This window comes from Thalia democratica, chromosome 1 (genome assembly GCF_965202585.1).
Source record: "Thalia democratica chromosome 1, ktThaDemo2.hap1.1, whole genome shotgun sequence".
Classification (NCBI taxonomy): domain Eukaryota; kingdom Metazoa; phylum Chordata; class Thaliacea; order Salpida; family Salpidae; genus Thalia; species Thalia democratica.
In genome coordinates this window covers 69,960,734-70,029,410 of record NC_139165.1, presented here as the reverse complement: position 1 = coordinate 70,029,410, position 68,677 = coordinate 69,960,734, and the positions used below count along the sequence as shown (strand labels likewise).

Below are 68,677 nucleotides of genomic sequence, written 5' to 3'. Positions count from 1 at the left end.
CAACTGGTCGTTTAAATTTGCGTAGCAATATTTAAAACAAAGTTTTGAATTTAATTAAAAATGAATTTATTGCGTTTAAAAAAGCTGTTGAAGATTTCATACTTATATAAGTTTTTATAGAATTTCATAAACTAAAGATTTAAAAAAGTGTAAAAGTAGTAGGTTATTAAAAAAAATGATATAGAACTTCAATTTATTTAAATTTTAAAATATTCAAGTGTTGCTAAAAAGTTTTAACAAAGTAGTTTAACAACTTAAAATTAAAAAACAGAGCTTAAAGTTACAATAAAAATAAAAAACAACAATTAACAGTATATGTATATTGACCTACTTTTAACAGCTTGGTAATATAAATTTTTACTCTATTTAATTAATATTCTTTAGGTACTACATAAAAAAAATGACTTTTAAATTAAAAAGGCTATAAAGTAAAATATTTATAATTGAAAACTTTTAAAAATTAAATTTTTAGTGGATTATAAAAGTTTTATAAAAGTTCATATTTTATAGTAAAATAGTAGTAAATAAATATTTCTATGTTCAAAAAAAATATAAAAAACTTTTTTTGTTGAATTTTTAGTTAAAAGTTAATCTGTTATAACTATTTTAGTTAGCATTTATAATGTTACGTAGGTTGTTTAGATGTAAAACAAAGCTGCTTAAAACACTAACTTTGTAATTTCTATATAAAGCATTGAAACTAGGTAGGTACAATAAATGTTAAATTTTTTTTTTTTTAGGTCACCTTGGTTTTCTCATATAACATCAACAATCAACGGATTAAGCACAATTCATGCATATAACAAAACAACTGATATGATGGAAAAGTTAGATATGCCTACTTTAATTATAGTCTGAACTATCAAGATAATACTTAAAAGTTAACAAAAGTAATGTTTATTTGGCTATCGAATGTGCACAGTTTTCTTTTATCTAATTTTTATTACACAGCAGCTTATAAAAAGCTTGGTACCTTTTTGATAAACTAAAAATTTCCTAAACTTAAAATAATACATACTTATTTATCATTGAAAATGAAAATGTAATCTTAATCAAGGGAGTTATTGAACCTTAGTAATTCAACCAATACAATACACTGTTTTTTAAAGACTGAATAGTTTATCTTTTGCAGAAAATAAGTGAAGGCGGAAACGGTTTTAAAACATTGTAATTAAATGCTTAACTAGATAAAATGAAAAAGCATTCCGAAACTAATGTTTACTTTTGGATATTTTTTAAAACTTTAGGTTACATAATACGCTAGCGATTTATTTTCGCGTATGTAATACTCTTTGTTTGCATAGCAAACACCTACAAAAACATTGCATAAAAGTTTGTAAAAACTATGAACCAAAAATTTGTTATTTAGTTGATAGAAACTAATCAAGCATTAGCTAATTTTTGTTACTAATAAAAAAAGCATAGTATAAAACTCTCAGGTTCGACGATTTATTGGACATAAACACTCAGTGCTACTTCGCATACCTGACCGCGACCAGATGGCTTGCTGTAAGGTTGGATGCCATGACCGTTTCTGTCACTGCCTTGTCCGCTCTTTTTGTCGTCTTTGCAACTCTGTATCCGGAGCAACTAGGAAATCTTTCGCCAGCCAGTGCTGGTCTTATTTTGACATACGCTATTCAGGTGATGATAGGATAGTAGTAAATGCACAAAAAGTGTTTTACATTACTAAATTGTAACAGATGATAACACTTAGTTTGTGTATGTTAATGTCATTAGCAACGTATGAATTAACTAGCATTTCATAAACAACAAAGTTAATTAGATTTTATACCTATTAAATGGAAATTCTATGGTCAAAAAACATGGTTTTTATCTTTGTTTTTGACTCACTGCTTTATTGACTTTACTAAAAATGTAAGTAATTTCAGATGACGGGGCTGTTTCAAGTTTGTGTTCGATTCAGTATCGAAACAGAATCGCTGTACACTGCTGTCGAACGAATCGATGATTATATTGAAAATTGTCCTCATGAAGTTGACCCAAAAAAGAAACTAAAAACTCCAACAAAGTCTTGGCCTAATAAAGGATCGATTAAGTTAGAACAATTTGTAAAAAACTCAGTTAAAGTATTTTAAGAAGTAAATTTGTAAACATTTAGTTGTTATGAAAATGTTGAAATGCTAAATTCTTTTTTTTTACATACAAACTTAGTGTTAATTAAATCAAAAAAAGAAATTTTTTTTTAATAAAAAGTATTAACACTAAAAAATGTAAAATGTGTATATAGATAATCTTTAAAAACACTTTAAATATTAAATACTAAAAAGAGCATAGGATAAAATATAAGTTTTTAACTTTATTAACAAAAAATAATTTGAGTGGTAGGAACAAAAACGCCACAAAAAACGCCTACATTTGAAAAATGTTTTATTACTTTTAAATAGTTGTATATGTAATAAAAGTTTATTTCTATAAAAAAAATACAGTGGTTTTTACATAAAATTTGTCTACAAAATTTATATTTTAAAAACAAAATCATTTATAGTCTTTATTTATTAATGTTTTTCTCATAATGTTATGTAGTTATTACTACTTTTACTAATAAATAAAGTTAAAAAAGTTTCAAGTTTTGTCTCTCACACTGCTTTAGACAATAAATAATAATTATATTTATAAAAAATTAGAAAGACTTAAAAAGTATCATTTAAATATTTGAAAAAAAACCTACTTTTAGATTCAAACACGCGTACATGAGATATAGAGATGGACTTCCTTCTGTATTGAAAGACGTTTCTATTAATATAAAACCTAGAGAAAAGATTGGTGTTGTGGGGAGGACTGGATCAGGTATTGTTTGTACATTTTTATGAGCCTTCATAAGTAAAGTTAGAATGTTTAGTAGAAAAAATTTTCTAGTCAAAGCCTTTATAAATATTATATAACAATATTATAAAATTCAAAGTATTAGAATTTTTTTTAAATCGTCAAAAAAAGCGACAATTAAACTAAAAAATATTAAAAATCCTTAAAAAAAATTACTGTCAATCTAACCCCTAAAAATTCAACTAACATATATCTAAAAACTTAATTAAGGTAAATCATCGCTCGGTGTCGTGCTTTTCCGCTTGTCGAACGTTCACTCAGGAAAAATCGTTATCGACGGCGTCGACACGAAATCAATAGGACTCTACGACCTCAGATCGAACATCTCGATAATTCCTCAGGAGCCCGTGCTGTTCGTCGGCACAGTTCGATACAACTTGGACCCTTTCAGTAGCTACTCGGACAAACAAATTTGGGACGCCCTCGAGTTGTCACACATGAAAACCGCGGTAAATAAAACAGCAAATTAGAATAAAGTGTTGTTAATTTTAATAGAAAACAGTCGAAACAATCTTAAAAAAAATTATTTTAACTTAAATCATTATCATAATCAAATATTCTATTTTCAGATATCAGAGCTTCCTGAGAAGCTGGAAACGGAGGTCGTGGAAAACGGGGAGAACTTCAGCGTTGGGGAGCGTCAGCTGATGTGCATGGCGCGCGCCATCTTGCGGAACTGCAAGATCATAATGCTGGACGAGGCCACCGCCGCCATCGACAGCGAGACGGACAGTTTGGTGCAGGGAACGATCAGGAAGGCGTTCAGCGACTGCACCATGCTCACCATCGCTCACAGGTTGAACACCGTGCTGACCAGCGACAAAATACTCGTGATGGACGACGGGCAGGTGACATATTTTAACTGATAGAATTAATAAAATACTCGTTATTGTCCAAATGATAACTGCTTGATTTAAAAAATACGTGATCGTTTATGAACTAAGCTAACGTGTTTATTTTTAGTGTTACTGATTAAGTTTATTTTGTTAAGCTTAATTATGTTTCAAAACAAAGTGTGAAATACCAGATTTCAAAGCTTATAATTGCTGTAAGGTTGAATTTGTTGCAGGTAAACCTTAATTTCTGTTTTCTACACAACGTTGTTTATAGTTTTATGATAAGGCTGTATGATAAAATGTTCATTACCAGGTTGCTGAGTTTGATGAACCAAGCGCCCTCCTTGCCAACCCAGACTCATCCTTTTCCAAAATGATAGCGGCGGCAGCAAGTATAAAAGACGATGAAAAGAAACCAGTACAAGTTGAATCTAAAAGTGAAAAGAAAGCAGACGGAAATGCTCACGACAACCCAGCTTTTGAGAGTGATGAATAACCATGTGGAAGAAATTTAGTTTTGAAACAAGTGCTTACGAAGCGTTTTTAGCTTTACGCTTTTAGAAAATTGTTTTGATTAAAGAATATATTGTGTGAACTACAGAAGATGTTTGATGCTAAAATCTTCAAAACAAGTTGTTTTAATTTAAAGAAATGCATCTTACATTCTTTTAAAAAACACCTTTTTATTTCTGTTTGGTCGCTTATAAATTTTAGTTAACCTTTTTCGTTGTTTTGTCATGCTTGTTACTTTAAAAAGTCTAATTTTACCAATCATTAAAGACTTAAAAGTTCTAATATTTTCAAGTGCCAATTTATGAAGCGTTGTTTGCTTTCATTCGTATATTTAATAAACCATGACAAAAAATATTTTAGATTAGAATAGTTCAATAATAGACGAAAACTTTAATATACACTAACCTACAAAAATTACAATATAGTATTAAGCAGGGGCGTGTCTAGACATTTTTTAAAGGGGGTTCACAACTTTTTTTTTCTTAATTTGCCGCTTAAGTACGGATTTCTTAGGTATGCAATGCAAGTTAAGTACGCATTGTGCGTACTACGCAATATTTAGCCGAAAAACTCAGTGTTTAAAATGCTTTTTCTGCTTAGAAAAAAAAAACATTTAAGTAGTAACAGAAAAATATTATATTTTTTCACTTGTTTTACTGTATTAAATTTAGACAAATTAAAACTAAAAGAACAAGAAAAAAGTTGTGAACTTACAAATTGTATATCAAAATTCAAATCCGTTATTTAAGACAATTATTTACATCAACTTGGAAAAAGAGTCAAATCTATTTTACATAAAAAAACAGTTGTAGCAGTAAAATGAGTACATTCTTTAATTTACACAGAGAAATAGTAAATAAACATAATCTTTAGAACATCTTACTTTTTTATTTTATTAATTTAATTTACTTAATTACTTTTATAAAGTTCGTTTTAGTTCAACTACAATACTTTTAATTTACTGTATTATCTGTATAAATAAAAGAACCTCAAACAAACAACCTTACAATTAAACTTATTATATTAACCTATTTGTTTTCATATAGTAAAATGGTTGTTTCAAAATAAAAGTAAAATACCTACTTTAATAGTTAAAACCTCAGCAATAAAACCAACTGACCCATTTTTTTGATCAAATACTTTGACCTTTAAACAGAAGACATGGGAAGCAGAAAAGTTTTTTTTTCATGCCAGCTGTTTTTGAATTTTTATACCTTGAGTTTATCTATTTTTTTTACTAGGTTAATTTATTGAATTTTATATGGAAAAAGTTTGTTGCTGATTTAACTGAATATTTTATTCTAAAGTTGTTACATTAGCAGTAGATAGATCCTATCTAACTGAGCAAACTATATATATATATATATATGTTATTTATATCAGAGAAAAATTGTATTGACAAATAGTCTTATATTCTATTTTATATATATTTCTATGAGATATACTACACACTTTTTAAAAAGTTTTAGTATAAATCATGACAGGTACAATAATATATTTTTAGTAAAAAAGATTATTTTTATAGATAAATAAAAATTCTTTTTTTAAACTTTATAAGCTAATTGGTTGAAACCTTGACTTAAAGCACTAACATTTAAAAAAAGTTGTTATTTTATATTTAATCATTTTTTAAAGCACTACAAATTAAAACTTCCCAAAATTTTAATTAACTTTGTTGTTATTATACACTTTTTATTTATGAGTTAATGAAATGTTTTTATTTCAATATTAAATCATACTGGAAACTGTTATAAAATAAATTTTGAATATTTCAAAAATCAAGAATCAACTTTGTGGCCAACAGATATACAAAAATAAAACAATTTTAATAAAAAAATTAAAATAACATTAAATGACAAAAGAATAAATTGCCAGTTGGTGTAGTGGTCTAAAGATGATTTTGAAAACTCTCTGATTGAACTTTTCAAGGTTTAAAAGCTTCAACAACATTATTGAATACAATCAACTAAGTAAAACAAAACTTTAGTAATTATATTGGACATTTTATAAGTAAGTAATAAGTAAGTAAAATTGTACTTACTAGTTGAAAAACAATACTTAATCAAAAGTTATTTACACTAAGTAACAATTCATCATGGGAAATAAAAGCAGCATCTTAGTAAAAAGTTTCCTAGAAAAAAAGCTAGTTTAAAACTTTTACCTATTATCACGTCACCATTGAAATTTTGTTTAAAATCTATATCAGCTGGGCAAAAACGAGCATTTTTTATTAAGGAAACTTATAATCTTTCAATGTTATAAATTCAACATTTATTATTCATTATTCCAAGTTTATAAACAACCAAAACAAAGTCAATAAACAACGTTTTTAGTGATGTTCTAAGAATCATTTTTTTCAGGGGGTTCACAGGAAACAGAAAATCAGTCAAAACACCCCCTGGTAAAAAGTAAGTTTATAACAACTTTAAAAAACTATCATTAAAAGAATTTAGCTGTTTAACAAAATTGAGAGCAAATTTTTTTTTTCTGTGTTAACTAACTAGAACTGTTTGTATACAGCCGTTATTTAGAAAATCATAATAATAAAATACCATGTAATGTAACTTATATTGCAAATATTTAAAAAAAATAATGAACACTTTTATACTGACTTTATATAAATATTTAGAGATAACTTTAATTCAATAATGTTCAAACTCTTCAATTGATATGGAGATTAAAAAGGTATATAATATATATAGTTTGATATAAATTATGACTTTTATAGCATATTTCAATATGATAATGTAATTTTAAATGGCTACTTTTTATATTTATATATTTCACATATTTATTTTTTGTTTATGTTTGTACTTTTTTTTATATGCTAAACTTTTTATAGTTATTCGTTTCAATAAAATAAAATTAGCAACAAACAACTGCGACTGTTAAAAGGAAATCAAATTTTAAAAGTAACAGTTCATTACTTTTAAATTATCCGTCAAGCAGTTAACTTTAAATGTAAAGTTTTAAGTTATATAAATATAGAAAAAGTAAGTTAAGTTAAAAAAAATCAAATACTATCAAATTATGTTTCCATTGTAGTCTATGGCATGAATTTTTGTAGCTTACAAAATTAATTTTATACATAAAAAGTTAAGAATAAAACTATTTTTCAATAACATTTACGTCTCAGCTAAACTTTTTAAATTATGTTTTCAGTGTCTACTTTTTTTTAAATTTAAATTTGAGTTTGGAAGATGTTTTAAGTTAATCGAAATCACCATTTAGCTAAGTCCAGTTTCTCGTTTTTTTTAAAAACGGTGGCTATAGACGGAAAATAACAGTTTAATCTAGTTTACTTAACGTAAATTAAAACTTAAACTAAAATCATATTATTAACATGTTTGGTACTTAAATATACTAGAAATTAAATTTTCAATAGTTTTCAGACAATAGTACATAATACATACTATTGTTGTAAATACTATAACACATTAAGCATATTCTAGAAAAAAACACTTTTGTATAGCAAGCTTAGCGTGAACTTTAGTAAACCTATAGTGTTTTTACTTTACTTTTTTATACAATTTTGAGTCTATTATAACAAGCATAAGGCTAAACAGTTAAATACCCACATGAATTGTTGAAAAGCTTTAATTTTATGTGCTTAGCAGAAAAGTTATTATTTTACAGTAAGAGTTCAGTCCTCAGATTACTTTATAATCATTTTAAAATTTAGATAATACTCTGCTGTACGGTCTAGAGTTTATTCTAATTAGCTTTTTCTAAATAAAGTTTTATGATATTTTGCTTGTTATTTAAGGTTATAAAGAACTGTTATTAATTCAAAGTAAGATCACAAGCTTATAAGTTTTATAACTCAATTCCTTATTTAGTTACAATGAAAGCTATAATTATATACTTGTATGTTTTTGTGCGATTTATAAATTAGTCAAAAGTGTGTTATACTTGTACAAGTTTAATGTAACAAAAAAAGTAGTTACAAAAAAATTAAACTCATTAAACAAAATTGTTTGTTTTGATCAAAAAAAATTAAAAAACTTATTATTTAAATAAAGATAGATACAATTTATAAAATAACAAAAATTAGTAAACTTTATTTTAATTCAGTAATGTTACATGTATACATGGTTTATTATAACAAACTAACTGTTTTATGTTATTTTAAAAGACGTTTAGTTTTTTGACATTTCTTAGCGTTGGTACAACCCTTTAATTTAGAAATTTTAAAGTTTTTTTTAATATAAACCTATAAATACAGAAATATAAAGCACTTTTCTAAATTAAGTATTTTTGAATTAAAAGTAAAAATTCTGAGAAATCCGCTACAAAAAAAGTGTAAAAATTTTAAAGAAAGTACAAACTACTTGAAAAAAAAAAGTTTATTTAAACAATAAATAATGAACTACAAAATAATGTATGTACTAGTAGTTTATTACCATTCTTAAAATGTTTTAACAAGTTTTTGCATTATCTTTAACTTATTTTATAGATGTTGACGGGAAGATATTTAGCCGGATGCAGAAGGAAGAGTGTGAAGATAACGGATAAGAGAGTGCGAATTATGAACGAGATCCTGAACAGCGTGAAGTTGATCAAAATGTACGCGTGGGAGGCCAGTTTCGCAAAATCAACTGGTGAGTAGCAACTGCGCTGTTTTTAAATTTACATTTTACTTCTGCTGTGTTTTTTCACTCATAAAGGTACTATTTATTTTTAATTTAATGTTTATAGCAACATTAACACGTTTCTACTTACTTTAAATTTGTCCTTAAAAATTTATTTTCATATTACTACACCGAAAATAAGAAAGTTAAATTGTTTCACTGCAAACTAACTTGACTTGCTTTTAAACGGATATTGTTAAACTGATTTAAAAAATAATGATAGCAAATATCACATTTACTCTAATTTAACTTTTATATTTATTTTATACTTATCATATAAAGGTAATAATTTCTTTACACTAAATATCATAATTTATACAGTTTTAAGTTACATAGTATTATAAATGTATTTTATACATGTTTTTTTTTAACTATTTTTATAGAAATTAAACTTTTTAAACTGCAATGTAGTTTGAAAAATATGTACTAAACTGAGCATAAAATAAATTATATTGTTTAAATGTATTCAAAAATATTACTTCAATGATAAAAGCACAATTTTAATAACTGTTTCATATATCTGTATATTTATTACTTTGAATTCTTATGTATTTCTTTATACATTTATTCCTCGAAATTAATAAAAGTTAGCGACAAAGAATTGCAACTTTTTAATAAGCAATCAAATTAAAAAAGTAAAAAGTACTACTTTATTAGTTTTGCAATGAACTTTAAATATAAAATTTCAAATAAGGTAAACATATAAAATAAAATTAACAAAACTTTAAAAAGGTCTAAATAAAAGTAAGTTATGTTTGCCACTTAAGCTTAGCCACAAAACATTTCAGGTAAATTTTTTTTGTTCTACTAATAAAAATAAAATATCACTTTTAGTTACCATGTACATCTCAGCAAAACTTTTCAGCGCCTAACTTTTCACTCATATTAAAAAATGCATTTTATTTGAGTTTGGAAACTTTTTCAAGCTAATCAAAGTCTCCATTCAGCGGGTACAAGTCCAGTTCCTCATTCTTTTTCATGGTGACTATCGACGGAAAGTTGACCTGGTACGAAATTTCGATTGATAATTTGGCCTGAATTTCGTCCTCAAACCACAGCTTCCTGCTCAAACTGGCCCACTGTTCGTCTTGCTTGAGCCCCATGGACGCGGACAGGTTTTGTGAGGTCTGCAGCTCGGCGTTCGCTTTTAAGGTGCCGCCGGTTAGCATGAGGAACCACGCGTGCAAGTGCAGCACCCGAGGTTTCACAGTGGGGAATTTTTCTGTTACCCCAAGCAACAGTGCAAACACGCTTTTCGCAGCTGCTTCGGTCTGTAACGAGTATTATAAGCATTTGCATAAAATCATACAATAAAAACCTAAAGTTATAGTTGAAGCTAACTTGCTTAGATAGATAACAAATTTAAGGTAAACTGTCATTACTAATATTTTTGATACTTATGTATTTTTGAAAAAAGTTTCAGTAGTTTTCAGACATTAGTACTATCCTTATAAATGCAAGAACGCATTGAGCATACTTTAAAAGAAAAAAAAAATCTTTTATAGCGTAAACTTTAGTAAATCTGTAGTATTTTTATATTACTCTTGTGTTTTGTTTTGGTATATTATAATTACCATAATAATTAACAGTTAAACACACCCACTTAAGTTAATAAAAAGCTTAATTTTTTTTGCTTAACAGAAAAATTGCTAGCTTACGTTTAAGAGTTCAGTTTAATATACATTTTAAAGTACGAACATTTTTAGAATAAAAAAATATCTAGTTTTTAGAAGTATAAATAACATTAAATAAACAACTTATTTATAGAATATTTCATATTATCTAAGCAGTTTCATTTCAAAACAGAAACGTACGCCTACTGGATTTTCTAACACGGTAGTTCTAAATCGTAAACTCATTTTTTGTAAGCTAAATAATTTAACATTTGCTATTTTATCTTATAGACAATAAACATACTTTGGCTATATGGTTGTTTTCATACTCTAATTTTATTTGTTTTCTCAGTTCAAAAAGAACACCTTCGAACAAGCGTGCTAATGACTTGGCTGTGGAAACACAATCGAAATGCTTTGGCATTGCGAATAATGCAAGCTAAAATACAATAACTAAGTTAAAGTCTTAAATGTACTATAAAGTTCAGATGTAACATTGAAATTAACTTGATTAAAAAAAATACTGACGTTTTATGCAATTTAAAGTTGTTGCTTCAACCTTATTTAAAAAAATGTGTTACAAATTAAATTTTGAAAAGCAAAAGTTTAGAACAGCTAAAATCTAACTGCAGTAATAAATGTTAGTCAAAAGAAGTAGCCATAGTTTGTAATACAATCGCTTATAAATTACAAGGTATCATCAGTGCTTTCTTTATTCAAGTGTTTTAGCATTAAAGTTTTACGTATGAAAATGTAAACTAAAGCTTTATATTAAGCCGCTGAATTATTCTATAAGCTGATTTGTTGTATTCTAATTGGTGGTATATTTAAAGACTTTTTTCTGCACTGAAGAGCAACGATGAAAACAAAAACAAAACAGGTGTTTATTAATTATGCCAATAAAAACTATTCATAAGTAAGAAAACATTTTACTGTGTACTAATATTAATTTCCAACTAAAAAACCCACGGCAGTTAGCACTAGATCTAAAAGCAGCCTTTTAAAATAGACAGTTGAGGCATTAAATTGTATGTTAAAAAGAAAACTAATTTCAAAATCTTTACTTTGTTAATTATTTATGTCAGACTTCAAAATAGGTTTTAAGACTATTCAAACCCTTAGAAAAAAGTTTAAGGGGCCATTTTTCAAAGAGTAATACATATTTGAAAAAAAAAGCTCTTGTACTTCAAATTAATAAAAGTATGATAATAAAAAGAAAACAAATATTAAAAAAGAACTTCAGAAACTACTTAAAGTTACTAGATTTAAAATCTAAAAATGTAGATCTAATTCATAAGATTATGATTGTAAAACATTTTTGTTTTTTTAATTTTTTAAAAGAGATATGAACAATAACGTAGAATTATTAAAATTTGAATTGTCCGAGTTTGAATAGTCGTACACTCACAAAAACAATATTTTCTGTTAACAAAATCTATTAAAATGTTACATTGCTCTTTTGTTAGGACTTCTGAACTTAAGCTTGTAAATTAATTACCCAGAAAAAACTACTTAAAACAAAGCTAACTTTAAGCCAAGACAGTCCAAGTGTTGACTCCTTTCTTCTGTAATTCCAAACACTCATTATGCATCGTAGTTGAAAGATGATAAGTTTGTCTGTCGATAACTAAAATTAACACAAACTGCACCCACTCGTTGAAAATAACACAAACAAACAAACTAGTCAGAGGGTTTTCGAGGTTCATCAAGTAACTTATTATGGGCATGGGTTGCTCAACCGCGTAGCCGTAGTCCAAACAAATGTCCATGCACAGTCGGAAGTACTCGAATATGGCTGTTGGACTTGTTTGCGTGGAGGAGACCGTTTTCAGCAAACTGAGAGTGTTGTTGACCAAGACACCGTTCATTTCGATCAGGTGATTATTTGCTATCACCGGCAAAGCTGTTATGTATAAGCACAAACTGTAAGCCAGACAAATTAATAAACCTACGTTTATAATATTCTTAAGGATTTTTGACAATGTTAACCAAACAAAGGTATTTAATAATTTGAGTATTACTGACAAACCTATTTGATAGAAATGAAAACAGTTAATCAAAGTATGTTAAATTAAACATATTGTTTATGTGTTTTTTCATAGATTATATGAACAAAAAGTAGAAGTAATTAAGGATATGGTAACAAATATTAAAACAAATTAATGTACATAAAGATAGTTAATTAAGATAACTAAACAGTACAATTTTTTGAGCAATACGTAAAAACTAATAAGTTTAAAAAATTAGGATTTCCAAAAGAGGGCGATGTCAACCCTTTGGGTAATAATAATTGATGCAGAACCAATTTATCATACATTATCAATGATTCCCAAAAGGGGAGCGATATCGCCTTTTACTTTAGGAACTACTGCAACAAAGTAAAGTTAAATTTAGCGTGAAATGTTATAGAAATATAAAGTTAAAAAGTAAAAACCTTTATTTAAAAAACCAAACACAGAATATAACTCATAATTAAAAATACTGTGTACAAAATTTACCTTTTAGTTGAAACTCAAAGTCATTAATTTTTTGACCAATAGCAAGGGCGCGATAAGCTGCTTTATTAGACAACTTAAATTCTCCACATTGGTTTCGTATATCGCTACTAATCTGATCAAGTTTAAAAACATTACAAAAAAAATCTTAAAATCTTAATAAAAATAACATAAATTTCTATCATTTTAAAATACAGCAATAAAAAAATTAGATAAATCTTCAGTATTTGCACTGGCTAACCAAGTGAAATTGACCAATCGTGTGCAGGTCGAGCTCTGAAATTCTCAATGTGAAGTTGTAGTGCAAACAGGACTGCATGCCGCGAATTTCGTACACGACGGATTGGTACAACTTGCCGGTTATCTGGTTGATGTGGGCCATCACCGTGTATGAAAGAATGACGTCTGATATGTTTCGGTCCGCCGCCTCCGCCAGATTTACCTAAATGGACTTTTTTTTTAACAAATTCAATAATTCAACTGTTTTTATGAATATCAACACTAAACTAAAATAAATATTTACTAACTTATGATTTGTACATACGACTTTCTATGATAAAATAGTTACAACGAAATAAAAGACTGCTTAAACATTTAGTTCTCACTTAAATAATTTTAGGAAAACGTTTTTGAAATAAGTTAAAGAAAAAAATTAATTATATCTTCTTCCTGCTTTAATACTTTATAGTTAGTGCACAAAAATAAATACCATCTTTAGTGCAATCAATCTAGCTACTTTGTACCGGTCTGGGTAGTCAGGGCACATTAGAATTGCTTTGTACAAAAAGAGCATTGCCATTAAATTTTTGCTTGAGTTCTCAGCTCTATTTTCAGTTAATTTAACGTGTGACCTGATTAATTAATAAATAGTTAAACAAGGTTTGTGTACAACATGTAAACTTGCATTTTGTTCAAACTGTTAAAATAAGATTATAGAAACACTTTAATTATTTTGTAATTACAATTTACAGTAATCTAAATCGTTATAAGTTGATAGTTTTAGTGAAAAAACACAAGCAAACAAAAAATTAAATTAAAATTGATTGCTTTAAAAAATTATATCACTGGTAAACAAATTTATCAGATTTTTTGTATTTCATTATAAAGAAAAACATTTGAAAAAAGCTTCTACCACAAAAATTTTCAATTCAAAAACGAGCTTTAGACATTAGCAAAAGTTTTTTTGTAAACAAGTCCATACCTAGAATTAAGCTGTAATTTTTTATCTTGCTGCTTTTTTTCTGAAGAATAAGAACTTTGGAGCTTTATTATTTCTCCTTGCATTTTCAAACCCTTAAATTATGTCTAGTAAATACCTTTAAAGTACATACCATACTAACGTTGTTATATTTTACTATAACAAACAAAAACGTATTCTTTTTTTATTACTTTTGTGATATTATATGGAAAAATACATATAATGTTTTAACAGATAGAATTTTTAAATGAGTTGCTATAAACATTCTATGTTGTAAATTGTTAAAATAGCTATTAAAGTACTTACTAATTTATTACTTTTAAACACTGATACTGTTTTTTTTATAAAAATAAAGTTTAAAATTAAAAACTGTTTCTGATTCTTGATAAATCAAGTGATATATTTATAAAAATGATTGAAAATATTTATTTAAGCTCTATAAAACTTCATTGATTTCATGTTTAATATTATTCTTTATTAAACGACAAAAAAAGCGCTCAAAGTATTTGGTTCCAAGACCTAGTGCACGGAAAAACCTTTGTACACCACTTGGATATCTTTTAACGTCTTGTCCATGACATAATAGACGTTGGTATCGTATATATTAAATCGCAATTACATTAAAAATTTAGTTGAAAAAATGTATGCGACTATTTCCTAATTAATTTGCTGTTATATATACATGAATCTGGGTTAACGTTAAAAATTAAGTAAACTATCAACTGTAAACTTAATTTATTAAAAACAAAAATAGCACTGATGTTGTTTTAAAAACTGACTTTTAAAAAATACGGAATTGAGTCTGAATAACATTTGCACCTGTAATGCAGTTGTCCGGTTAGAATGTTTAAGTTCGATTTCCATTCGTTGTCAATAGTGTTTTTGTACTAAAATTAAAACATTTTATCATGTTAGTATTCATTATGAAGTTACATTGGAAAAACGAAAATTTAAAGTTTTTTATAATTAATGTACTCATTACATTTAAGTATTAATACAAGCTTTTACCATCGCTTCGTTGATTTGGTCAAAGGCGTTTCCTTTGTAAAAAGGATTGCTTGACTCGTAAAAGTCCATGAAATCTTGTGTGTATTTAACATACTTTGCAGCGATTTTCAAGTTTGAAGTTGTCAATGCACACTCGATGCCTGATAAAAAATTAAGGAGTTGAAACAACTTCGAGCGTAAAGTACAGTAAAACTCATTTCAAGTGTACCTTTAAGTAAGTACTCAAATATGATAGTTGAATCGTCATCACTTCTGGCGAGATGATGGACGATCTCGCGGTATAAGAAGAGAAGTGTCTCGTGCAGCTGGAAAGCCGTCACAGTCTGCATCTTGACTCTAATCTCTGGGAATATGCTTGATTGTTTTTTAATTGCTTTAAATATTGTACGATAGTTTTTTGTAACTATAATTTTATGAGCACAACAAAGTAGTACTTTACTTAGAGGAAACTAAGCTTGAAAAATTTAGAATATTAGTTTATTTTTCTTAACAACCATACTTTAAATAAGTTTTAATAAAAAAAAATTGTTTAAGTAAAACGAAGCTGTAACATGACTTGAAACTAACGGTAGTTGTTACTTTAGGTTTTTATAAGTAACTAAGCGACAAAAGTTTATTATTAAAAACTTACTTTTTAAGTCTTCAGCAAAAAGTTCTGAGTCTCGTAACAACTCTGTAACTTCGCTGCTCAATCCATTTGATTCAATTTTAAGCAGCTCTTTTGGTCTAAACATGTCTTTTAGCTGTCTTTAAAAAACGCAATTACTTGTTAAAAGTGTCGACCTAACTATTATCAAACATCAAGTCTTACTGTATTCTTTGCGGGTCTTCATATCTGTCATATCTTACGAAGAAATCTATATTTGTAAATTCTTAATACCTTTTTATTCTTTTAGTATTAAGCTAAAAGTTTTTAGACTAACCAAGATTTATTCCATCAATGTCTGACTCGTTGCGATCAAAAAACTGTTAAAGTTTAAGTTTGTTATAAAAATTCAAAACATTAGAATTTTTTACCTAATATAGGTTTTTGTTAGATAAATAATATAAATAAACTATGTTTTTATTCTATTAAAGGTTATAAATTAGTACTCTATGTTTTTATATTATTGATAATTTACTCGTGCAAAGTTAAATAATAAAAAGTTTTATGGTTGTTTACTTGATTTAAAATTACATTGCAAGTAAAAAGAACTTACAAACAGTATTAGAATATAAGTTTGTTAATGCAATATAACAATAAAGTAATTACATCTTGCAAGTACTAACAAGTAACAACTGGTTATCATAAAACGAAAAAAAAAACTATCTTGTAAAACTAAAAAAATTTTTTTTTGAATATCTGACGCTCATATTAATTTGCTGCCTGATAAAGCAAGGATCCTGCAGCCACAACTTTAAGGAATCTGTGAATGGCGCAGGTTTTCGGGGATCTCTCGTGGGTAATTCCCCATTCATATCATCTTCTACGGGCTGAAAGTTAATTGATTAGTGCTTAGATTAGCGTAGATTAGAAAATAAGTTGAAATACGTTTTTATTACTTTAGTTATACTTCGGAATTAGTTTATAGTTTATAATTCTTTTAAAAATTATCTACTTACTGTTTATTAAAAGTAGTTTTCAAGGCTATAACAACATTTAAATTCAAAAATCTACTTTTTACCACATACTTTAATAGATAAAACATAAAAAAGGTCGGATATTGCTTATAACTAATTACTTATGGTAGAATAATGTATACTGTTTGTCGTACGGAAAAATGTACTGCTTTTTGTATCAAAAAATGCTTTTATCGAAAGAAGTTTAGTATTTACCTCTAGTATTTACTCTAGTATTTACCTGAATAACATTCAGTTTAACTTTATCAGCAACTGGCGCGTCTTTGTAAAAATTCAAAACTTCCTCATCCATCTTTCTTAACACTGTAATCTAGTTAGTATAGCTTAGAATTAGAGTGAATTTAAGCTTAAGTTATTTAGCAACAAATTAAAATTTTAAAACATTTATTTTTTACTAAGCTAAAAGTTTACTTTGTTTGTCAAAGTCTCGGTGTATTCAGCAATTTTTCTATGCAGACTTTTTCTCTGATCTTCTAACCACAAGTTGTACGAAGTTTCTTGCAAAAGCAAGCTATGAAACTTTATTTGTTGACATCTTTAAAAATATTTAAAAAGTTAAACGATTTATAGCTTAAAGGTAAAAAAAAGATAATCTTTCTTAATAATTTGTTTGTACATCAAGAAACTTAGATTCATAGTAGTACGATTATTTATCATTTTCAATACAAGTCAGTAACTAATGTATAATATTAAGTATACACTGATATTGATAGTGTTTTCCCAGTTTTCATTTCATATATTAGTTTTTAAGTTTTACAACATCAATATTTATTTCAAAATTTAACCAACTAAAACTTTCTTATTTATAATCATATAGCGTTATTGTTGCAAATTACTTTGATGCTATTAGCTCAACATTCAATTTGTTATCTTTAAGTAAAGCTTGGCTACTGTCTATACAAAAGCAATCATTGCAACTTTTTTTCAATCTCTAGAAAAAAAATATTTAAATGTTAGTATTAACTCTAAATAATTACGCAAAACTTTGTTTTTTAAAGTTAATTAGTATATATTATCTAAATCAGGGTTTCCCAAAGTGGGCCAAGTGGCCCCCTAGGGGGCCATGACAGATACTCAGGGGGCCATGAGCAGCAAAGGGGGAAGAGGGGGGGCCATGAGCAGTAAAGGAGCCACAGGGGGGCCATGAGGCCATAACTTGAAACTTACACTAGACATTCTTGAGTTGCAGATGAAGAGCAAAAGGTCTTATAAGTATTTTATAGTAGTTAATGAGTAATCTGTATGTTGAAGGGGGCCATTACTTTTTCAAACTCTTTAAAGGGGGCCATCAGCAAAAAAGTTTGGGAAACCCTGATCTAAATAAACTAAAAATAATTAAAAATTCTAGTTTATTAACCAGACCTTGATAATGTTATTAGCTTAAACACGTTTTAAATTTTTATGGTAATAAAAAATAAAGTTCGATACATTGTAGTCATCAGCGTCTTGTTTTCCGATCTTCTTCAACCCGCACAACCCCTCAGAGTGAATCCTGCAATCGAAAACTCTGCTCATGATCAGCTGCTTGGTGGCGTTGCTGAGCTTCTTCTTGGTCGACCCTGGCGTTATGCTGAGCAGCATCTTGTACGACGTTGTTTCGCCCTGCACCGCGGCGCACTTCACCACCAGTTGCTCGTAAGGCGACAGCCTGTCCAACCTGCCATCGCAAAGTTATTGAGGCTGTTGTTACGAACAAATTAAATCAAAATAAAAATGCGTGAGTTGTTTTAGCGTCTACTTGTTTATATGTTTGAAGTTTGCTGATTTCGGTGTTATGATAATAGTTTACACAAAAAGTACGAACTTTGAAAGTAAACACTTAAACAATTTGTAAAATGTTAAGAGCTGTCAACATTTTAGTGTCAAACTTGTGAATAATAACTTAAAATTTAGAACTATTAAATTGTAGTTATTCCACTTAACCCTATAACGATGTTTGGCAGCCATAAGTTGCGAATCAATTTTCTTAGAAAAAAGTTTTCGCGAGCCCCCAGTTGTTTAAAATGAATGAAGTAACAAATAAAGATTAGTTTACTAAACCACATATTTGATAAAATAAGCAATAATAAAGCACTAGTAATTAATAGTTATCAAATTAAGATTCTATTTGTAAGGTTCAAAACTTAAAAAAGTTTATTCCTTTTTGTTTGCAAAAGGTATGTTTATAGATGAAAAGTACCTCGCGGACCGCATTTGGTCTGCGAGCCACAGTTTGCCGACCCCTACCGTAATATGCCAAAATGTTTTTAGAACTTTCACAAACCTTTTTTGATATAATTAAACACAAAATGTTTAAAAACAATCTAACAAACTTTTTATTGAATTAATAAAATAATGACCAAAATTAATTTATGATATAAACTGCAATGTAAATAACGCAAATAGTTTAAATAAAATTACCTTGTAAGAGCTATTCCTCTAACTGAGGCAGGAATGGGAAATTTTGACATGTTATATCCTGGTTTCACACTACAAATCATCTGCATGTTATTACTCATTTCACTACTTGTCAAATCTTCCCAATGTAACTTTTTTAGTTCGCCTGTATATAATTTTAAAATAAATAGTTTTCCTAAAGTGGTCCTCTATATGGTACGTGAATAATTATCTTTTAAAATTTATTTATAAGTTAAAATATATGGAATAAAAAATAAACTTGAGGATAACAATATCTATTATTTTATTTTGTTTTTCAAGTTTTATTTTTATAATAAATTTCTGACAGTTTAAAGTTTAGAAAAGTCATAATAGTTTAATAAATAAAATCTGAGTTGTGTCGATTTTCAAGCACTTTCATTATAAACGAACATAGTATTAAAGTTTTTCTAGAACTAGACAGCGTTACAAAATTTTCTAGTAATACACACCTTTTTCTTAAAATTTACTTTCTTATTTATTTAAATGTCGCAGCGTACCTTCATTTACTCGCTTGGCATTTACAATCAACACTCCGGCATTTCTCATTTCTTTCAGCAGGTGCTCGCACCAAACTGCAAAAGATACCTCACTTAACAAAGAAACATTACAAAAATATTCTTAAAAAGTCTGTTAAAACGTACAACTTTGGACTGATAGATTTTTTATAAACTTACGAGGATTGTTATAACACCTCTCCGACAACACGTCAACAAGCTCGTCAGGCAGATAGTTTACTCCTAGCTGCTGGCAGGCTACTTTTCTCATTTGTTCTTTGTTTAAGTAGTCCATTTGAACGTAAAGTGATCTTTTGTCCGTCAGAACCTGTTTCATACTTGTAGTTATCATAAAATAAGTACGATTTGCTTAAAGTACTGCTTCAAATTTCTATTTAAAGTATTTGTTCTCTTTGCATAACATAGCTCTGCTTCATAAACCTAGTATAGATGAGTACGTTTTATCACATATTCTAAGTAGATTACCAAAAACTATCCAAAAATGTTCTTTTTTTTTGTATATTAACTTGTGTATATAAGTTCAGAAACAAAACTTAAAATATTTGAAAATAATTTACTATCTTTTTATACTATATATATCTGTTTTAAGCATAAGTTCATACTTACGTTTTTAACTGAGGAATACATTTCGTGGTCAAGCGGTTCAAACAAAATGACAGCGCAAGATTCGGAGTTTTCCAAAATTGCGTACAGAAACTGCCACGACTTGTTGTCGAGGTTCTGTGCGTCGTCTATCACCATGCACACCCTGTCATCTTTCAGCACAGACTTGCACAACGCACTTATCATGCTGTAAATAGTTGTGTCCTTTTCATCTTCTTCAGCATCATGCAACACTTCTTCGCTTGTTTGCTGTAAGTGTGAAATGTTTAAGAATTTAAAAGTAACAACAAAAAAAACTGTTAAATTCTATGCAAAATGTACTTTTTCATTTGAAACATTGTCGAAATCTATACCAAATACTTCATTTAACATCCAAAGATCATCATTAAAACTTGTTGGAATATTTTGCTTTATTATTTTAACTTTTTCACCGTCCTTTTTATCTTGTACGTCTAGAAGTAATTCAATGAAGCTTCTTAGCCCAAAGTATTCAACATTGTAGTGATTTAGAGAAAATTGAAAAGAATATACAACTAAGTCATGTGTAGCTGCTATCCACTGTTGAAATAGATATCTAGTCAGCTTGTTTTATATTTGATAATTAAAAAAAAATCTCAAACATTTATTAGCAAAACAAAGTTTTTTAACTATTTAGCTTCTTTTTAGTTTTAATTTTTGAATTGATTTTTTTATCTTATAAAACCACAAACTTTAAAAATGAGCTGTCGTTGTTATTGTTAATAAATACTTTATATGCTCAAATTTAGATAAATCAGAAGCTTTGTTTTCGTTAATAAAACTAGTTAATAATAAAACTGGCATTAACTATTATATTTATTACCAGGTTTCGGTGAAAAAAAATTCTGACTTGTCAAACATTATTAGCGTAGTGACCTGCACTGAACAAGTTCTTTTTCATATTAAAAGTATTAAGAAAAATTAAATTTATAAAATAAATCGTACTTTGAACTCTTCTGCAAGTCTTGTTTTTCCTAATCCATTATCACCAGAAATAGCTATAAGAATTTCGTTTTCTATCTGGTTTTGAGGCTAAATAACAGTAAAAGTTATTGTAGTTATTAGGGAAATATAAAGATAAGTTTACCCAAACCAAAAATTTACACGAAAATTTATTTTTATATCTTAGTTATATTTGCAACTAGTTAAGTAGAAAAAAGTACATAAGAGCGTTTAGGAAGTTTATACTAAAACGAAACTGAAACTAACAAACAACTACTGAAAGTATCTTAAAAACTAAGGAAAATATTGTTCATTTATGATTTCATTTATATACTAATAATTGACTTTAATTCTGTACAGCGGTTGACTTATATATTAAAAACTTTGTTTTGTCTCATTACTAATCCTAAAAAAAGTTAGTAATGTAGATTAATTTCATTTCTACATTTAATCGTAATTGAGTAACTAAAAAGTTAAAAAAAATTAAAATACTGAATAATTAAATAACCAACTTCTCGACTGGTCAAGTTGTTCAGAACGTTTTCAAACGCCGATTTTTCCGCTTCCAGTCCCACCAGGTCGTACTTAGGCTTGATGACCAGAGTGGTGCCCGGCGGTCCCATTTCGCCTTGAATGTACTCGTACACGGTTATGTTGCCCACTCCCTTCATCGCTTTCGGAGGCAGCACCCTGAAAACGTCCTGTGAAAGTTTGGAGTTGTGGTAGGTGTCGAAGTCGCAGGATACCATGTTCGGGTAGTGCATCATCAACCTCGCTGCCAAGTTAACCTGGAGAACAATTTTTTTTTTTGGTTTTTTTCCTAAAAAAACGTTAATAGAGACTTTTAAAATCAGAGCCTGACTAGTAGCATGTTCTTTTCAAAGTCAAATATTAAACATTTAAAATACCACTTGACAATCGAACAACAAGTACTAAACTTGAAATTCTTTTTTCTGCTTTATATAGTTTAAACTTATTAATAGTTTAAAATGAATGTTTTCTAACAAAACATTAGTTTTTATTTAGTCATCAAATAGAAATAAAAAGTTTGGTTTAAGCATCTGCAGTTTTTTATTATGGGTGTTTTTCAAACTTTAGAACACTTATTTATAAAAAAATATTTCATATTATAGATAAAGTCTTACTTTTTGCCCGATTACAGTATACTCATGACGAAACGGATGACCTATCACCCCGCAAAAAATAGACCCTGACGTCACACCAAAAGAAGCAATGTCTAATTTAGGAATCTTCTCATGCAACGTCTGAAATTGTTTATTGGTTTGTCACTTTATTACTTTAGAAAATCTTCCTAAAGTATGAGACTTATTATATGTTTAACTTATTAAAAAAAAGTTTGACTCACGTTTTTGATGTTGTAAGCTGCACAAAGTGCGTGTGCCGGTTCCCGTTCGTGTTTATCACCCGGTAATCCGAAAATGCAAAGTAGAGTACAACCCTTGTCGAACATGAAAATTTTGTTGATGGCTCCTTGAAGCTTTCGACACTCATCTTGAACTACACAAAGTGCGATTTGTAAAGTTTCGCGTTGAACGTCGACAAAGTTCCTCGCTATCTCGTCTTGATCAAAACTCAGATTAATGAACACGATAGAGCACTGACGCATTTCCGACAAGTACTTTAGTGGCTGATCGTCATCAAGTTTTTGTTTGACGACATTTGAAATGAACTTTCTCAGGTACATTTCGCGTTTTATATTTGGCTCAACTTGCATAGAAACACGTTCGTACTTGTTTTTGTCATCCTCAGCGTAGTCTAAGTCGTCCGGAAGAAATATATAGCTCTCCCAATTAATTCGTGGTTGCTTGCAAAGATACTTCACTATACCAAAACGACCTGGTAGAACATCAACTAAAGCAAACTCATTTACAGCAAATTCCATTGCATTTGGTGCTAGAACAACCAAACCAGGCTCGCAAAATTTTTCTGCTGCATTTACTTCTCCAACTGGCCTACCTGTCATTACAAATTGTACTGATTCATCATTTCCAAGAAACGTTGTATTTAGCTTACCACAAGAAATTGCCATTTTGACCCTAAGTTTAACACCTACATCTGTTTCATGACCATCGCATTTCTGCTGAATAATCATTGCTGCTTTAATTGCCTGCCCACATGCTTCTGCTAAACAAGACCTACTACTAACTCTCCAAACAGCTAATATAGCATCGCCTGCAAACTTTAAAACATCTCCCCCCATTGTCAAAATATGCTTAACAATTTTACCAATGTATTCATTTAGAGTTACGGTCAATGCATCAGCACCTCTTTCACTTGATACAGTATACTTTTCAGTAAGAGCTGTAAAACCTGATATATCAGCAAAAAGTAAAACTCCATCATAAGTTATAGTATGAGGTAGCTCAACAGATTTCTCAAATACACAAAGATCAGGTACATGGCATATAAGTTTTCTTTCTACATCTTTATAAACTTGTTTTTCTACAAAGTCTTTATTTCTAAAATGAAACATCTTACACAAGGCTTATTTTTCTAAATTATTTACGACTTTTGTTTTGAATTATTCTTAAATTAACGATACAAAAACGGCGAAATATTTCTGTTATGTTACGTAACAATAGGCGGAAATGTAAAACAGTGTATATGATTTGTTTACCGTATTTTAATTTTTTTACTTGCTCAAATATTGTGTAATACGATTTTTAGTTTTATACTTCATTTATAAAAATGAGCTTTATCATTTTATTTTTATCATAATATCATTAGTTTATTTGATGTAATTATTAGTTTCCTAGCCAGCTAAAAACCAGTGGATTTATCGTCTTCAAAATAGTTGAAACATACTTTTCTATCCATAAGTTTGCGTTAAACTATTTTGATTAGGTTTTGAAAAATTATTTATAAACATTTTTTTTTTAAACTTTAATCCATTTATTTAAGTTTAATACTCTTTATAAAGGTCATAGTTTTTAGTTGTTAATTTTAAAATACTTTATTTTATTTAGTTACAGTTATAAATATTTACAGAGACTTTATAAAAATATTTTATGACTTAAAAAAGAGGTTGTTCAAAAGTGTATATGTATTTTAAATAATATTTAATACAATTTACAAAAATATACAAACTTTTTCAAACCATTATGAAAAGTAAATGTAAGTTAAATTAAACATCGTTGATTTTCTTGTTTTGAAACTACGTTAAATGTTTCCTAAGAACATTAAGTAAAAACAATATAACAGGCCATTACCACGTTTAAATTTAAACAAGTTTAATTAGTTCTAAATAGAAGTTTTTCATTGGAATATAACAGCAAGTTTAAACTAAAACCACTATGCTTTAAAGCTTTCTACTACTACATACTTAAAAAGTATAGTTGTGAAAAATCTTTGTAATTTTCTTTTTTAGGTAATAATCATAACTGTTTAAAACACTTTAAAAAAAAAAATTTTTTTAGACTAAAGTTATGAACTAATTGGGTCCAAAAGTTTTTTTTTTTAATTCTGAAGCTTTTCTTATATTCTGAAAAGTTATGTTTACAAACTTTTTTCGGTAAAAATTTAACAAAAATAATTTTATTATTACTTTTAACAATGCTTGCGAATATCGAAAAGTTTAAAAACTTTATATTTTTTTATAAAAACAAAACACTAGTTTATTTTAGTTAAAGAAACTCCATGATTGGCAAGTTTGAACTTTGTCAAGTTGTTGACTTTAAAAAGTTTAGGTATTAGCAAATTGCTAACCTTTTACTAAATAATATTTTAATTTCAAATTAAAGTTGTTAACACGAATAAAGAAAACTGTACAAGTTAGTACAATAAAAAACTATCAGCAAACAACTTTAATCTGCGTTTAAAAGTTAAACTAAAAACTCTAATCAGTTTTCAAAACTTTTTTGAATACTTTTCAGTTTAGCTTTACTCAGTGAACTAAAAACATTAGCGTAAGGGTTTATTGAATCCCAAAATTCACAACTTTCGGTAAAAGGGCTTTTCATCAGAAAATCCCCATCCCCATTCAACTGCAATGCATTGTATTCCTTTGAATCCTCTTGGAATTTTGGCCAGTACTTTAATTCACCAGTTCCCTTTAAAAAAAAACTTTTAAGTTTTGCAAAGTTTTCTAGAGCTGTATTTTATCTTCTATATACTACTTAGTTTATTTATTTTTTGTTATATAGTTATTCAAAAAACTCTAGATACAAACATCAAATACCATACTGCTAATCACTTTGTAAAACATTTTTTTTTACTTGACCTGTATGTAAAAGTATAACTTGTTTAATTCATTTTTACCTCATTGTTAGGTCCGTTAGGATTCGCATATTTAGCAAAGTTTGTCCAGTATTTGATCATGTGATCAGAAAGCGTTTGTTCCTTCGGAGTGTATTCGAAATCTGTCAACTCAACCACTCCAAATATGTATGCCAATTCAGCTGCGTGACAAACCCTGTTTGTGCACTCTTCTAACTCCCACAGTTCCTTTAATGATGTAAACATTCAAAAAAAGTATTTTTTTTTCTCTACTGTATATATATATTTTTTTTAGTTACTCTTTTTGAAACAATAATAGTTTTTTTTAAACTATGTATAAAAGCTATAAAGCGTAATTTACATTAAAAAAACAACTTCTAAATGCTAATTAAATTTTAAAAAATCAGAGTATTTGTTTTGTTTTACCAACACCAAAAGACCAAGTTTGGTTGAAATAATACAGCCACTGGTTCGAAGTTGTCCCGTTGAATAGGGCAAGTCGTTGTGGACAAAAAAAAACAAAATCGGTTACAGCCGGCGACAAAATGATCCTGTTGTCACAATCTGAGTCTACAGCCTGATCACACTGTGTTTTTTATTGTTAAACTTAAAATACATTAGGCAGCATTTTTGAACTTTCATACCTTAATCTTTAGAGTACAAAAGGTATTTTAAAATAACAAATAATTTTGTTTGTATAGAAAAAGTTAAGATATCAGTTTTTAAATATTTACAAAGAAATTAATAAGAATAATTGATACCATTTAAGCATGTACGTACGGGCACGGGTCAAAATCGCACGAAGAGAAAATTGCACGAGGTTACTAAATTGCACGAGTGCACATAAAGCACGAAGATACTTTTGCATGAAGACAAATTTGCACCAATGGTCAATTTTGCACGACTTACATTTTTTCAAGAGAGTAATAAAAAAACAGAAAAAAAAAACTAGAAGTTAAATTAATAAAATAACAAAAAAAAAGAAAGAAAGTTACTGATCGAGGGTAAGGGTTAGGGGTAACAGTGATAGTACAAATATGAATAAAAAACAACTAATAGAAAATATTATAAAAAATCATAATAATGAAGAAATAAATTTTAAAAAAAGCTACTGACCGAGGGTTGAGGGTAACATTGAAAGTAAAATAAATAAAAAGTTTATTAAAAAATAAAAAATATATATACATGATAAAAAAAATTCAATCCGTGCAAAAAAGTCTCCGCGCAAAGTTGTCTGCTCGTGCAAAAGTGTATTCGTACAAAAGTATCTTCATGCAATAATATCTTCGTGCAATTTTATCCCCTCGTGCAAAAGTGTCTTTGTGCAAAAGTATCTTCGTGCAAATTTGTGCACTCGTGCAACTTTGTCCCCTCGTGCAATTTTGTACACTCGTGCAAATTTGACAGCTACCCTGTACGTACAGTACGTTGTAGAACAAAGACAATAGACAATAAAAAAAAAAATTATTACCAACGACAGCATACATTTATGAACCTAATATTACCTATTTATGTAATCAAAACAAACAAGTAATAATAAAAACTAACTGGCGGATATTCAGCTATTATTTTGTCAGCAGCTCCTTCTGTGAGGTTATCGCGGAAGACAGCTTTCATGAGCAAGGTGTACAATTCAATACTCATCGGATCTGGGAATGCTTCGGCGAGAAAGATCATTCCTTCATCTGCCGTGGATCCCATTACAACTGGTTTGTCCTGCTGTTTGCCCTGTATAAACACATAAGTGAATTTTGTTGCTTTTAATTCGAGTTAGCTGTTGTCAGTAAATACTTTTTATAATCGGTAGTTAGCTGTATTAATTTTAGATAAAACTTTTTGTTAGATTTATAGAATTTTGTTATCTAGCATTCAGTTTAATACTTAAAGTATTATAAAATTTATTTCGTAATTTTATAAAATTAATTTTAACATGAACAACAACTTAAATTTTATCATCTACTAGCTTATGTTAAGACTAATGTTAATGCTACACAGTTAGTAAGCAAACTTTATTTCTAAATTAAAGAAAACAAAACCATACAATTAAGAAACTATATTTTATTGTAACAAAAATTATTTTGTGTGTAATAATTTTAAATTCTAGGGGACAAATCTAATTTGTTTATTGTTTTCCAACAATTTAATAATATTATAAGTAGGTAGAATAAAGCTCAACCCCATCTTATAACACTAATCACGGTATATATATGTACTTTAAAAACACAAAAAACTTTAAATCAAGCCCACCTCTTTGAACAAATTTATTGGCTGGTCGAGCACAATCTCATTGTCAATTACAGGTCCATAGGGTTGAAATATAAGCATTAATTTTGGATCAGTAACTTTAAGTACAGTGGCATTGTATGCAGCTTCTAATTGTTCTCTGGATCTTTTTTTACTTAGCGAGTTAATCATAGATAAACAAATAGTTTAAAATAAAAATTAGAAGGACTTTTAAGTAAGGTATAAAGTATTTTAAAACGGTCAAAATATGTACAGACAGTTTTAGTATTCTAAATACACACAACACAAAAACAATGTTAACAATTAACTTTTAAAAGACAGTTTGGGTTCAAAACGACACAAATTTTAAAAGTGTATATACTTTATACACTTTAAAACATACTTAGTTCTCAAGCAGTCTATATCTTCGCAGCTTAGTTCACCAGCAAACAGGTTAGCAAGCTCTTGTGCATCTTTTAAATCACGAAAGGGAAGACCAAACGGGTTGCTCTCGAGAATAGCTTGATGGAAGAGTTTATCTGATACCGGGTTGGTCATGTGACATGCGATTGATTCTGCTCCTGCGCTTTGACCAAATACCGTCACCTGTATATTAGTTCAAAAACTTGTTTTAATCTTAATAGTTATTATCACAAATGAGCTAAAAAATATTTTTTTATGCTAACACTAAAAACTTTAATTCAAAAAACCTTTTTATTTGTTGTAGAATAAGTCATTAGTTACTTTCTATGGTAAGTGAAACTGAAAACGTTGTTGTTCAAAAGATAAAAGTTACTACAAAACACATAACTTATTTTGAAGACATTTCAAAAATTTGTAATATACAAAAAATATTCAGTAATTTAGAAAAACCTAACACAAATAAAACTTTTATTTAAAAATTTGTTTAATATTGAATAATCATGCAATATTTAAGCTGATACAAATAAGTGTCTATACAACCTTGTCAGGATCACCACCAAAGTTTTTTATGTTAGTTTGCACCCACTCAAGAGTTTTAATTTGGTCATGCAGTCCAAAGTTACCTAAAGATTCCTCTCCTTCCGTTCCAAATGCAAGAAAACCCAGCTGTGCGACTCTGAAAGTTTAGATTTTAATATCATTTCCTTTAACAACAGAAAAAGTAATTGACTATTTAAAAGATAAAAGCAAAACTTTTTACGACCTGTAATTGGTTGTCACGACAATGACGTCGCCCATTTCCGCCATGAACCTCCCGTCGTAAATGGTGCAAGATCCCGCCCCGTTCCTGAAGTTGCCGCCGTAAAACCACACGACCACCGCCAGATTAGCTTCCGAAATCGCCTTCTCGTCGATTGCGTAATGTTGGCCTTCTATGACGTCACTTTCGTATTCGGAAACCAAATATTTGCGCGGGACCCACACGTTGAGGTACAAGCAGTCTTCACTCTCCTACAACAATAAAACGTATTTTATAAAAAAGACAATAAACTTGTACTTATTTTAGAAATATTGTTTTTTAAATTAATTTTGTTGTTTAATCTAAAAAGTTATAACAATTGTTATAAGGACGATGATTTTTACAACTATCAAAATAGTTAATAAATTTTAAATTTAAAATAAACATCGAACAGTAACAATGGTTTAATTTTTATTTTTTATCTTATTAAGTATATTGAAAAAACTAACTTCCAAAGGACAAGAGTAATCAGACGCGGGTTGATCACAAATCTGGTCGCAACCAGGTCTCAGGTAGGTTGCATTCCAGTATTTATTATCAAATGGCTTCGGATCTCGCGGTCGCTTCCATCTCAGCTCGCCGAGCGGGGGTTGACTAAATGGAATCCCTAAAAACATTCCGGCCTGATCGCTCACTATTCCAACAACATCCCCTTCTTTTACTGTTAAAACAACTTTTGTTTAAATCTGTTTAATACAACAGTTTTTATTATTATTTACCTTGATCTTAAACGCTGCTTAAAAGAAGCATATAATGATTTGTTTTACATGACAGTCAATAAATGGTGTTTTTAATTACAGCAATTCTAGAAAGTATTATGAAACTTTATTGTTTTAAATTATGTTGAAACTTCCTTAATTAGTTTTAGAAAGAATAAGACGTTTATAATAAAATTGATTAGTTTAATTTTTTTTTTAAGTTTTGATTAGTCAAACTATACTAAACTAAAGTAAAGTTTTGATAAATCAAACTATACTAAATTAAACTACTTTTTATTTTGAAAGTATTATACTATATAACTTTATTTTTACAAACATTGTGTTATTTAATTTTAGAAAATTCAACTTATTTTCAATCAAAAATTGAAACTAAAGCATTTAAAAAAATTTAAATAATTCTAAAGTATACTTTACAGCCAATTTGTTAACCACCAAAATTACTACTACATGAAAATTTTTAGAAATTATTTTAGTATTTTTAAGCCTAAATTATAAAAACAAGACTAACCAGTTGCTCTAACGAGATCAGGACCTTTGTTAATTTCACCTTCCGGTAAAATAAGAACGATCGGAAGTACGATAGCTAATGTGATGGCGACTCCGATTCCACCACCGATTATAAGTGGTTTTAATCCCATTGTGTTTGTATTTCGTTTAGTTAACTTAGTCTTATGAAAAAAACTCAGATTACTTTAGTTACACATTGATGCACTAAATCATTTTTGCTATAAAACTTATTAAAAAACCTAAACTTAAAAAAGTGAATAGAGTTGTCATATAAACACTAAAACTTAAAACTAAAGTTACACTAAAGCTATAGATATTTTTGTTTGAAGAACTTTGTTTGAAACCTTTTTTATAATTAAAATAAATACAGCTTGTTATTTAATTACAATTCTAAAATTTTACCTATAATTTAAAAACACACGGTCTTAGTTGTTTTATAAAATTTTAGCAAAACCATTTTTTACTAAAATAAAGCTATTTAAGTCAAAATTTTGTTTGAGTATAGCTATATGAGCTATTTTTCGTTACGACAAAGTTTCAGACTTATATTTATTTTACATATTTGTTTTAAAATAAATTTGTGTTTATGAAAAACATACTTTAATCAAAAGTAGTTTTGAAACGCTAATCTAACATAAGTTTAACGTAGTAAACTTAACTTAACTAAGAACAAAACAGTTAAATGTGTTTTAATTTTCTTTTTATAATATATGTAATTTCAAAAATTCACTGTAATTTTACATTCATAATTTCAACATTTTTTTTCGGAAATTTTTCTTAAAATTAAACCTTAATAACATATGCAAGTATTAGCTGACTTAGTAGTAGAATAAAAAAAAAGTTATATAAATTTAAATAGCTCAATTATTGATAGTTTAGCTATTTTAAAAAACTAAATTTTAATTAAAACTTGCAATTAGTGTGTTACTTTGTGGAAAATAAAACAAACAAACTGTTAATTTATATTTACTTAATTTTACGACCAAATCCCCACTTTAAAGATAGTGTGTTTGATCGTAACATGTTTTTTATTAATTAATGACTAATTTCGGACAAATGTTTATCACTAAAGCGTTTTTTCTAATTGTTTTTTAAATCCTTAAAACAACGTTATCAAAATATTTTAAAATAAATTAAAACCCTATCAGTACAAACAAATTAGTTTGAAGGCCAAGTTTTTGATTACGCCTAATAAAAACATCTTAACTAGTATTTATCCTTTAACTTAAATATTTAAAAAGTATACAATGATGTCTAAAACTGAAACTTATATTTGTAATTTCTTTTCAAATTCTTACAAGGTTTTTTTTTATATAATTAATATAAATGTTAATATATATCAATAGGAAATAGTTTTAGCGCTTTTTTTTATTGTTGGTTATATTTTACTGTAATTAACTAGCTCAAATAGTATTTATAACTATATATAGTTTTAAAATTTTATCTGAACTCAAGCTTGATTAATAAAACAAATAAGAAAAAGCAAAAGCGCTTATAAAACGTCAAGAATATTTTTCGAAAATTCTTATACTTATTTACTTAACTTTATATTCAATCTTATTTATACAATATGAGTTCTTAAGTTTATATTCAATCTTATTCATATAAAATGAATTATACTAGTAATGAATTTAAATTAATAAAAGTGCATACTTATATAAAAATAAATTACAAATAATTACTTATTGTTTATTAATTTTTATATTGAAACAGCTACAAAAAAATTAGTATACTTATTTACAACTGTTTTCATGACAATTAAATTTACAAATTTTGCAAACTAAGTGTATTTAATGATTTTTTTACAAGTATTGTAAGTTAAACAAGTTATTGTTTGAGGCATTTAATTGCAAATCTAATCTTAAGTTAAATAGCTTTACGTGTTTACTTTTAAACTTAATAGAAGTTCTATACTGATACTATATACCAATTTTTAAAATTTATGCATAATTTCAATCTTTGATTAGTTTTTAATTTCAGGTAAATACATTTTAAACTTAAATATATATGAATAAAATGCAAACAATTTTGTATATTTACAAATTTCGATAACGTTTTTATTCATAAACTATTAAGTAAGCTGAATAAAAGTTTCTCCAACTATAATTTTAAAACAAACAATTATTGTTATGATAGTATAAAACAAAAAACTTTTTGAGATTTGCGAAATGTAAAAGTTTATACCCTTATAAATTTTAATTTAGGTTTTTTTTTAAACTAATGAGCAATTAACTAATGAGTATTAACTTTTGTAAAAAATAGTTCACCATACATTATAAACGTTATATGGTTGATACCAGTGGTGACGCGTGGTATTTTTGCTCTATGAAAAGGAAAAGTTGACTTTTTTTATCCCTTATTATATATTTTAAAAAAACTAGTTTAGTAAGAAAAAAGTACTACAGTTACAACAAATCGCTTGTAAACAAAGTTTATTAGAAAAAATAATTTTGACAGTTTTGTAATATTATAATTATTATATTATTATATATGAAAAAACTTTAGGTGGCGCATCTTGACCATTGCTCCACCCCACGCGACACCCTTGGTTGATACATTCACTTTTTTTCTTAGACGACAGTCGGAGAGATTAATTTGAAGCAAATCTAAAATACATGCACGCTAACTTTGAATTTACTTCTGAAAAAGCAATTGACAACTAACTTTAACAGCTAAAGTTTCTGTTGACGTTTTTATAAAATAAGTCAATTATATTATAATTTAAAGTAAGTTGTAACTGTTCACAGTTTCACAAAATATATTTATCTTAATTTACATGTATCTTTGTTTATCACTTATTTTTTTTAACTTTTTTATCAATAAAGCTATATGGCTACCCTTTTTTTATAGCAATGAACTAAAAATGGTACATATAGTTTTTTCTACTAGGTGTATAGTTTTGTATTTCAGTCTATCCGATTTCCTCTAAAAATTTCTGTCCATTTAAGACAAAAAAATTATTAATATAGCAAAATCTTATATTACTTTGTTTGTAAAGCTTTTTACATTATGTGCAATTACTTAAAATATTTTAAAAAATTTATTTGTTTTGAGTTTAGAAGAGTCATCGAATGTCAATAAGTGATATATTTTTATCATAATATACTTTCTGAGTGACTCAAAAAATATTTTAATTACTATACTGCATTTATAGACTTTATTTCGTTTATATAAGAAAACAATTTAAAACTTATAACGTGGAACTGACAATCTAACCTATTTTAAAACTAGAGTTTGACCTTATTTATCTTAATTAGACTGTGTATGAAGAATGTTAAGGCTATATTTTTTTTATTACTTTACAGTAAACCGACCGTCAGTCATCTTCTAAAAAAACTAAAAACATAACAACACAGTGAGTATGATCCACGTATTTTTTAACATTATATTTTATTTATTTGTATAACTAAAACAGCAAAAGATTTAAATTTATTTATTGTTAGCAACATAGGCAACATATTTTTTGTACTAGCATTTTAGCTTCAAGAACGTCGGGAAACTCTTTGTTTATTAAAATAAAAACAGTGAAGATATTAATTCTCTTAGCAAATTTTTGTGTATTCACTACTTGTTTGGAAACATTAAATACTCTTTACAAGTCTAAAAGTAACAAATAAACCGGATTATCAAAAAATAAAACAGAAAAGAAACCGTGCATTTGATTTAAAACATAACTTTTTATTATTTTGATAAACAAAAAATATGGTTTTTAAGTAGGTACCTACAGCAAAGGAAACGTAAATTAAATACAAAAATAACACATGATATGACAAAAAAATATTCTTTCAAGTTAGCTGCTAAAAAACATAGCCACTTATCTAAGTAAAAAATAAAACAAAATAAGGTTACAGAGTTTAAAATAATACATATCTTAAAAACATTGAATAAGCTAAAAGTTAACATTAGTTGATGCAGTTTAAATTTGTATGTTTTAATCATGCAAACAAGCTAAATCTGATAATATGTATGCTCAAATGATTCTGAATCAAACGAACTTTTACATATTAAAAGAATTTAAATGGTTGTTCAAATGTCATAAACTTTTAAACTATGGTAGCATTAGTTTGGTCAAATCTTTTTTCTTAATATTATAAAATTTTTATTAAACAAAGAAAACCGTAAAACTTAAAAATACAAAACACCAAAGTTGTATATCAAACAATAGTTTAATAAAATAATAGTTTAAACTTTTGATAAATTTTCAATGTAAAATATAAACTTAAAATACCAAACGTTAAACTAGCTACATAATTGTTTATTTTTACTAGACTTACTTTTGTTCTCGAGTAAAAACTACATGAAGAAAAAGTACTATAACTATTATTTGTAAGCTATGTTATCGCTCTTTAGGCTAAGCGTAATAAAGTTTAAAAGGCAAAAAAAGTTTTAAATAACTAACATACAAAAATATCAAACTCTTTCCGCAAAGGAGTTGTACTTCACACAAGTGTAACAAAAAAAAATTACGAAGTAAAAATAGAACACTTATTATCCCATGAAAAAGAAAAAAAATACTTGTATACCGATTATCAACAAAAGTTTTTTAAAAATATTAGCCTTTATAAGTATTTAGAACTGATAACGAAAAATTTAATTCGACCTGTTAATAGATTGAGTTATCAAACATATCACCTTCCGTTTGTGCAGCATCTATGGTTTAATTTTATAACAGTATTTCAAAATTGTAAACAAAAAAATTCCGAGTCACCAAAAGCTATCCAGAGTTATCGTAAAAGAAAAAACATCGTTCAGGGTTCGTACGCAAAATTTTGCAATTTTACACTTAAATTACTTAATTTTGACCGATTTAGACTAAAATTAACTTTTGTTGGTCGGTGCCAAGTTTAACTTATAACTGGATGAAACGATGTAGTCTATCAGATTAGTTGTAACTGCGTAGCTAATAACAATAAAACTTTATATAGAAAGAAAACAGAGGAAAGTTTACTAGAACCAAAGACTAGACTTGCATGTAGTCTACCAAAACTTGTGGTCTGATTATAATAGTATAGATTTTTTTTTTTCAGAATATAAAGTTAAATTGTCTTTATAATATATCATAAATAGTTTTAGTTTTTGGAACTATAATTATTATGTAACTGCTACAGACACCTCATAAATTCTATTTTCAGAACTTTTTTTTAGCTCACTTGTTCTTGTTTTTTTTAATAACTTTAACTACGTCATAAATGATAACGAACTATCTTTATGATATATATGAACATCCTCTCACTAATAAATATACTAACCTCTTTGCAAATATTTCTTCTATGCGTCAATTAAAAAGTATACTAGTGGTAAGGAAGTTAACAATAACTACTCAAAGCAAAAATAAAAAATATTCTCGGTATTTTTTTATTCAGAATTTTTTTAGCAAGTATGATTTACATTATGCCTGAAAAAATCAAGTTCTTATCGCAGGGTTGTTAAACTTGCTCCAGGTTTTTTAAATCACATCTTTTATGGTCTATTTTTAATTTGAAATTAAGTTTGAGGTAAAAACTCTGTTAAATAGTATATCGACATTGAAAAGATATATTAAAATTTCTTAAAATGTGTTTTTTAAACAAAAAGGTATTTTTAAAGATTAAAAAAAATTATTTAAATGATATTTTTTTTTTGTCAAATTGAAATTTTACTACTTAACATGTAAAAGCTGTTTAAAATTCCAGGTTTTTTAGCAACTTTCGTTCAAAATTCCAGTTTTTTTCAAATCTTCTCAAATTCCAAGTTTTTTAGCCCAAATTGTTAAATTCGAGGTTTTTTGGCAACCCTGTTGTTAAAAAGAAGTTTACAACTAAAAATGATACTTGAGAAAATAGATTATCAGTTTTTTAAATGAAGAAATGCTCCTATATTTTGATTGGTAAAAGGTGACATTAAAAAAAGATTTAGCCTAGCATGTATGAACCCTGTACATTCCGACACTACTTGCTTAAGTACTTTACAATTATGATTGGCCCAACACTACAAAAGTAGGTAGGAAACTTCATAAAAACTTAAAATACTTTTTATTCGGTTTTTAAAGTTTATCTAAGTTTTGAATTTTTTTTTGTATAAAAAAGAATAAACTTGTACCTAACATCAAAGATAACTTATAAAACAAGTTTATCCTATTTTATACAACAAAAAAAAAAAGGTTTCAAAACTTGATTTATAATTTTTTTTTATTTAGTTAAACCTTTGATTTTAAATCATTTCTTCAAGCGTTAAAAAGTCGAAGTGCTTTCTGAAATTTTTCAAGAGCAGTTAACCGTATTCTTGCATTAAATTTTTGCATACTTTTTTCAAGGAAGTCTCTTTTTTTAAGTGATTACATGACACTGCTTAAAACTAAAGGTGGACTTTAGTTTTTGAAAACATACAATTATTTAGTCAGTGAACCAATAATAAATATATATTTTTTTACTTATTACAGGGTTGCCTCTTGTTTTTCAAAAAATTTTCCAGGTTTTCCAAACTTCTTCCAGGTTTTCAAAAGTACACATTTTTGGCTCTATTTTTAGTTCAAAGTTAAGTCTAAGGTAAGAAACTGTGTTAAATAGTATAAAAACATCGAAAAGATAATGTAAAGCTACTTTAAATATGTATCTTATTAAAAAAAAATTGATGACAAAAACTTTTTATTTATATGATAGACTTTTTGAGTCAAACCGGAATTTTACTACTGAACATGTGAAAACTGTTAAAATTCCAGATTTTTTTAGTGACTTTTGTTCAAAACTCCTGGTTTTTTTTTTTAATTTCTCAAATTCCAGGTTTTTCCAGGTTAAGTGGCAACCCTGTTAGTATAACAATTTTACTTTATACTTTTAACCAATTCGTTGTTAAATACTCCACGGGGCATAAATTATATCATGTGTAATTTGGGAATGTATTTTCATAGAAAGTTGTTTTAAAATGTGCTTATCAACAGTTTTCACAAAAAAAAAAAGTTATTTTCAAAATACATATCAGTTTAATGGCCCCTTAAAGATTTAAGCGTACATAATTTTGTAGAAGAACTTGAAGCGATTATTATGTGAAACTTCCTAGTTTTTTTTATAAAGCTTATAATATACTTACGCTTAAAAAAATATAAATAAGCATATACAAAATAGACAACTTTCTATAAGTAAGTCATGTGACAAAAAAATATTCGGCTCTTCAAAATCAAATGTTTAAAAGAAACTTCAGAAGTAAACTTGTTAGAATTTTCTCTATATCAGTTTATAATATTATTAATAGATTACTTTTTATCATACTTATAAAAATTTATTTTAATTTTTTAATCATCTATTATTTAAAAAATTACACAACACTTCATTAGTCGGGTTTTTACGCTTATTCTAGAATGCAACTTAAAAATACTTTGAAAAGAATACGATTTAATTATATTCTATAGTTAAATAAAAATATAACACTTTTTGAACTTTTAATTTTGTGTAAAAATAAATAAATATGAATCATTCGTGTACAAACATAATTAAATATTTTCAAAACTCTTTTATTAATGTACAACTTCAAATATAAAGTACATAGTAAAATGTATATAGTTGTATATGGTTTAATTTACTTTATCGTTTATTTGTGTCAATATTATAAATTACAAAATTTTCAAATATTTATCATTATTAATTTAAGAAATATTAAAGAAACAAAAGTATTTTTAATAAACTAAGCAAGCAAATACTGTGAAGACACTTTATTATCTCAAGAGGAAAAACTGATTGCTAAATAAATTATTTTATCTCATAAAAAGAACAGGAAATAAAAAGAATCGATATTTGCATTTCGTAACAAGAATAAAGTGTCACTAATAAACACATTTGCACAGTGATTATTAGTTTAAATTACAAAATTATATAAATAGATCTTTTGAGATTTTAAATTAAAAAAGAAACATATTATTTTATTTGTAAACAGAACAATTTTTTTTTTGAATTTCCTAAAAATTTTATTCTTAGAAAATACTACAAATGTTTAACTTAAGTATACAAAAAGTATTCCAACACCTTCAAATGCCACAAATAAATAAAAGAGAAAATTATTGAGGAAGTTTCTATTTCATGGCTTTCTGTACAATATCCTGCACTTTTTGAAACGCATTAACGGCCAACTGCCGCAGCTTTTCGGCCAAATCGTTCACTTGCACCATGATCGTTTCAGCTTGGCTTTTGAACGACGTCAAGTCGATCTGTGACGTCACAGAGTCGAACGTTTCTTTCATCGCCGAAACAATGTAAGTAAAGTTGTCCTGCAAGTTCGACCACTGCGAATAGAAGAACTCCTTGATCTTTCTTTTTTGGCAGCAGGTTAGCTGAAAGCTGTAAAATACATTTTGTTAATTAGGTTTTAAATATTTTAAAAATGATTAGTCTTTTTTTTCCAACATTGCAAATATAAGTTCAACTCTGTAATTTTTAAGATTAGTTGTTTTCATAAATTTCTACCATTAAAGACCATATAAATACTAAGAAACAAATGGTTTAAGGAATCCTTTGATAACTTGGTTGAAACTAATGTTAAAATTTGTAAATTTTTATTATTCAAAACAAAAAACAACAAACTTTACATCATATAAAATTATATTACTAATTAATAGGAAATAAATTCAACTTACTAGCTTGAAATTTTGGTAATGTCAAACTCAGAAGGTACATCAATAGTTCGCACATATGCATTAAGCTGTTTTATTTGCTGGAGCAAGTACTTGCACAATGTTGTGTATTGGTTGAGTAGGTAGTTAGTCACTTCCAACACGTACTTGATTAACACTTTTGAATACTTTTCATACTAAAAATATTTTAATTTAGTTGTTTAAATTAATGAAGCTTGAATTTTTTAGAAAGTGTTTTTATAACAATTATTTTTAAACCTGTTTAATATAAAAAACACCACATATAACCAAGCAGTTATAAGAACACCGTTACAACTCACATTTTTGACAACGTATTCTTGATAATACGGTTGTAATTGCACAATGACAGGCTGTAACTTTTCACAAACAACATTAACATTTTGTTCGATGACTTTGTAGTAAGGTTCAATTAACTGCCTCCTTTGTTCAATGTGCGTTGGTAATTCGTTTTCTGACCACCTGTGTTTTTTTAGGTATGACAAATAATTAATTTGTATCATTAAAATAATTACAAACAATTTACACCATGAGAAAGTATTTAAAAATAAATATACTACTACTTTAGTGGACTTTTATAATTTTATTCAATTGACACTGTAGTTGCCAGTGTGACGATGAGCATATAACCCAAAAATATTTCAGCTTGACATTTTTAATTAAAACAAACAAACGCCTAAATTAAGTTATACACGTAAGAATTTTTAAGTCATGGCAACCCTTATTGACACGGTCTAATTAAAAAACCAATAGTATTTCACATAATTTGAAAACACTACTAACGATTTTGCCTTCCCATAAAGCTCTAAAGTTTTTGCATTCACTTGAACAAGAATTGCATCCAACCCTGTATCTGCGAGTACTTTGTCCGTTTGGGCTCTGAATTGGGGATTTTTGTTGTACAATAGTACACAACCAATCGTGACTGCTGCTACGACAACCAAAAATTGGAAGAGGAATGAGAAAAAGCCGAATGAAGATTGCTGAGGCATCTTGGCTGTGTAGTGTTTCTGTGTAATAATTTAACTTTTGAGTACATAAAATATAAAACTATACTTTTTCATATGAGATAATTTACTTCTTTCATAGGAAAATTTCAGTAGCATAAAAAAAGTTTATTTTAATACATTTTTTAAATACGTTTTATGCTGTTTTTAATTTTTGAACCATTGAACCAGTTACAATATACATTCAAAAATATTCAAGAATATATATTTAATGTAATAACTTTTCTCTAAAGAAACTATACTTGCTAATTATCATCATTATTTTTTTACTTTAAACATACCTCGCAGAACTTTTTGATTTTATGAAAATCGGTTTTTGAAGCAATGGCTGACTCTTCTTCAACAAGATTTTCATTGGTGTTATAAAAAGACCTGATAATTTCTACAAAGACTTTGTTTTTCATTGCACTTTTCATTACCGACTCATTTGAATCTAAATACTCCATCAATTGCCTAAAAATAATACGCATAAACTATAATACATATTTAGATATTTATTCATTTTTCAACTGTTTTTTAAATAAACATAATATATGTGTTTGTGGCTGCTTAAAATATCAAAAGTGATAGCTAATGTAAAAATTTTGGATTCAGCAAAAAAAAAGACCCCGGAGACATTATTTTTACTTGTTTTAGCTAGTGATCAAAATTTTCTGGGGTCATTTTTTTACTTGTTTTCGTCAAATGAAAATAATGACCCCATGGTCAATTTTTTACTTGTTTTTAGCTGGGGTCTTTTTTTTAATTGGATCCAAAATCAAAAAAAAAAGTTAATCAGACAGTTTCATTTTATTTATATATGTAGCTTTTGAGTCATTCAAAAAAGATTCGTTAAGAAATAGTTTGACTAAATTTGTACTAACATTTAGAAGTAGCTTACCTTGTTTTAGTAAGACTCTGAAGATAGTGTTCTCTCCAATGAGAAACAGCAAAGTTATTATTTTTTAAAGTTTTTGCACATAGTTCTACTAGTTTTGCTTCAGTAGCTTCATCTGCCTGTAAAGTAACCAGACTTTAATTTATTGTTTAAATATTCAAAACATATTTAAAAATAATTTCAAATTAAAAGTATAAGGGCTGTTCTGGTAAAAACTATTTTAATTAAACTTTACAATTTTTATAATTTTTCAATTAAAATAATTTTTATTAATTTATCAAAAATGAGAAGAAAATTGTTTGAAATAATGTTCTACTAATACTTTTATTCATTATAGTTTATTTATTGATAAAAGATTTTTAAATTTTACCTTAAGTTTCAATGGCTAACCAGTGTTTATTATTAAAAAACAAATCAATACTTAACTAAAAATAACATGTTTTTTTCAAAATACTTTGTTAAGACAACATCTCTAAGCTCTTTTTTTGTAATAAATTGCATACCTTTTTAAACATAAACATAAAAGGCTTATTAAATTAACAAAAGCATACCGCAGGGTTTTGCATGTAATGCACAAACAAGTCATCTTTCAAATCTTTTGAATTTTCAACTACTTTTTCAAAATTGGGGTAAAGTTTTTCTAAGCGCTTTTTGATGCTGTTCGAACAATAATTGTTATTCTTATGCTATTTTATTTTTATACGTATTCAAATTCATGCCATTTGATATTAAAAAATAAGTTCAAATAACTAAATATGTGTTTACGGTTAATGTGATAAGGTTTATTTAAAATTTATTTTAGTTATAAGCAAGTTAAGATTTACTGAGTAGAATTTAAATAAATAAATTAATTAAAAAAGCTTACTTTTTATTCCATAAAACAAATTCAAACTACTTAAAATTTAAAACTGATTTTTCAAACTAACTTAGTTTGAGCTTTGGTAATAGCTGCATTGGACTGAAGAGACCACTTGCAAATTTGAAGGAAATGGTGAACTGTCATTTTTTCAACAGCAACTCCATTCTTCATCAATTTTTCAATGAACTCCAAGGAATAAGTTGCAACGCATTTAACACTCAACGTGGGCAACATAACATTGAGCCAAACTAGTTAATTTTAAAATTTGTTTAATATTTTAATTAATAGTTAATTTTTTTCTTCATAAAGCTTCAGGTAGTTGAGATTATGGTTGAATATTGTGTATTAAATAACAAAGCATTAACTTTAATATATTAAACGTTTAACAGTTCTTGTATAAAATCAAAAATTTCAATTTTTAATATTTTAAAATTCAAAACCTTCCATTGCCATTGATGGCAGGAGACTGTGAGTTGCTACTTGGGAAACTGCCCACATATATGCGAAACATCTGAGATTTATAAATGATATAATGCATTTCAACTTTATTTAATTTATACTGTATAAAATGTTTGTAATCTATTTAACTTGCTTATATAATAATTTAACATCAAATTTTAATCCGTATAAGAAGCAAACATACTTTTTAGGTTGATTTTGCAAGCTGATAATATCAGCTACTAGCTTGTTGTAAGTGACATAAGACAAACAATTTTGATCCTTCTTACGGTTTTTAGCAAGTGCTTGGATGCAGAGCTGGTATCCCAAAGAGCTTTCGTCTGTGTTTTGTTTATTGTTTTTTAAATACTTTTTTTAAGTAGAAATTTTTAACTGCAAAGGGTGGCCGTGAGTAGTAAAGGGACTTTTTAAAATAGGCCATGTGAGAAATTTAGGGGGTCCAGAGGCCATAATTGAAACTTATACTAGATATTGTGGAGTTGATGATTAAAAGCAAAAAATTGTCTTAAGTGTAGTTAGTTTTTAAAGAGAGAGGGGCCATAGCTTTTTTAATTTCTTCAAAGGGAAAAAAAAGGGAAACGCTGATCTAGAACATACTGTTTAGATTTACTTCAACGGTAAAATAAAAGTATGCTAAAAAGCTTTCATACTTATCATCGGTTTTATACAAAATCTAAGTTTAGTACATGTGTCATAAATTTAGTCATTTGTAGTTAGGATTGACAGCAATTTTAAAAAAGGCTTAAAAAAATGTTAAACTAAAAAAATGTGTAGGTGTAAAATTTTCACGAGGGGACTAAATTGCACGAAGACAAATTTGCAGAAAGAAACTTTTGCACGAGAGGACATTTTTAGTTTTTTCTTTACTTAGTTTATTTTACTATCACTGTTACCCCTAACCCTTACCCTCGGTAAGTAACTTATTATTATTTTCTTATTAATTTTTTTTTTAATATTTGTTTTTTTTTCTATCACTGTTACCCCTAACCCTTACCCTCGGTCGGTAGCTCTTTCTTTTTTTTTAAATAATTTAGTTTTATTTATTTTTTGTTTTTTTTTATATAATAATTTCTATAAGTTATTTTAATTTTTACTATCACTAAAACCCCTAACCCTTACCCTCAGTCAGTAACTTTCTTTTTCTTTTTAATTTTTTTTTTTTCTGATTTTTATATTTTTATTTTTTTTACTCTTGTGCAAAAATGAACCTCCGCGCAAAATTGTTTTCGTGCAATCTTGTCCCCTCGTGCAAACTTGTCTTTGTGCAACTTTGACCCGTTCCCAAAAAAAAAATATTTTAAGAAATTATTTTCAACTCAACAATATTCTTTACTCTATATGTTTACTTATCCGCCTACATGTTTTTAGTTATACAAGCATTCTACATAATTACTACCAGTGGTAGCTCAACATTATATAAAAAAATTAAGTAAAATCTCAAAAATTGGTATAAACAAAAATTTACTTGATTTAAAAAAAAAAACAGGTGGGGATACTGGAGTTTTTAAATACCAATTCAGTAAGAAACACATTCTACGTTTAAAATTTATTCGCATGACGACGTTTCGACTTTCAATAAGTCATTATCAACAAAATACTGTGCAAAAATAAATAAAATTAGTGATAAACAACTAAATAAACAAAAAAAAAAAATTTTAAGTGAAACATTATATAAAAATTTTATAAATTAAGATTATAAACTCTAATAAAATAACATTTTACATAAGTACTAACAAATTATTAAACTAATATATATCAAACTAATCAAAAATTCTTAATGTATGGGTAATACCCGGTAAAATTTTTTTTTGTATATTTAGTTGTTTATCACTAATTTTATTTATTTTTGCACAGTATTTTGTTGATAATGACTTATTTAAAGTCGAAACTACGTCATGCGAATAAATTTTAAACGTAGAATGTGTTTCTTACTGAATTGATTTTAAAAAACTTCTAATTAAATCCTATTATACTACAACAATCAAACATTAGTTTCTTAAGTTCGATTAAGCTTACACACAAAAATATTTATAGAAATACCTCTTGAAATGCATTCAAGCATTTTCGTGAATAGTCTTTCAAACAAAACAGGAGTGACACGCGAATCAACCTTTTCCCCGAAGTATTTCGACAAAACATCTTGTACAGGCTGTAAAAAAATTGCAAATCGAAATTTGACTAAAAACTTCTTGTTTAAAAATTTCATTTTTTTTAAAGTATCCCTTTTTTAAATAAACAAAAAAACTCACTTTGGGTGCTTTACTAAGAGGGTAAGATGGGTCTTTGGTTGTTTCAACAGTTAGCAACTCTGTACACTTCACAACAGAATTTAAACCAAGAGCTATTTCGGAACACAAAAGCTGTAATTTTATAAAACTATTTTAATATAAGCTATAATATTAAAATTTGCATGAACTTTACTGCAATAATTATTTAAGGTCTACACGGCAGTAAACATAACAATTAATGTAATAGACTGAATACAGTGAACCCGCAACTGGAAACATGAAAAAATTATTTTTCAGTTTTTTTTTTTTTGAAAATATGTGGCCAAGATTCTAGCGCATTAAAAGGTTTCAAAACAAAAAAACAGAACACGAGAAAAGTTATGCCAGTCGAAGATTTGTTGCATAAAACAAAATTGGATGTATTGAAAATTATAAATAAACCGTGAAAGGTTAAACTCATTAAAAACTATCTTTAAGTAATAGTATTTGACTTCTTTTTTTTTTCTTTAATTATATTTCAAAATTTTGCTTAATAACTTAATATAAATAAAATTATTAATCTAATAAATACAATTTTTTCTGTCTTACGAAATCAATAAATAATTAAAATTATGTAGTTTTTTTTTTTTCTTAAACTTAATAATTCTTAAATTGATAAAATCTGTAGATAATATATATAATATCAAATTTTTTTCTAAAGACCGTTTTAGTCAATGTGACAGCACATTTAACTTTTATTATTATTATATTGTTTATTGTGCAATGTTGGACTCAGGCATCAAAACCTGAGCCACTTAAACAGGACACACAAAAAGAAAAAAAGAAAATGAACTTATATTCAAAACTTTAAGATAAATTATATATATATATATATATATGCAAACATAATTTAAATGAAAACACAAAGTTAAACAGAATGTGATAAACAAATGAACTAAATTAAAAATTCAATTCCACAAATTCAAACTTATATATTACTTAGTACACACAGTAAAGAAGTTTGTCTAAAATCATCGCTTATAAAACAAAATTCATAACTACAAAATAAATAAGTAAACTAATAGTTTGTAGGGGGAGGCGTAGGGAAACGAATATTTTTTCTTTTGTTTATAGTGGAAAATTAGTGAACTTTATGGTATTATTTTATTGTTTTATTACTTACTGGTATTTATTGTATTTAAATCAAATCTTTTTAGCTTTAAACGAAATTGTTCTACCCTCTCACAAGATACTATATCCTGAGGTAGTCTGTTCCACATAGCTTTTGCTCTGTGAAAAAATGCGCCTTTCCACTGACTGTTTTGAAAATCATGTTTACATTTTATTTTCAAATTATTTCCTCTTAGTTAATATTTATTTTGGGAAAAATTAAAAAATTGGTTAAAAAAACTTTTATATTTGCCATTGATAATTTTGTAAAGAGTTAATAAATCAAACTCCCATCTTCTATATTCCAGTGACTTCAAGCCAAATTTAAACATTCTATCATTAAATGACGTGTAAGATATGTTGCAACGACTACAAATATGACGGGTAAAACTCCTTTGCACAGATTCAATTTTGTTAATATCCTTTTTTAAATGGGGTGACCAAATTTGGGTACTAAACTCAAGTTTAGGGCGAACGTATGTTTTAAATAGTTTTGTCAGAATTTAAGCAGAATTAGTTTTAAAACTTTTTAATATTTGATAACATGTAGTTTTTGCAAGCTTATATAAATAGTTGATATGTTCATTCCATTTCAGATCTTTGGAAATATAAATTCCCAAATCTTTAAAAACTTTAATTTCTGGTAACTTGATGTTATTGATTAAGAGGTCAGTTGGAGATATATTAATATTTGATAACATGTAGTTTTTGCAATCTTATATAAATAGTTGATATGTTCATTCCATTTCAGATCTTTGGAAATATAAATTCCCAAATCTTTAAAAACTTTAATTTCTGGTAACTTGATGTTATTGATTAAGAGGTCAGTTGGAGAAGATTCTTTTTTGTTAATGGTTAGAATTTTACATTTGCTAGGATTTAAGTTTAGTTTTCTTGTTTTTAATCATATGTAAATATTATCTAAAGATAGTTGTAATGAAGTATTTGACTGACTAAAGATTTTGGCATCATCTGCAAATACCTTAACTTACTTTTAATATCAATGTTTGAACAAATATCATTAATATAAATTAAAAAGAGAAGAGGACCAACTACACCACCTTGTGGTACTCCACTGTAGATTGTTAAAGAGTCAGAAAGCGTATTATTGATGAGTACTCTTTGTGATCTATTATTTAAAAAGTTATCAAACCAATCAATTAAGCTTTCATGTAGCCCATACTGATTTAAAATTTTTAATTATTTTTTGTGTGATACTGAATCAAAGGCTTTTTGAATATCCGTATAAACTACTTTAGTAAATTCATTTTTGAGATAAGGAACTAACCAAGAATGTAAGCATGTTAACAGTTGGATGGTTGATGAGCGGTTTGTAACAAAACCAAACTGTTTGTTAGTTAATAATTTGTTATCAAAGAGGTGATTAAGAATTTTTACAGATACAATAAGTTCATAAATTCTTGAAAAGCCACTTGTTAGAGATATTGGTCTGTAATTTAACGCATCGTGTATATTACCTTTCTTGTGTACAGGAATAATAAAAGATGTTTTTCATTGTTTAGGAACATCAGATAGTTCTAGAGAGCAATTAAATATTAATGAAAGTGGAAAAATTATTGATTGGATAACATGCTTGATATAATAGGGTGGAATGTTTTCTGGCGTTCTTATGATTTTATCTTTTAAGTGGTTAATTGAACTTAAAATGTCTTCATAGGTTATGAAAAAATTTTGCATTTTACTACAATTCTTTTGGGGTAGCTTAAAAGACTGGTAACTCTCGTCTTTTTTAAAAACTTTTTGAAAATTTATGTTAAAAAGTATTGCTATTTCAAAATCTGAGGTTACTGTTTTGTTTTTATCTTTATCATATAAGATACGTATGGAATTATTTAACTTATTTTTAGATTTCACGTAGCTATAAAACTTTTTTAAATTTGGGTTTTTGCAGAATTAGTTTTCATATTCAAAGTTGTATTTTTTAACAGCTAATTGATATTCTTTAGACTTGTTTTTGTATTTTATCAAAAGTGATTTATTTGTCTTACTTTTTTTGTATAGATTCGCTTTTTCTTCTAATAACTTTTTAATATGAGATGGATATTTTTTACTTTTGTTATTTTTAGAATAAATTGGAACAAAACGCTTGATTGAGATTTGGATTAAGCTAATGAATTGATCGTAGAAATGCTGGAGATTTTCTGATTTTTTAAATAAAGAGGTCCAATTAATTTTTGACAGGAAATCATTGATGCTTTCAAAATCTGCTTTTTATAGTCATATGAGACTTCTTTAGCAATAGGTACTATTTTATTTTCAATTTTAATTTTTAGTGAAAGCAAGTTATGGTCACAAGTGTTTGTTAATGGAAAATTAGTTGAGTGTGATATGATTCTATCTAGACCAAAATGATTGCAAATATCGAGAATGTTACCATTCTTATGGGTTGGACTTTCAATTACTTGGGTTAAAAAATTGTCTGTACAAAAATCAAGAAAACACTCATGGGGTTTATTGAAATATGTGCTAGGAATCCTCCAATCTATATTTGGCATATTAAAATCACCAAGAACATAAAAAGAACACTCTTTTGGAAAAACCATTTTAATCATTTTAATTACATTTTGAACAGTCAGTGCGCATCTCGCAGACAGTGGAGGAAGGTAGACACAACAAAATCTTAATTTCATCTTTTTCATCATTTTTATTTAGCTTTTATTAATTAAATTGATAAGAACATTATCTTTTTAAAAATAAAACATTATTTATACATCTACTTCACATCTCCGAGCAATTACATCTAAAAATAATTGAAATATAAGCTTAATTTGCTTCTTTTTTAGTTTTATAATTAAAAAAGCATAGAGCAAAATACTATAAAAAGCTACAAAATAAAGTCTGATAATTTTTGTCCTAATAGGATTTTTTATTTAGTATAAAAAGTTCAACAGATATAGTCTTAGGTTACAATACTTGAAAAGATTTAAAAATACAGATTTTATACAAAACTCCATTTCCTATTTTGAGTTCAACGTGATTTGGGCCCACTGTACACGTACATAAAATATTGAACAAATTAAAAATATATATAAATGGTTTGTAGGGTATCTTTATTATATTCTAACTATATTATTCTGATATATTATTTTGAGACATATTTTTTGTTTATAAAGACAATTGAAATAAAAAAGTAGCAGTTGTTGTGCAAAATCAATGTTTAATAATATAATTTACTGTATTATGAATTTTTATTAATAATTGCTAAACCCTTTTTTTTAACTTTAATATTTAAGCTGTACTGTTTATCTAAATAAGACTTTAAAAACTCTAGTAAAACTAAAAAAAAATATAACACCCATGAACTATAAGAAATATTTTCAAGTGCAAAAAAATATTAATCTTATTTATTTAAAACATTTGAGTTTAAGAACTTTTCAATGCTTTTCAAATCTTAATATACAATTTAAGAAAAAAAAACTATCTTTACCAAGCTCAAAAGTAGTTAATTAAAAAAGTATTTGTTCTAAAATAAGTTTAAAAAAAAATTCTATAGAATTGATGTACTTTTTTAACTAACAATTTTGTTCTTCTCATTTTTACTTGCAATTTCTTTTGCTTGTGCACCAAATGTTTTGAAAGTCTCCTAATAAAAAATATAACACAATTGAAGGAAAAAATACGTTAAAAATAACCTTTTATATTTTACAAAACCGTATACTGTTATGTTTATTGGCTTTGAAAAAAGGAGTGTATATATTATTCCAATTTACAAAGCAACATTTATTATATTGCATATGTTGGTTAAGATATATATAAACTATATTTATACTTTTTTAAGCTTTAGTTTAAAAGTTTTGAAACTAAGCTTAACTTCAAAAAACATTAGTTTAATTATTTTCTTAACAAATATGTAACATTTAATCTATTCTAACCAAGCCTGTTTAAAAATATACTGTGTTTTTTAATACATTGAAGAGCCTCGAAACTCGTCTGTTATTTTTATAAAACTAATCAGTTACATTTAAGTAACAAAGATTCTCAGGAATAGAGATTAATGAGCCTTTTAACATTAAAATATTAGTTTTCAACTTTTTCAAAGTTACTAGACTTTATAGCATACAGAATTTATAATTTGTGTTCGTTTATTATTACCTCTAGTATGTTTTTGTTTTTTGAATTTAGTCTAGTATTTTCATTAATTTGTTGCTAGAACTTTTCTTATAACCACTAATAGAAGGTCTATAAAAAATGGACTCTTGCCAGCAACAAGTTTATTTGGGCTGACAGAAGTCATTCTTCATAACATTCAAAAAAATCTGGTTCAACTATTTTTATTTTTTCGAAATTTAAAAAATCAAGTATAACTAATTTTAATTATTTTATAAAAAAAACTAAATTTTTCAATTTTTCAATTCTGTTTTACTAAAGACTTTGTTCTTATTCAACTGCTATAACTTGTTTCCTAAATTTAATGTGTGTTTTAATACTTTTGAAACTCTTTAATTATCATTATGAACTTAGAAATAATAATATTTCAATTTTAAAAACTAAACTTGTATTTTTAAAATTTATTTCATACAGGTTCATTTACAACTTAAAATAGAAAATTCTGGTAAACTTGTACATATTTTAAGATAATACATATTTTAACCTACATCACTGGATATTTATAAAATACTAAATCAAAAAGTATTCAACTTTTCGTATTGTTTTCAGTAGATACATACTAATGTCATCTAATTAAAGTTTTTGTACACTTTAAAGTTACATACTAAAGGTACTAAGATTTTGAATTATTGCTAGTATCATTTTGTTTACTTAAGAAAAGTTTAATTTTTCGTTAACTACTTCAAAGTATTGTAGAATTTTATCAAGTGTGTTAGAAATATTTGGGAATGTTTTACTTGTGACTTAGTTTGATTTAAACTTAATTTACACACCAATTATCTATGTAATCATAAATTGACTTCTAAAATAACATATCTTGAGATTAAATTTTATATAATGAAAAACTTTATGATTTATATCTATTAATTTCCTTTTAATTATTGTTTTAATTAAAACAAATTTAATCTTACCGATTTCATAGCATCCACAGCATTCTTAAAAGTTCGTACTTTTTGTTCTTGAGGCTTTTTTGGTTTTTTAGTCACTTTCTTTTTAGCTGTAAATTAATTTTATAAGTTACTGTAAAACTATGGAAACAATACCATCTTTTTTATGATATTAAACATTTATCAACTACTTTATTGCTTTAAAAATATTAGTAAAATATAGGTTTCGAGGATTTTACAATAACATAGCTTAATATTTATTAAAGATTTAGTCAAACACTGTTTTTATATTTAGTAATTAATTTTATAAATTTATTTAATACTGTAAGTGTAAAACATTTATTATTTCAAAATATTTTACTTTGTGTTGCAGACTTTGGAGATTCTTTATGCATTTGTATTCCTGTATCAATATGTTCAGGCTCAAGTCCAAAAAGTGGGCTCTCTTTCACAGATTGTGCTAAAAATATTAGTAATGGTTTTAGTAAAATGTTTTTCATAACTTCAGCAGAAGTTCGGTTTTAATTTTTAACTTTTTTAACAAACGCAAACATTTTAAGCAACAAACAAACAAAATGCTTAAAAGTTAATATAATTTATCTTGTATATTTTTTAATAATTTTTTAAGTACTGTAGTAAAACAAATAAATTAATATTTATGATATCGCTATCAAAAACTTATTTACAAAAACATATCAATTTAAAGAGGTTTAAGCTTAAAGCTACTTTACTAGTCTCAATTAGCATATTTATATCCTAGCTCTACAGTGGACCCATAACTAAAAAAAATTGAACTTTTCTTCGAAAATGTGTGGGTAGAATGCCAAGATTCTAGCGGATTTAGTGCTTCAACTTAACTAAAAACTTTTATTTATAACAAAAGTTGTGCCAGTTGGCGCATAACGTTTCCGTGGTTTTTGACTAGTTTATATTTGATGTCTTTAAAATAGAAAACCAAAAGTTTAATAAAAAACTTTTAGAAAACTATTTTAACATTAAAGTATTTCATTGCTATTTTTTTAGTTTGAAAAAGGTATTTTAAAGATTCATTTACTATTTTTATCAATTGTTTTCCATTCTTTTTCGTCAAGTAAAAAATTAAACTTAATTAAATATGTATTCTTTGCAGGTTTTTTTTTATTGGCATCCTTGAAAACTTTCTAAATCTAAGGAATTTCAGCACGCCTAGAAAGATATATTTATATGTTTTCAAAATTGACAAATTAAGTAAATTTTCAAAAAATAACAAAACCTTCCCAGGTACACGGTTTTTTAATAAGAAGGAAGCATTCTAGAAAGAATCATCCAAGATATTTTTTGAAGATACCCTATATAAACTATTTTTTCAAAACTTGATTAAATTGTTAACTATATATTAAAGATATTTTTGCTGCTACTAAAAACTTATTTTTAGTATCTACTAAACACATACAAGCTGTTAAATAACAAACTTATTTAAAATATGAGCTTTATTTCCCTTATTTTTATTTTTAAAACAAAGACATTTACAATACAAAAGAATGCATAGAGCAAAACCGTTTTATAAGAGCTACTACTTAAAGTCAGATAACTTTTATTGTATTAGGAATTTTTTTTATTTAGTTTTGAATGTTCAATAGAGAAAACATTAGATTACATTAAAATTTAATAATAGTTAAAATTTTCAAATACTTATTTATAGCATGGTTGCCACTGATCAAGCTGAGAAAAATTTCCTGACTTTTTCCTGACTGTTTACAAAAATTTTCCTGACTTTTCTTAATCAAACTCTTAAATTAAACTTATTCTAAAATACATATCCTAACACATTAAACTATTTAAAGCTTTCAATCTAATTTTAATACAGGTTAAAAAACAAAAATTTTTTGCTGAATTCCATCATCAAACTTCCAGTACATCACTTAAACCATCTGTGTATGATTGATGTTTGTAATAAACAGCTCTATCAGCAAAATACTTGTATTATCACCTTATAAACACAGCTTGTCTGAAAAAAGACACAATTTTTTAGCATTTCCTAGCATAAATGTATCTAGATAAACAAATGACATATAAGGAACTTTACAATTGAAACCTTAAATCAAAAGGAACTTTCACAACTCAAACCTTAAAACAATAACGAACTTTTACAGTTAAAACATTTATCAATTAAGAACTAAATCAAATACTGTTTTTTTTAATGTATGTACTAAAATTTATTTTCTCCGTTTTTTTATTAGCACTTCAACCTCTTTATCTAATGAAGATATGGTTTCCTTCATCTGGTCTGCATTCCGCTTCAGTATACACATTAACTTGTTACACAAAATACTAAACTAACTGCTTAGTTATAAAAAACTCAATTATTTACTTAAACAAAAAACACTTTGATTCTAAAATAATGCTAGATAAACTTTTGTTTATATATCACAGTTTCACTATGGAAGTGTCCTTGCTACAGATCATCAATACTAAAAAGCTTACAAAATCTGCTTGTTCAGTAGGGTACTTGTTCAATATTTTAATAGAAAGTTTTTGCAGTTTTATAAATGATATTTTACTAATTTATACCAGATGAAGGCATTAGAAATAAAATTAAATACTTTTGTAAATTTCTAGGAAAATTTTGAAATTTTTTCCTGACTTTAAAGGAATTTTAATTTATTTATACCATTTGAAGGCTTTGGAAAACAAGTAATTTTGTAAATTTAAACTGACAAAATCTGACTTTTTTTTTAATTTTTTGAAATATCCTGACTTTTGTCATTTTTAAAAAAAATTTCCTGACTTTTCCTGATTTCCTGACTTTTCCTGACCGAGTGGCAACCCTGCATGTATGTCTTCTGGCACGATACCTTCCCTCCAACACTTGACTAAAATGTCATGTAGATGAGGTAGTAAGCATGAGTTACAATTGTAGATTAAATTCACTGGGATCCCGTCACTGCCTGGTGCTTTCTAAGGAGCCATCATACCAATGGCTTTACTGGGTTCTTCAGTAGTTGGTTTGCAATCCAGGTCATCCATCATTAGTAGACTACCCATGCTGTTAAGTGCATCATCAGTAAAAATGTTTTGTGTAGAATACAGAAGGGAAAAGTGTTTGACCCATCTACCCAACTGTTCATTCCTACTGTGTAAGATTTCTTCAGTTTTTAATAGCAAGGGTGATATTTTTTTTTTGTTGGTCAAACTGCTTTTCTTATTCCTTCATAGACTGATTTAGTATCTCCTCTGTCAGCAGCATCTTGAATACGAGCACTAGCTTTTAACCAAAACTCAGTAGCGCATTTTCTAGCTGTTCTTCAAAAGTTTTCTCTAGCTTCACAAAGTTGCTTTTGACTTGTGCTACTTGGGTCATGTTGATAATCAACATGAGCCTGTCGCTTTATCTTTATAAGGGAAGTAATATATTGATGTTTTCTTCAAACCAGTCTTTGTTGGTATGTTTGTACTTTCCATTAGATTTTAAGGCATTATGTTATATTTTGTTTTAGATCCTAGACCAAAACTCAGAAGCAGATGACAAATAGACGGATGGCATCAGAACTGAAAACTTTTTAATAATTTCTATATCATGCATTTCTTCAATACTAAGTCAAAATTTACGAGCTAAATTAATTGGTTTGTGCATGAACATTTTTGTAATATGCATTTTATAGCAGACCAAAGAATGATCTTTGTTGCAATCTGTGCTTTGATACGATTTAGTTAGAAGAACATTGTTCATACGATGGGGTCTCATTAGAATAAGGTCTAGTTGGTGCCAGTTTTTAGAATAGGGGTGTGTTCAAGATACTTTATACGGCAATTTAGTTTTTAAAATGAATTGGTGACACAGAGATTCTGTTTATGACAAAACTCTAGAAGACATTGACCGTTTGAATTCATTTCTCCAAAACCAAAATGTCCTAAACAGGGAGCCCAAGAGTTGTGATCAGATCCAACCCTTGCAATAAAATCACCCAAAATGACAAGCAGATCATTTTTGGGTAATTTCTCACCATGAGATTAAACTTTTCATAAAAATTATCTTTAACTTGCTCATCAGAGTTTATATACTCTAATGAAAGTCGCAGTTCCTTTTCTGGTATGTAAACAAAGAGTAGCAATACATTTGTTACTGTCAGATTGAAGTTCCAAGGATGTAAAAGTGTGTTCTTGACAGCAAACCCTACAACATGATTCCTACGTTCATCAACAGACATACCATACCAGAAAAATGTATAATCCTTTTCTCTAACTGAGCTTTGACCAGTAAGGCGCGTTTCTTGAAGAGCTGCAACATCAAGACAAAGAAGTTTGTTGTTTATATTAGCAGTATTTCTTACATCACTTGTGTTATTGGGGTCTATACCAATAGACATAATACAAACATTTAACTTCCCGGTTTGAGAGTGGGTCTCTTTTTTTTGATGATCTTTGTCAGGTGACTTATTTTCAGTTTTCTTTTTCACTTTAAGCTATGAGGAAGGTAAACTGTGGCGGAAAAATACTTTATTTGCTGAGGGCTGCTCAACTTAAGGCAGGCCGTGATTGTTCAGTGGAATTCAAAAAATCATCTTACCAAGAATACAACCCCTGGAACCCATCATTTTGCTAAACAAAATTGGGTTTATCACTGGTAACTGTTGCATTCCATATTGTGTCTTTGCAAAAAACCTGCAAAGCTGAATTGAACCTCTTCAATCACAAATCCAGGGCATAAACATTGAGATTCCAGTTGTTGCCCATGCAGCAGGATCTCACTTTCCAAATTGAGAAGGGCTCAGCTGTACAGCAAAGCTGAAACAGCCAAGATTTATCATTGTATCATTGTTGCAGGACCTGCAGGAATAACTCTGGATACAGAGTCAGACCGCCTACACAACTACAGACGTTCTACAGAGTTCCCTCTATCCTAGTGTTTAAGACTTTTCCTCAGGGTTTACTCCCAAAACCTTGGTTTAACCAAAAGCATCCATAAGGCAGTGAAGTTGGTTGCATCTTTAGGCAAAGATTTTACAGATCAAGGTAAGATTATTCAAAAGATAATGTTCTTAAATCTTAAGTCAAGTCCAACAGTTGTCAAATAGAACCTTTTTTTTTAATCAAAATCCAGCCAGAATCAAATTCAAACCAATGCTTCTTAGATCAAGATCTTGGTAAGCTATGACCAGATCCAGCCATAATTTAAAATTTGTTTAAATTCAATATAACACTATTTAAATAAAATATTACTAATCATTTATTAAACTAAAAAAATCACTTTTTATTTAGAATATATATATATAGTAATTATTTCCCCTAGATGATTATAAAAATCCCTTATTTTCTTAGGTTTAACTCATATATAACTAACTACCTTTTACATTTAATTAGCTTTAAAACTTACGTAATTCATCTATAGTTTTCATGCTATCCATTAAGGCTTGTTTGGCTGTTTTGGATAATTTTGTCTTCTTACCAGGCTTTGATTTAGCTCCAACCGTTTCCCATTTTTGATTGTTTGACATGATGACTATTTTTGAATTTACAAAAAAGATTCTAACAAATTAGTTTTTGTTATAATCCATAAATATAGAGCTGAGTATTAATAGTTATTATCAAAATATATTTTAAGTAGACTGAAGATGCATGTGAATATTTTTCAAGGTTTTATTTTATTGCACTGTACAAAAACTATAAATAGATAATGAACTACAAAGTATATTTTTAAATCTAAAAGAGTTAACATCTACAACTTTAATAAATGTTATTTTTACTTTTCATTGCAGCCCTTTCAAACCATATGTTATTGATAATGTTGGCAAAAATTTAAGTTTTTTTTTCAGAAAATTATTAAAAACATTTAAAACACTGCCCATCCCTACTATAGAACTTAAGTAATCAAATTTTAAATACCTACAACTAGACAATTTTAAGCACATGCCAATGTCTACATTTTATCTAATGGAAAAACAAAATATTAAACTTAAATTTTTAATATTTTTGTAGATGAATAGTAAATATAATTTATGAAATAGGTTTACATAATATTTTTTTAAGTGAAAAAAACAACAAGGAAAAGACTTATACAAATTTTTTAACTAACTTCTAATTTTAGGTGTAAATTTGCAATTTTAATAGTTAACTAAAAACCGCTAATAAAGGCATATTAAAACCAATGTAGTAAAAAAAGTTATGGGTTATTTTAACACTTCAATAAAAACAGCTCAAACTCCCAAAACCATTTTTTAATAAATTTACTTAAAAACTTTAAAAAAAATTGGTAAATTTCTTAAACTATTAAACTTTAAATATTTACTAAGTATTTTAATTTAAGTTAGAATACAAATACATTTCAAATTCAGTTGAAGTATACTTTTATTTTCAGTTTTAAAAACAATGTTTTGAAAATATTTTTTTTAGACTTTAGCAAGTGGCAAAAACATATTGAAATTATGCTACCTGTAGTCTGATAACTTTAATTTTAAAAGAGTTATTTACTTGGTTAGAATCATTTTCTTCATTAAAATTTTAAGTTTTAAATACAATAAAACTATAAAAAATTTAAAATATGGGTAGGTGTCAAATATGCACAAAGGGTCACTTTGCAAGGATATACATTTTTGCATGGATATTAACTTTTTTTCTGTCCTTGTTATCCTTAACCCTTACCCTTGGTCAGTAATTTTTTACCCTTGCTTTATTATTAATCTTGTACAAAATTGACTTTCCATGCAAAAGTTTTTTCGTGTCATATGGGGATAAAGAACTGTTTTTTTACAAAAATCAATATTGACTTTTGTTTGAAAGTTTTCAATAAGAACCGCATTATTAGATTTTTTTTTAAATTAAATATCAACAAACTTTTGAGATATAATCATTTTGTATCTACAAAAGTATGTAAAACATCTTTTATTACTGTCAATTTTTTTAGAAACTTAAAACTAACTAGAAATTTGTCTCTTTTTTTTTGAGCTAGAGACCCCAAATTTTGAAGACAAATTTCTTAAATTTAATTTAGATAAACATTTTTTAATCAAAAATATCTTTGGTAGAATTACCTAAATATCAGTTAAAAACTTAAGAAGATATACTAAAAGAATATTTAGAAAATTATGAAGATAGACATTTAGTAAAATGTCTTAATATGTCTTCTAATTTTAACCTTCCATTAACGACCTATTGAATTCACCAACTTTTATTCCTTATATTTCAAAAGTTACTTAGAGTTTTGTTAGGCATATGTGCATAATGGCTAAAATAACTCTTAATAACAGTCAAAATAACAATTAAGTTCTTTAAAACAAGGTGGACCTTAATGTAACTAAAATCTAATTGTAATATATTGTATGCAATGTGATAATTAACAATCATTCTATTTAGACTGTTCAACTAAATTTTTTTAAATAAAACAATTCTAAAGTGCTGAATAAGGTATATACATATTTTGGTAATATTTAGGATGATGTTGCACCAATATAAAACTGAAAATATATTATATTTGATGTCTTTTTTAACCATATTTTTAGGCTAAAATTTATATTATACATACATAAATAAAATCATATATTTAATTGCTTTTATTTGACAATATAAGCACTATATCAATACAATAATTTATATTGATTACAATATTGTAAAATATAGTCGAAATATTCTATTTTATCATAAATAAATTTAAATCTTACTATGTATTTATATAGCTTGTTTAAAACAAAGTATCTTTTTAGAATAAACATATTTGGCTTAAAACATTGATTTTTAGCCTATAATTATAGTTAAAAAATACATTGAATATATTATATTTTCAGTTTGATATTGGTGCAACATCATCCTAGGTAATTACCTATATTTTTCAATATTAAAAAATTATACAGTATTCCTTTTTTATTACACTTACACATGTTTTTGTGTGTTACTGGTTAACACTATTCAACGGAGCTATAAAAATTATTGTTATTATTATATATTCTAGTGAACTTGTTATTTGAATCTTTGTAAGCATACGCTCAAATTTTAATTTTTGAATAGTTATACTTTTTTAGCTATTTTAGTTCAATTTTTTTCAACTATAATATTTAAAATTTATAATTTATAACCACTTTGTTTTACTAAATTTTATTTTTAATCAAAACATCTTATTTTATTGTCATTAATCTTAATTCGAGCATAAATTTAAAATATATAATTAAGTAGACATGACAACACAAGGCTGTTTATCTTCATTAATGGTTAAAATCTATTTTACAAAAACTAACAGTTTTTTTGTGGTAGAACTAAAAACAATAAGCGAACTAAATCTATTTTATTTAAGTTCTATCTACCAGACTGAGTTTTTAAGACATCTTTAAGGGTTGCCACTCTTTGAGGCAAAAAAGCTAGCCTGAGTGACAAAAAACTAAGCAGAGTTTGTGAGAAATTTGAAAAAACAATTATTTGAATTTTTAACTCAAAAAGTAGACTATTATTGAAGCTTAAATGTCTGAAAACACCAAAACAATAACAAAAAGACTTTACAAAAATACAGTTTTTAAGAAAAATGGTAGCCATAGATTTAAGAAAAATATGAAAATTAGCCCTATTTGCAATACATAATAAAACAAGCAGGAGTCAGCAATAATGTTTCTTAGAAGTTGAAACTTGCTTTAAGGGCCTGAGTTAACCTGAGTCACTCAGTTTTTCAAAAATCTCAAACTCGAACTGAGTTATCCCAAATAAATGTATGGCAACCCTGTGGTTGGTTTACTTTTTTATTTGTAGCCTTGGTATACACTTTCTGGGGGGAACAAGGCAAAATTTCACGAAGACAAAATTGCACAAGGTGACTAAATTGCACTAAGACAAAATTGCACAAAGATACTTTTACACAAAGACAAATTTGCACAAGGGAACAAAACTGCACAAGGGATCAAAATTGCACAAAATCAATTTTGCACCAATGGCCAATTTTGCAGGGAGGGTCATTTCTGCATGAGAGTAAAAGATTTTTGTTCAAAATTCCAGGCTTTTTAGTTATTTTTGTTCAAAATTCTAGGCTTTTTGCTAAATTTCTCAAACTTCAAGTTTTTTCAGGGTTCCAGGTTTTTTGGCAACCCTGTTATTAGAAAAACTTAATGTAAATAAAAATTTTGATGACTGTTGTTTAACTTGTCTGTGTTGACCAATGGTTTTTGCTCTTGCAATATTTAACTCAGATAGTTTTTAAAGAAGTTATTAGGACTCCATGCCATAAAACCCCACAAAAGTAAGCTTGTTTAATTTTTCTCAACTTATATAATTGTTTAACAATCATAAAATTGTATTCTCTAAATCATTGTTTTAGTGTAGTTAAAAAGGTATCTAAACATAAACTGTTATATTGAAATTTGGCAGGTTCATATTTTTGTTTGAAATTATGGTGTTCAAGAATTGTCTGACCTCAATTTACTAATAAGCTCTGCAATGTGTAACTCTTCATTCAAATTAACATAAGTGAGTGTGCTGACTAGATATAAACAAAACGTCTTTTTTCGATTAAATGTGACACGAACACATCATTGTGCAAAAGTTATCAAAATTTAGTTTTCGAAACCATATATGAATCTTCAGCTAAACAACAGCTAAAAGTAAAACAAATGTACAATAAAAAGTAAGCATATAACTTATATTATAAATTTCCTTTCTAAGCTGCTGATAACTTACTAGACTGATATTGTATAAATATATTCCTTTACAGAAACAAAACAAGAACTATTAGTCCTGGACAAGACGTTAAAAGGCGTCCAAATTCCAAGTGGTGTGCGACTTGATCACCAAGAGGTTTTTTCGTGCACCAGGTCCTAGAACCGAACTTTAAGAGCGTTTTTTGTCGTATAAACTCTGATAAAAGAAGTTCTATTTTAAATAATGTTTTGATTTTGATAGTAAAATTTTTTTAAAACTTGATTAACTTTAAGCCTTTAATTATTACGGTCTGCAGATATTTTCGAAAATATTTGAAAATCTGCGTAAAAGTTCAAAAGGAGCTCTCTAAAAATCTAAAATTCATATTCTAGTAACTAGTTAGTCCTACTAAACAGAAAAACAATACAGTTCTCAACACATTACGATCTTAAGCTAGCAATAGTCTTCACCAAGATAACGCGACCTGCCGAGCTTAACAATGGTTTTAAAAAAAAGGGTGGTTGTATGCAGCAGCAAGAAAATATTTTACAAGGACGTAAGAATTTAAAACGCGATTAAAAGTATTGAACTTCACAGTTTTATTTTTTGTTCTTGATAAGGTCTAGTCAAACCACTTAGTTAATCTGATTTAAATAGAATACGCATAACTCTAAACCAAGGTTTCCCAAAGTGGGCAATATCGCCCCCCTGGGGGCGATTATAGTATTTCGGGGGGCGATAAATAGTAAAGGGGTGAAAAGGGGGCGATTTTAAAATTTTGGGTTGTCATAAAAATTTTTACTTTTTATTTTGCTATTTTACTAATTTTAGCTTGCTATTAAATATTTGACCCTGTGGTAAAACTTAAACAAAAAAGTTTATTGTGTTTATGTAAAATATAGAGAAAAAAATCAAGTGTTTATGACTCCTTTTTTCAAGTTAATTACATATTTTCATTCATATATTTTCTTATTTAACACTTACATAGATCATAGACGATCGGAATTCTTTTCACTATTTTTATCCTTACATATATGTTGTTTAGGATCATAAATGCATTTAAAATAACATAGTAATAAGAAATAAGGTTCATTTGATTGTTGTTTTGACACATTTTAATTAGTTATAAGTTTTCTATGCACACTAACTTAAAAAAATGCTCAACTTTGACCTGGTTAATTTTGTAGTTTATATTTGTCGATTTACATTATACTAAAAGTTTTTATAGCATAGTGGTTAAAGTATTTGTTTGAAAGAAATTTATTTGACAAATTTTTGTTATTACTTGTTTAATCTGTATAAATAAAAATACCTTGATAACCATTAAAGTTTTTATTTCAAAAATTATTTTTGGTTTTAAAAGAGTATAGACTTGATGTCTCTGTTTGAAATGCTTCAACTTTTTCATTTAAAAGATTATTAAACTCTAACTTATTTTCTAACTTGATTTATTACTGTTAGAAAATCTATATATTAATTAATTTTAAACTATTAATACAACTGTTTTTTGTTTTATCTTATTTTTAATATATTAGCAATTACAATATGTTGTTTATTTTAATAGTTTAACACTAGCTTTTAGGTTTTCACTTTTTTTTTCTAGTAAATTATTATAGGCTAAAAACTAGAGAAAAAATAAAATTAAACAGTATCAAATAAGCAATCAAAAAGACTGCTACAGTTACAACAGAAAGTTTTAACAAAATTAAAAAAAAATAGTTGATTACTTTCTGTTCACAGAATTAACTGTAAAACATTTGTTTTTTTTGAATTTAAATGAAGAAAAAAATACTAAAATTAAGGTTTAGTTTCCTAAAGGTTATTTAATGTCAAATACTGTTTAATGGTATTCTACTACAAAACATATAGTTTAAAAAGTTTAGAATTAAATTTTTAATTTTACAACTAACTTGCGTATAATATATCTCAGCATTGAAATTAATGATTTTACTGCATTAGCAGAAGGTATTAATAAACCCACTTTTCATGTGAGATAATCAACCAGTCGGTCAAACTTCCTAAAACTGGATCAGCAATAATGTTTTAATATCTATTTCATTATGTTTAAAAAAATCTGTTCATTCTTTTATAGTTTCAATCTCTGGTATTTAATTTTAGAATATGCCTATTTATAAAATAATTTAAGTATTTTGTGCGGCTTAAACAAGTTACTTAGTATTTACTCTAAATGTCCGAAATTCGTTAAATGAAAGATATTTATAATGTCAGGTTTCAGTTAAGATTTCAGATGGGTTACTTACGGTCCAGATCCAATCAAATTTCGACCCGCCAAGTAATTTGAAACTACTTGTGCAAAATAAACAAAATTTAGTTTTTTGATGCTTATGATTTTGAAATACACTTTCAATTTGGTTTTTAGTTACTTTAGTATTTCAAAGATCACAATAATAGTAAATCATTTTATAACAATTATGCTCGAGTTTTTTAGTTTTCTATATGTTATTTTTTTTAAATTATGCAGCCCGCAATTACATTTTTTTAACGAGTTGAAACAAGAAATGATTTTTTAGTAAATATGAATTGCTGACTACAAAAGTTGTCCACCACTACCCTAAAAGTTTCATTAGTTTCAAAACAATTCATATTTAAACAGGATTGATTACTGATTACTCAAGGCTTTTTAATATTTAATTATTTTTATACACTTCACTGGGCTTATAAGAAAACAACAGTAACTTATTTTCTCAAGCCCTGTAAACTACTTTGAACACAGCCCAAAAGTGCGTGTATAAGAAATACCAGACTAAATTACATTTCGAAAATATTTTTTTGGCTCAAAAGTTTGTACTCAAGAGAAAATTTACTTTTTAAAATCGTGGGGGGCGATTATTTTTTAAATTTCTGAAAAGGGGGCGATTTAGTAAATGAGTTTGGGAAACCCTGCTCTAAACTGATTAAAAGCTTTACATTCAATCATTGTATAAGTATGTTTTGTTGCGTTTTTAAAGTTGTTAATAGTGTTAGACTCTGTTTAACTAGCCAAAAACACAAATAGCTTAACTGAATATGTAAAGTATCAATAAAAATATCAAAAAATCTTATAAAGGTTAACTTTTACATTGCTAAAGAGTATTAACTTAGTATTCCCATTACAAATACAATATTTTTGTACCTTAGACAATTTGTAGAGTATTATACATACTATTCAAAATACATTTCGTGGCCTAAACTTTTTTTTCTTTTGCAAAAATTGCTATGTTTATTACTTAACCGAATAGAAAATAATATATAGTAATAGAAATCAATAATTTTTGTATTAAAAAAAGACTTGTCATTTGCAATCTAGTCGATACCTAATGTAAACTCTAGCGTTTCTTTTATTGAGGGCTGTTACAACATTCTCCTAAAAGCAACGAACTCTCCAAAATTGTGCAAGAACGCTGTCTTGCTTCACACACCTTTGTGTATAAAAAGACAACTGTTGTGTCTAGAATCTAGAATGTTTTAGTTCATATAGCTGTACTTATTAAGCTTTATAAATTACAAGGACAACAATAATCTCTAATTATTCCCCATTGAATATCTACCGTGTTGTACGAACTTGCTAAGTAATTAATAGATACCAGGGGCGTCGCGTGGGGTGGAACGCTGGAGCAGTAGCTCCACCTAAAAAATAAAAATAATGCTTTTTTTTCAATTTTAGAGTTTAAGACTTTAAACACGCTTCTTTAATTGGCCTCTGCTTCAGCTGTACAACCCCATACTACATCAAAGTATTTTTTTAAGCTGAGGAATTGAATGATATAATTAAAAATGATATAATTTTTTTTATTAGCTAAAAAAAAAAGTTATGTTATCATCAACTTATACAAAAAATACAGCCAAATGTGTACATGAACGTCTTAATTTCCCTGCTAATTTTTTTTTCTAATTTTTATATTTGATGTTCAAAATGTTCGTAAAATTAGAGCTTCAAACTCAATCTGTGTCAGCTTCATCTTAAATGTTTACAAGTTTTCAATACAAAAAATGTTTAAAAGTTTAATTCTCGAGCTGCATGAACTTTCAGCTTTATGTGAACTTAATCATGATCGTTGTTGAAAATTCACTACAATGCGAAAACAATAAGTCAAGCTGAACTCGAGCAGAAGAAACTCGAGGAGGGAAAACTCAAGCAGAGGCAACTCGAGCAGGAGCAACTCGAGCAGGAACAACTTGAGCAGAAGCAACTCGAGCAGAAAAAACTCGAGCAGCGAAAACTCGATCAGGAAAAACTCGAGCAGAGACAACTACAGCAGGATCAGAGTAGAATTTATTTGATAAAAAGTAGTTAAAATTTATAAGAAATTGTAATTTTTTTCTTTACATAATTATATATTTTTATAGTCACTTTGATTTTTTAACAAACAAATATTTTGTTATATTTACAAACTAAAGTTGTAAAAGTTTCGGATAGATTAGAATAAAAAATTTAAGTTTGAGGTTTATTTTCTATTTCTCAGCACCGCCTGACAAAATTACCACGCGACGCTACTGATAGATACGGAAACATTTTAAAGATGTTATCAAAATTTTTGTATCTGGCTAAGTACAAACCCTATTACATTTAACAGATATAACACAGAGCAATAACTTATAAACTAATAACTACATCATACTTTGCTCTGTCTACTTGATTAATAAATATCTTAAGTTGTTTTAATTACAAAAAAAAGTTTACATTAACTATTTATAATGTCACAAACGTAAATTTTTTCGACTCATTCAAAATATGAAAAATTTAGACAGAGTGTAGATTAATTATTATACATTTTAAAATTAGTTTTAAAATGTTTAAATGAAAATTAATATTTTTATTTAATTAAAACACAATTTTCATCTTCTAGTATACATTTTTTATTGTTTAAAGAACATTAAATTTTTTTTAAGAACTCTGTAGAACTGTGTTTTTTATAGCACAAAAAAATATATCTTAAGTTTTAATTAATTGATTGGTTTTCCAATTGTTATGGTTTTATTCTTACAAACTTGTTTCTAACTATTATTTTTAAAATTGAAAGTTATTCTTAGTTACACAATTTTTATACTTGAAAAAGACTATTTGAATATTACTTCAAGTTTTAAATACATATGTGTCTACTCTTTTTCATTTAAAACATTTTTTTAAGGTTTGTTGATTTTTTACGTTTCTGCTTTAATTGCGAAAATACTTTATTTTTTTATCTATATAACTATTTTAAGTTTTTATTTTGAATAGTTTTTAACAAATAACTAATAACTAGCAAAATAAATATTAAAAGTAACAAAAATGTTTAAAGGAATGCATTGCTTTTAGTACTAAATCTATAACAACTAGAACTTAAGAAGAAGATTTTTAGAATTATGAGTAGTAATGGTAAACAAAAAATTATTATTTGTGTCATTTTATCAATAAAACTTTTAACAAATGGTCAAAAACTATTTTAAGTTATAGATTCTATGACTTAAAATTGTTTTTGACCATTTGTTAAAAGTTTTATTGAAACATTAACACATTATTGAAAAATTATAATATAGAACAATAAATATTCTAATAACTTTGAAACTAAAAAGTATAAAAAGTAATGGTATACCATACTATAATTTTTAAAATATAACTAATTATAAAACGACCTACTGTTAAGTATTCTTCTAGTTAACAAGTTACCCTATATAGTGAGTGCAAATATATAACTTATTAATTTTTTGTTGTAAGTGCACTTTTTGCAAGTATAAGTTTCTTTACAGTACTTCAATTATCTTTGTTAGTAACAAAATACTGCGAACAATTAATTATAGATATTTTAATAACAAACTTAACTTAAATTTACGTGTGTAATTGTATTTATAATCTAATTTATATCTTTTCAGTCAATTATTAAAAGTTAGTTTATGTAGACCATAGTTATAATTAAAAACTGTTAATTTTACCTTTAGGGTTTTTAAATACTCTTAGGAAATGTAAAGTTTTAAAACAAAACTATTTACAACGCTTTTTATTTTTCAAGTAAAGTATTAAACGTGTTAAGAGTTATTTTTATCGTTGACTGTAGGTATTTAAATAAAACATTTATGTCCATTTTAAAATATATGCTGTTTTATCGGTTAAAACTTTTTATTATGTGTTTTTATTTCTTAGTACTTTTTTTGCTTTTTAATTCAACAAAAAGTATGACACAATTTATTTAATAACTAAAAAATATTTAAAATAGAATCGAGCAAGACTGATATGATTACTATTTACAACGAGTTTAACAAACTTTTACTTGTAGTTTTTACTTTAATAAGTTTTATTAAGCATAATAAAGCGAATTCAAAGATACAAAGCAACACCTAAAGCATATTTACAAGTACAAAGCACTAATAATATAGTTAACTACAACAAAAAAGAAGATATGACATAGCTTTTGTTACAAAAAAATAACATAATACCTATTAACCCAAATTGTAATCTATGTTTTAATAGTATCATATACTTTTCACCAGCAAAACTTTAACCGCTACTAAGCGCTAGCACTACCACCAGGTTTTTCTAATTGCTACAAAATTAAGATAGCATGGAGAGTTTAAAAGGTATCAAGTATAAATAATCAAAAAGTAAGGAAATTTTACCTATACATTTTTTTCGTACAAAGTTTAATTACACGAACAAGCAAATATACTTTTGAATTTTATAGCAACTATACGAATATCCCTTATAAGGTTTAGTTATTCTTTGAACTTTCTTTAGCATCTTCTTGTTTGAGCCCAATCATTTGTTTAAAAGCAAGGTTTAGTTCAGGGTCGCTCAATATGTATACAAATGGATTTGTTGCAATGAAGATCTTTGCCATAATCTAAAATACAGTGAGAAATTTTAGAAAAATATGTATTTCATATTGTTTTTTTTTTTTATTGATTAAAATACTTTTTGTGCTCTAGTTTTTTTAAACTAAATTTGTTCTAAAGTATAAAATATGTTTTTATACAAGACTATTAAAAAACTTAATAAACTTGAGATAAACAACTGAAATCAACAAATTTATCCAAAATCTTCTTTGAAAACTTATGGTAAACTTACATTGTTGATAACGGAGTAGAAGTACCAGTTGGGCTGGCTGATGATACCGAATGATGTGAGAAAGGCAAAAGATGCGTATGGAGCCAACGACACGACCATTTGAAGTGGAATCAGTTTATGTGCCTGCAAGTCATTATAAAACTTTTGACAATAATGTCTCAACATATATTGTCTAATAAAAATATTAAACGTTATTAAAACCTTAAAAAGTACTTTAGTTTCTTTAATTTACTAATCTAACTTTTAAGTTGTTGATTTAAACAAAAATGTTGTATTAGTTTAGGAATACCGTATTACTAATTTACAACTGTTATATCGAGCATTTTAAAACAAAAAAAGTCTTTTTGAAGTATGCTTTTTAGTTTGAGTATAATAAAGTAATTAAACTTATGTTATCAATCTTTTTGTCATATAAAGAATATCAGATATTAAGATTAAAACAGCTTAAACAAGTATTCATGTCTTAGTAGTTTTTAGGAAAAGCAGAAACGTAAAACAAAGTCTAACTTGAAAGGTAACAGACTGAGTTTTGGCAACACTGGTAAGTTCACTTGCGCGTTTGTAGTTAGTGAAGATCTCGTACAATGGGCGGATCATGAAAACAGCAAAGATAGTCGTGATGTAAACTGTTCCTATCCTGTTTTTGAAACAAAAGAATACTTTTAAGATTAAAAACTTTTAACCTAATAATTAACAAAAAATAGTTAAATATATAACATATTATTTAAGTTTTTTGTTATAACTAACAAATAAGTAACATGAAAAAATAATAAATAACTTAGCGATAAAGTTAAACAATTAATTTAAGCTTACACAGATCGTTTGCGGAAGTCGAGAAGACAGGAGAGCTGCAGCTCGGGATCGTCAGTTTCGAAACTGTAAGATGAAATTCCGTAGAGAGGAAGCGTTGCAAAGAATATGCCCACCAACCAAGTTTTCATGATGGTAAAAAACGACGAAGATCGGTCTAAATTTTTTTTTTCGGATTAAAAATTTTATCTATATACTTTCAAAAAAATGAAACAAAAAACAACTTATCAGTTAAATACAATTCTTACAGTAAAATAAGTAAAATTTTTATTTCACAAATAGATTGTTTATTGATATAGTTTTTATGCTCGGCATTTACTGTAAACGACTACTTAAACTTTATTGTTAGACGGTATAAATTTAAATTCATTATATTTTAAAAATAAAAAGTTTATTAAACAGGTTCTAGTAAAACCAACTGTTTGAGTTGCATGCAGCCTGGTATTTTTCTTCGCTTATTGCGGCGGCAGTAGAAATACTGATGAGCGTGAATGCCATCGCTATAAAAGCATCATCCTAAAATAATCATTTTATCACACGATGTTCTAACTTATTTTTTATTTCAAAAATAATTATTCATCACTTTTTTAAAACAATTTTTAAAGCTTTGTTTTATATGTGTTCTAACAAGCAATTAACTCAAGCAGTAACGTTCTAGTTTAACCTGACATGCAGCTTCGTTCAGCGTCCATATTTGCAAGCAGGAGAAGACGGTTCTGATGCATCTGAGGATGATGAAGGCGTCGCTGACACCTAGTGAGAGAATGAGCAAATTGCTCGACAAGAGGCGTGGCTTCTTGTAGAAGATGTACAAAACCAGCAGATAGCCCACTGTGCACATGGCAGCTAAAGTTAAAAGTTTGTT

At 27.1% G+C, this 68,677-nt stretch overlaps 4 protein-coding genes across 4 annotated transcripts in view; 1 reads left to right on the top strand and 3 right to left on the bottom strand.

Moving 5' to 3' along the window:
- Nucleotides 1-4,179, top strand: part of LOC145838550 (ATP-binding cassette sub-family C member 12-like) — a 14,077-nt gene extending 9,898 nt beyond the window's left edge. Inside the window, exons 22-28 of the mRNA XM_082946166.1 lie at nucleotides 741-827; nucleotides 1,440-1,644; nucleotides 1,893-2,059; nucleotides 2,699-2,811; nucleotides 3,058-3,296; nucleotides 3,417-3,695; nucleotides 3,997-4,179. Coding sequence (XP_082802292.1) covers nucleotides 741-827; nucleotides 1,440-1,644; nucleotides 1,893-2,059; nucleotides 2,699-2,811; nucleotides 3,058-3,296; nucleotides 3,417-3,695; nucleotides 3,997-4,179 — 1,273 coding nt within the window. The remainder of the gene's footprint in view (nucleotides 1-740; nucleotides 828-1,439; nucleotides 1,645-1,892; nucleotides 2,060-2,698; nucleotides 2,812-3,057; nucleotides 3,297-3,416; nucleotides 3,696-3,996) is intronic.
- Nucleotides 4,180-9,753: 5,574 nt separating this feature from the next.
- Nucleotides 9,754-23,751, bottom strand: LOC145838539 (adenylate cyclase type 10-like). Its single transcript, XM_082946155.1, has 23 exons — nucleotides 22,624-23,751; nucleotides 22,403-22,522; nucleotides 21,770-22,045; nucleotides 21,261-21,347; nucleotides 20,301-20,546; nucleotides 19,854-20,001; nucleotides 19,677-19,751; nucleotides 19,162-19,303; nucleotides 18,190-18,418; nucleotides 17,598-17,692; nucleotides 17,173-17,296; nucleotides 16,982-17,071; nucleotides 16,489-16,614; nucleotides 16,065-16,107; nucleotides 15,350-15,484; nucleotides 15,142-15,281; nucleotides 14,926-15,020; nucleotides 13,645-13,786; nucleotides 13,177-13,377; nucleotides 12,939-13,050; nucleotides 12,122-12,343; nucleotides 10,745-10,833; nucleotides 9,754-10,098 (listed from the first exon to the last, which is right to left on the bottom strand). Exons 1-23 carry the CDS (start codon nucleotides 23,749-23,751, stop codon nucleotides 9,754-9,756), a joined length of 4,410 nt encoding a protein of 1,469 aa, XP_082802281.1.
- A 1,366-nt stretch (nucleotides 23,752-25,117) lies between these two features.
- On the bottom strand, nucleotides 25,118-30,295 carry LOC145838529 (crystal protein-like). The gene is made up of 10 exons (XM_082946144.1): nucleotides 30,166-30,295; nucleotides 29,388-29,599; nucleotides 28,903-29,150; nucleotides 28,680-28,815; nucleotides 28,120-28,322; nucleotides 27,741-27,882; nucleotides 27,042-27,221; nucleotides 25,924-26,079; nucleotides 25,536-25,721; nucleotides 25,118-25,327 (listed from the first exon to the last, which is right to left on the bottom strand). Exons 1-10 carry the CDS (start codon nucleotides 30,293-30,295, stop codon nucleotides 25,118-25,120), a joined length of 1,803 nt encoding a protein of 600 aa, XP_082802270.1.
- A 7,546-nt stretch (nucleotides 30,296-37,841) lies between these two features.
- LOC145832697 (transmembrane protein 214-like) lies at nucleotides 37,842-55,876 on the bottom strand. Its single transcript, XM_082940008.1, has 16 exons — nucleotides 55,729-55,876; nucleotides 50,737-50,835; nucleotides 50,400-50,485; nucleotides 48,899-48,964; nucleotides 44,233-44,343; nucleotides 44,024-44,132; nucleotides 42,168-42,303; nucleotides 41,965-42,035; nucleotides 41,592-41,772; nucleotides 41,217-41,322; nucleotides 40,669-40,784; nucleotides 40,070-40,241; nucleotides 39,565-39,791; nucleotides 39,084-39,243; nucleotides 38,767-38,939; nucleotides 37,842-38,470 (listed from the first exon to the last, which is right to left on the bottom strand). Exons 1-16 carry the CDS (start codon nucleotides 55,847-55,849, stop codon nucleotides 38,206-38,208), a joined length of 2,199 nt encoding a protein of 732 aa, XP_082796134.1. The 5' UTR covers nucleotides 55,850-55,876; the 3' UTR covers nucleotides 37,842-38,205.
- Between the last annotated feature and the right edge of the window lie 12,801 nt (nucleotides 55,877-68,677).

What these genes read in the sequence shown, in the direction of transcription:
- LOC145832697 (XM_082940008.1), bottom strand. Translation starts at nt 55,849, where the DNA reads ATGTCAAACAATCAAAAATGGGAAACGGTTGGAGCTAAATCAAAGCCT. An exon ending in ATTACATGCAAAACCCTGCG is followed by an intron (nt 40,785 to 41,216) that starts GTATGCTTTTGT and finishes GTTACTTTACAG; the next exon opens with GCAGATGAAGCTACTGAAGC. An exon ending in AAATCAAAAAGTTCTGCGAG is followed by an intron (nt 39,792 to 40,069) that starts GTATGTTTAAAG and finishes ATTATTACACAG; the next exon opens with AAACACTACACAGCCAAGAT.
- LOC145838529 (XM_082946144.1), bottom strand. Translation starts at nt 30,295, where the DNA reads ATGGGATTAAAACCACTTATAATCGGTGGTGGAATCGGAGTCGCCATC. An exon ending in ATTACTCTTGTCCTTTGGAA is followed by an intron (nt 29,151 to 29,387) that starts GTTAGTTTTTTC and finishes TTATTGTTGTAG; the next exon opens with GAGAGTGAAGACTGCTTGTA. An exon ending in TTGGTGGTGATCCTGACAAG is followed by an intron (nt 28,323 to 28,679) that starts GTTGTATAGACA and finishes ACTAATATACAG; the next exon opens with GTGACGGTATTTGGTCAAAG.
- LOC145838539 (XM_082946155.1), bottom strand. Translation starts at nt 23,751, where the DNA reads ATGTTTCATTTTAGAAATAAAGACTTTGTAGAAAAACAAGTTTATAAA. An exon ending in TTAAACTGAATGTTATTCAG is followed by an intron (nt 16,615 to 16,981) that starts GTAAATACTAGA and finishes ATTAACTTTCAG; the next exon opens with CCCGTAGAAGATGATATGAA. An exon ending in AAAACAACCATATAGCCAAA is followed by an intron (nt 10,099 to 10,744) that starts GTATGTTTATTG and finishes TACTCGTTACAG; the next exon opens with ACCGAAGCAGCTGCGAAAAG.